The following is a 70,241-nucleotide window of genomic DNA, read 5'->3' as shown; positions in this document are numbered from 1 at the left end:
AGGAGTGCTGACAACGGGGAGGACAACAGCCTAAGGAGCCACAATGAGCGGGTAGTGGCGAGATGCCGAATTCACTCTAGCACCACTGTCGCCACCACGGGAGCCTCCGCCAGCCAATGGTGGTGGCATGCAGCCAGCAACATTCGTGCGAAAAAGCCGTGAGAAACGGTGGAGTAGATACATGTGGATCAGTGGGCCGCCCTCACTCCACTCCCCTCCTCCACCCCCAACCCCCCCACCCCCGACGTCACCGTCACTATCGCCTCGTACAAAAGTGCGTGGGTTGGGAATGCATCCACATCCACCTGCACGATGAACATCCTCTCTCATCCTCTCTTACCATTACTGAGACACCTCTGACAGCCACATCCAACAACCACCACAACTAGCAAGAGGGGGCGAGATGCCAACGGCGCCATAGCAAAATATCGGATCCATAGTGATGAGGAGATCAGTGGATGGAGCTGTGGGGGTGGGTTGGAGTGGGGGCTGAGGGGAAAGCACAAAGTGAATAGCGGCTCAAGTAAAGAAGAGGCGGATATGGGGGGTCGGGTGGTGAGAGGAGAGGGGACGGCGGTAGTGACGCGACGTGGTCTTGGCCAGTGGCTACAGGACGGATGGACAGTGAGAGAGGTGAAAGAAGGAAGAGAGGGAAGAGAAAGAGAGAGGGAAGAGGTGAGAAAGAATATGAGATGAGGAGGAAGTCACTGATATATGGGTCCCACCTGCTGACTCAGCAAAGTCAGCCATATTTAACTGGCCATGCCAACAAAAAACAGCTTTCCCAGCCACCAAAGAAGTCTAATTGCAGCAACTTTCGAAGATGGGAATGCATTATACCCTGTTTATGGTTGAGGGATGATCACTACAACAAATCTGAGCTTCTGTGACGATTACCTGATGATAGAACACATATCTGTCATAAACAGAGGCTGTTTATGACGATTGTTCACAGGATGACAACTGTTTATGACCAAACCGTGTCTCTGTCATAATCATCGTCACAATATACTGTATGGGCTCTGTGACGATAGCACGATGACAATAGTGGATCGTCATAAAATATAGAACTATTATATTTTTCTTAAAACAAAAAAAATCTTGTTATACTACATTGCTACTAGACCACAAATCGTTTGTCCTAGGTGGACTCTTCTCTATATCAATTCTAGTCTCTTATTTTAGGATTTTAGGATTGAAGTCATCTTAAAAAAATCAGAAATATGGCGTTTAATTTTATGATTGAATGAAAAAACTTTTAAAAAAAAACTAAAATGGCTATAAGTTGGTTTGAACCTGCATTATATGGGCCTTACCTTTGACTGTTTTGAACCCATGAACAAGTGCTGCACCAGAATTATATAGGATAAAAAGGGGGAAAAACATAAAAAAGAGGCAAGCTTTGGGTTCAAACCCATGAACCCATGACTTTGCTCTGGAGGAGTTTTACATCCACTTCAATAACCAGTCGAGACAAGTGTTTTTTGTGACCTAGGATTTTTATTTTATATTTGTAGATTGTGTGTGGATGAAGAGAAAAAAAAGAGATTGCAAATTGGCGTCGCCCTTGCCCGTGGCCGCACACCACACCATAGCCGGCAGCAGCAAAGCAGAGCGCGCCGAAGCCAGCTCCCTGGTCGAGGCGCCAGAGCGCCGCCATCCGCTAGCTTCCAGCCCGTGGTCTCCGCCAGCTGCTAGCCCTCCGCTCACTACTCGTCGGTTGGCGCTACCCCGTGGCCGCGCTTTCGGCCGCTGCCCACTAGGCCAGATCCAGCGCATCGCGTGCTCGGCACGATGGCCAGCAACCGCGATAACCTCCCAAGCTGTAGGAGCATGGAGCTGGCCTGCCGGCGAGCCTGACTGCTCCAGTTCTCTCCGAAGGCTGACTTCGATTTGATTTCTTCGACTTCAGAGGTAATCAAAATTCAATGCTATGTTCTGTAGTGAGTCATGGTCAGTGATAGAAAGCTAGAAGGAATAGCAGTTTGTTATGATGATTGGTCAGTTCTTGATTCCTTGATTATTGCCTTATTTCAGTGTGTCGCAGATGGACAGAAGTTGGGTGAATACTAGGCTATTTAGCAAGGAACATCTAGAAGGGGTCACAGAGTTCATGAACTTTGTTTCTTCTAATTTGGATGATAGTCAGGAGATATTATGTCCATGTCATAAGTGTTTGAATCGGTTACATCAACATAAAGGAGAAGTTGAGACTCACTTATATATTGATGGGATGACTAGCACGTACACTAATTGGATACATCATGGAGAAGCATTGGATGATATAATTGGCTGCAGTGTTGAAACTGGTGATATTGGCTGCAATGTTGAAACTAAGATGAATGAGCCTGAAGTTGACCCAGATGATGATCGAATCCATGAGATGGTACATGAGTTGTACACAGCCGAAGACCATGAACCAGCAACAAAGTCCAAGTTTGCAACCATATTAGAAGAGATGAAACAGCAACTACACCCTGATGGTCCCTATACCAGATTTTCTTTTGTGGTGAAGTTGCTACACATCAAGTAATTTTATAGAATAAGCAATGTTGCGTTCAATGCTTTTTTGAAGTTGTTAAGTGTACAATTCCCAAAATGTTCTATTCCTGCATCTTATGCTGAAGCGAAGAAAGTTATTCGTGCATTGGGACTTGGATATGATTCAATACATGTTTGTCCGAATAACTGTGTTTTGTTCAGAAAGGAGTTGGCTAAAATGGATAATTGCCCAGTATGTGGTGCTTCAAGATGGAAGGATGAAGATACAAGAAAAGCAAATTCCAAACAAGGTTTTGAGGCATTTTCCTGTGGTTCCAAGGTTGCAAAGGATGTTTGCATCCAAAAAGCTTTCAGAGCAGGCACAATGGCACAAGTTGAAGAGAAAACCAGTGCACAATGAACTTAGCCATCCAGCTGATTGCGAGGCATGGAAGGATTTTGATAGGAAATATGAATGGTTTGCAAAAGATGCAAGGAATGTCCGACTTGGCCTCGCTACTGATGGGTTTAATCCATTTGGGAAGATGAGCGCCTCGTTCAGCATGTGGCCAGTATTCCTTATTCCTTATAATTTTCCTCCATGGGAATGTATGGAGCAATCCAACTTCATGATGGGCCTACTCATTCCTGGTCCGACAAGCCCAGGAAAGAATATGGATCTCTTCTTGCAACCCCTGATTGATGAGTTGTTAGATCTTTGGAAAGGTGTCCCTACCTATGATGCTCTGACTAAGAAATCATTTGATCTTCATGCTGCAGTTATATGGTGCATTCATGACTATCCAGCACTGAGCACACTTTCAGGCAGAGTTACTAGAGGTTACTATGCCTGTGTTCGTTGTGACAAAAATCCTTGCTCTAGAAGATTAAGGAACAAGATTTGTTATATTGGACATCGACGTTTTCTCCCACGGGACCATGTTTGGAGGACAAAAAAAATTTTTCGATGGACAGATCAAAGAACGTGAGCAGCCTGAGGAATTTACTATGGATGAGCTGAATGAGCAATTGGCGAGGGTTTCACATGTTAAACCTGGGAACCATCCTGATAACAAAAAGAGAAAGAGACAAGAAGAAGGTCAATGCTGGAAGCGAAGTGCGAGTTTGTGGGATTTGCCATATTGGTCAAATTTGAAGTTACGTCACAATCTTGATGTAATGCATATCGAGAAAAATATATGTGAGGCCCTTCTCGGGACATTTCTCGACATTACAGGGAAGTCAAAGGACTCAATTAATGCAAGGCTTGATTTGGAAGATATGGGTGTGAGGAAAAATTTACACTTGAAGCCTGATGGGAATTCGTACACTCTCACACACGCTCCATATACGATGACTAAAACCCAGAAGCTTGCTTTTTGTGCTTTTATAAAGAATGTGAAATTCCCAGATGGATATGCCTCCAGCCTATCAAGGTGTATTTCTGCTGATGAATGCAAAGTACAGGCATTGAAAACGCATGATTGCCATATCCTTCTGCAGAGGACATTGCCTGTAAGCCTCCGAGGAATCCTGGATAAGGAAATTTATGAAGCAATTGCTGAATTAGGTAACTTTTTTCAACAAATATGTGCTAAGACATTGAAGGTAGATGTCTTGAACAAAATGAGAAGTGAAATCCCAATAATATTTTGCAAGCTTGAGAAAATTTTCCACCTTTTTTTGATGTCATGGTACACTTGTCCATTCATTTAATCGCTGACGCAATCCTTAGGGGTCCGGTTCAGTATGGATGGATGTACCCAGTTGAGCATAGGTTGCTTACTTTGAAGTGTTTTGTGAGGAACATGGCAAGACCCGAGGGGTCCATTGCAGAGGCATATGTCGCAAACGAGTGCTTGAATGCTTTCTCCAGGTATTTTGATGATGTTGACACACGACACAATCGTGAGGGCAGGAATAGAGAGCGTGTAGTTTCGAGAGAAGGTGGTTTATCTATTTTCTAGCATGGAGTCACTCTTCTTGGGGCATCGAGGATGACGTACAATGAGAAGGATTATGACAAAATGCTTTGGTATATCCTGAACAATACTCCAGAGGTCGAGCCATTTATAGAATATGTCTTTTATTGGAGCAATCAATTTTTTTCCCTATGCTGTAATTTTTTACACCTCACATGACAGTGTGCAATACTTGCAGGATATGCAGGACAGAGTTGGAGAGTGCTGGCAATGTTGATGTTGATAGGGCTCTTGCTAAGGAATTTGCAGGATGGTTTAAGAAACACGTAAGTCATTTAGCTCCTAGTTGAATTTATTGGTCATTTTGCAGGATACATGACTGTTTGCAATCAGTTTTGGTTCTGACCTTATTCTCTGAATTTTTTTTTCTGAATATATTGGTACAGCTTGCAACCAGAAAATTTGTGCATGGAGAAGAAGTCAAGGAAGACCTATATGCATTGGCAAGTGAACCACATCTTAGAGTTCATTTATTTTCAGGACGTCTTGTTAATGGTGTTCGCTATCACACCTTGGACCGTGAGAGAAGTAGAAAAACACAAAACAGTGGTGTCATGGTTGAGGGCTCACATAATGGAGAAGATATAGACTTTTATGGTCAGTTGAAAGAAATAATTCAGTTGCAGTACAACTCTGATTCGAACAGTCAAAGGACAGTAGTTTTATTTCAGTGTAATTAGTTTGACACTTGTAGCAAGAAGTCTAGGATTAAAGATTATGGCCATTTCAAAAGTATCAGCCATGGCAATTGCTGGTATAAGGATGATCCTTTCATCTTTGCCACACAAGCAACAAAGGTTTTCTACTTAGAAGATAACAAGCATGGTGAGCCTTGGAAAGTTGTTCAAAAATTTTCCCATAGGCACTTGTGGAATGTGCCCGAAGAAGAAAATGATGATCTGCCGGCCCAGGCAGAGCATGAATTGTCATACCAAGATGATGAGCAAGAAAATACTAGTTTTCAGGTTGCAGATCTTGAGAGAGCTTCAATCAACGAGCAGCCTAGCAATTATGAAGATGGTATTTGTGTTCAGGCTTCCCTAGTTGATCAGATCTGGAGGGAAAGGGAATTGGAAGTTGAAGAAAATGGCTTTGAAGATGATGCTGACGAAACTGTGAGACAATATGACAGTGAAAATGAAGGGTCAATCCATGATGATGGTGAATATAGTGATTTTGAGTAAGATATCTGTGTATGGCTAAGTCCCACCATAACCTGCTGTTAGAACATGGCTGTCAGTTTAAATTGTGATCTGAGGATTTGATTGTTGTGTATGATGTTGTTTGAATATTTGATGTTTGTGTTTTTGTGCATTTGTTCTTTTCTGAAGTATATGTATGAGGGGACTCCTTTGAATATATCTGCTGACAGAAATTTTTAAGTGGAGAGGAAATTCAAATTAAAAGAGAGCAGCAATATGATTTTCAACAAATGTACTTGAGATCACACATTTGCTGACAAGTCATACATATATTATAGATATATAATGCATCAGCATCCAAAACACCAAGTACCATAACTGGCCATTAAGGTCCAAATTAGCATATACTCCCTCCATTTCGAAATGTTTGACACCGTTGACTTTTTAGCACATGTTTGACCATTCATCTTATTCAAAAACTTTTGTGAAATATGTAAAATTATATGCCTACATAAAAATATATTTAACAATAAATCAAATGATAAGAAAAGAATTAATAATTACTTAAATTTTTTGAGCTCCTGGCGTGCCCCTTCCTTCGCCGATGTCGAGGCACCACGCACCCCTCCCGGAGAGACGCGACCGCTGAACTTGCCAGTAGCGTCGCGGAGCTGTCGGCGCGCTTGAATCGATTTCTTTGAGGGAGCCATGCCACCCCAGATGTGGATGCGGAAGGAGGCGGAAGATGAGAGGACGAGTGGGGGATGCGAGGAGGCGGCGTATGCAAGGACGGGTGGGGGATGCGCGGAGGTGGCTGATCATAATGGATGGGGCTTTCTCGCGTGCCCCACTGCCTCGCCGCCCTTCTCCATTGCCGCACCGGCCGTCGTGGCCGCGCCGACCGCTGGCCCCACCTCCTCTGCCCCCGCCACCTTCCGCAGTCGCCGCGCCGACTGTCGCCTCGACCCGCCGGCTCTCCGTCCGCTCGGGCACGTGCATGAGGAAACAGAAAGAGGAATCGAGAAGGAGGAATAAAACAAACCCGATACGTCGCTGATACGTCTGATGCCCACCACCAACCAAATCCCCTTCCAAGCACAGGGCTGCCACCGCTAGACACATCACCTTCCCCGTCGACCGTCGTGCATCATGCCCCGCCTGGCTACCAGGGCCAGAGCCGTCTTCCTTGTGCTAGCTCGAGGCACAACATCCCCACATGATTGGTGCAGGATCGTAGCGCCGCTGCCACCGACGCCGATGAACATAGAAGGTCGGAGTAGTAGGCAAATACAATTTCTTAGCGCTGCTACCGCCGACGCCAATGAATGCTGCAATGAGAAAGTTACACCTGTTTTAAGAAATGGCACTCGAATGTAAAAAAAAAAACTCAAACCCTAACTTTTTTTATTTTTAGGATGTAAAATATGTAAAAAAAAGCTCAAGAATTATAGTTGATTTTATATTGGAGATTTGTTAACACAAGATCTTATAAACTTTTATAAGATTAGCTCTAATCTTATCCAACAAAATTATGTGCTGCAATCAAAGAGGCCAAATTTTCACATCCCGTGTGCGCCTCCGTTACCGCGAAAACAAAATGCCTGCCCCGCCACTTTTTTTGATGCTAAAAGTCATTTATGCCCATACCAGCTATTGAACTGGCATATCCCAGAGGTCAATTTAGGACTTTTACTCACTCGAGTGTGACACATATATAGGTGAAGCTGAAGCTAACCCTAGAATCATTCCCACTCCCTCCATTTGCACAACCGCCGGGCAAGAACAACCTTCTTGCAGATCTTGCTCGGCTTCCAAACCGGCCACCCCTTTGCTTCCCTCCCAGGAGCAAGACGATGGCGCCTGGGAGGAAGATGCTCAGCGGCAAGAACAAGCCTCCCCACCCTCCTTCTGTCCTTCCAGATCCTGCGGCAACCCCTTGCCTCCCTCCTAGGAGCAAGACGATGGCGCTTGGTGGCAACATCACACATTCCCGCCATCCTTCGGTCCTTCCAGATGAAGCGGCCGCCATGGAGATGCCAGGTACTTCTCAGCTCATCCTCCTTAGGGTTTCGAGGCTTGGATTGGGCGGCCCTGGATTGGGAGGTGGGCGCTGGGAGATGAGTCTGCGCGTGGGGTAATTTTCGGTTTCTCGATTTAAAACTTTCCAAATTGTCAATCTGGTGGTGTAGGGGGACTATAGGTTTCTAACTAATTTCATACCCACTGAATATAATTGCAATGTATGTGCAGAAGAGGAAGACATGGACTTAAGCACGTCGAGGGCTCGGAATATCATGAGGAACAATCGATTTGCTAATCAGCTGGGTATCCGTAAACTAGCACAAATATTCCAGAGTTCAGTTGCAAAGAAGAAAGCTGTTGGCAAAAAGTCAAAGGTACCAACTTTAGTACTAAACTCTTCTACTAATCAATATCTCTAATTGACTGAGCTATGCGTGTTTAGTGAGATTCAATACATGTGATGTAGTTTAGATGCCACTTATATTTTGCATATGAATTCTTTGATCTACTTGGTTAAACATGTTGAACAATTGCAGTATTGCTTGTGCCAATAGCTGGTTCATAGCACTGAATCCAAACTTAATGGTTGGTCATAGAGTATGAAAAATATGATTAATCTGTGGGGAGAGTACTCTATCCCTTACGTTTACAGTTGGTACAAATATATTGTTAGTTAGTCCCTGCCTTAGATGGACTCCGGCATAGTTAGGCAATTTTTTTGGAAACTATTGTCAAAGACGTAAGATCAGGTCTTAGATATGTTGAGTTTGCATTCTGAATTTTACATTTATATTGATATTCTGTGTGACATATTTATTCGCAGTGGATATTTAAGGAAGTTTTTCATGACTTTGTTTCTGCAACTTATTTGTACATGTCTTTGTTTGCTTTGTGAGGCTTTGTTACTAGGGGAAGATGTGGCCATCACTGGTGATTGTGTCACAACTGGAACAGGAAGAGCATCTAAGAGAGTGCTAGCACCTGAAAATCTAGAAGAAACAATGAGATACACTAGGCAAAGGGCTATGAAACAAGTGTCCACTACTAGCCTGATTGAAGCCACAGAGGTTGGACTCGAACCTGATTTGTCTGCAAACCAGAATCAGGGTGACACTAACAATACTGGACAAGGCAAGTGGCCACCCTACTGTTATTTTATTGTCAATATGTGTGGTATGCTACACTCATATTAAGTGCAGGGATCTTCTTATTAACATATGTTTAAAAATGTATTTTGTTAGGCAACCTCACTTTAAGTACAGAACTAGAGCCAATGGGATTGAGCACTACTCAACAAGGCAAGTAACTTGGATTCTTGTTCTTTTGTCCTTATATGTGCTATGCTTCATTCATATCAAGTGCAGGATATTTTTATTGACACTTGTAAATGTTTTATGTTAGGCACCCTCACTGGCAGTAGACAAGTGGAGACAAGGGGGAAGAGCATGGGCAAAGAGATTAATTCCATAAGCAAAGGTTTAGGGACCATGATACCAATCATTGTCAAGGAAGGGAAAAAAAGGCTAGAGGCTCCTATGCAAGGTGCAAAGCTGGCCTCAGAGAGTGGGATCATAATCAGGCAGCATATACCAATATATCCAAGTTGGACAGACTACAAGAATGATAGTAGTCAACTTGATAACTTAAAGGGCAAATTGAAGGTAAGGCTCTGTTCAATTGAATCAATGCTACTGTATGTGCTGCTAGCATTATATAAGTAAAAATAGGTGCACATTTAAATAAAACTAGATGCCCAAGGTGCAACTAGGTGCACCTTTAAGAAATAATACATTAGCCATATCGAACATTACATATAATTATTGTAGTTCCTTTCTACTTTCTACTTTTGTTGAAGCTTAATGTTATGCTATTTGATGAGTAGGGAAAATTCTCCATTGATATCCACAGCGATCCTGTAATAGCTGCAATGGAAGACATCCTAAGGTGTGGAACACGCCAGATGAGGTATAGGCTCAAAAAGTACTTTGATGGGGTACCTGCTAATCAAGTGAGGACTACATCGCCCTTGAAGTGTATGACCAATGAGCAATGGACAAAATTGGTAGATATGTGGTCAAGCCCAGAGCACAAGGTACTGTTTAGCAGATTTCATTTTGTGTGAGCTTATTACTTGGATTCGAGCACAAATTCATGTTTGGCTGGATATACACATATTGGATATGAGGTACATTTGAGATCTTTTGAATCTGTCAGTAGGAATTGGAACATGCCAGCTACATCTGATAATTATAGATTTATTATAGCAGTTTTCAGATTGACTATAAGATAATTCATGTAATCTTCCTGAGTTTTTTAAACCACGTAGCTTCCTAAGATACATCAACATAAATTTGATAGTCAGGTGGCAAAATAATTATTCCATAGTCCAGTTTATAGCTCTGTTTGGATCAGCTCTATTTGCATTTTTAATGTAATAGTGACTTGCGAAAACAAATGAAAATGAGGTTGCATGGAAATGACAGATGCATAGTGGTTCTATTACTAATGCTATGTAATTGTGTCATGTGCAGGACAAATGTGCCAAAAACCAACTGAATCGTGAAAAAGTTCAGTTTCAGCAGCGTACCGAATCTCGGTCTTACATTGCACATGCCTATGTCGTGGTAAGAAAAAAAATGATGATGTCATCTAGTTGGATGTAGTTTTTGTGTTTCCTGATGGAGGTGTTCAGATCCAGTGGAGATATATATCTGCATATTGATAGTGGCTCTGCATAATGCTATATGATTTAAAGCTTTAGTAGGGAGAGTAGCATATTATCTCACACTTTGACCACGTAAAAATATGCTCATGTTTTATCCATAAATTTGTATCAATTTGGTTTGATTGCTCTTGTCATTCTTATACTTATTTGGGGTGACATCAATTAAGTTTATACATGGCAACCATTGTCAATGTTTAACAAAAAGACTCAATGTCAACTGGAATGCTTGTTCTGGAGGACATGTTTTTGTGTTATCTATGTACTTTAACATAACCATTACTCATGCCATCTCTCAACATTGCAGAAGCAAGAAAAATACAAAGACAGTGAGCCCACTGCAATTGATCTCTTTAAGGAGTTGCATTGCAGCAAAACTAAAGGTTTTAGTGAACCTGTGAAGAAAGCTATAGTAAGTACTAAGCTATTACCTCTTCTTTTCTTCTTTTATTAAATACCTTATGCAATGAACCTTTATTTATATAATAATGCAAAACTGAAACTACTTTGATTGCTAGGAGGATATGCATGCCCGGGAAGCCCTCACTTCACCATCAGTAGAAGATGGGCAGCAAGCTAAGACTTCTATTGAAGCTGTTTCCAAAGTGTTGCCAAAGTCAAACACATTTTTGCGCAACGTCGGAATTCAGCAGCCCGCTGCTAAGATAACCATTGTGATGAAAGAGATACAAGCTGAACTAGATGCAAAGAAGCTAGAGTCTGCAGTACTTCAGGAGGAGCTTGAAAGATTGAAGGCACAGGCACAGGAATCTGATGTGAAAGTGGAACAACAAGCTGAGGAGATTGAGAGCTTGAGGAAGATGGCAGCAGATACTCAGAGCCTCCTTCGACAAATAATAGCATTTGGACAGGGTCAGATCAGTCCTCCCTAAGCTAGTTGTATGCTCAGGTACAAAGCTTTAACTTGTCTCTTGTGCACTTGTATCCTCAGGTACTGTTTCATTGGTGGTTGAATTTTTTGTTCATGGTGTGTGTATCAAAATTGCCTATTACTCTGCCTATTTCAATTTACTTGCTGGATTGTTTATAGTTGTTGTTACTGTGAAATTAGATACTGTTTAGTTGTGACTGGAAAAGAGTCATTTGATTAATTGATCTAGATACTCTATTTTTTCTGGATTATTAGCTGCAAAAGAGCCATTTGTTTGGATTTAGTTGTGAGTAGAAAAGATCCATTTGTTTGGACTTGCCGGAAAAGAAGCATATCAAGATACTGTTATTACTCAATTTACTTGCTGGATTATTACTCTTTAAACACTGTTTGTTCATTTGTTTGCCTCCAAGTCCAAACAAAATGGACTTTTTATTCACCAGCAACTGAAAACATGCACCTTTTGATGGCAGGAATGAGGTGACTGAGCTTGGAATTTGATGGCTGGTGTTAGTGTAGTTGAACTTGGTGGTGTATGTGGCTGCTATTGTATGGTGTATGTTGCTGCTAGCTGCTAGTTGCTTGCAAGTTGGCGCTTTTGGTGGCCGGAGTTATTTTTTCATTGGTTGCTGGAACATAGGATTTTTTGGCACTAGTTGCTGGCTGCTGCAGGATGCAGGCCGGAAGTGCAGTGGGTGCTTGGTGGAATTTTTTTTGCTGGCTATTGGCAAGATGCAGGCTGAGACTTAGTAGTGGCTGCTAGGTGGAATTTTTTGGTGCCGGAACTTGGCACTACTTGTAGTAACTTTGGTAGTCGGTTGGGACTTGTGTAGTTCGATGGTGGATGGGTCATTTTGTATTCATGTTCTGTGCTTTTGTATGGAACATGTTGGAAACTATATTCTGGAACTTGCTTTTGTATGGGCTGGAAAATTAATTATGGCTAGAATGTGATTATAATATAATTATGCAAATGGTTGTGGTTTATATTCTGTGATTGCTTTTTAATTGGGCTGGCCCATAGTATGGGCTAGAATTGTACTATTGGGCTATAATGAAAAAAATTTGTAGTTGGGTCAAAAATATATGGGCCAATGGGGCTGATTGTAATTGAAAATAAAAAAGCCCATGCTATATGGGCCGAATGTGAATTGCCACGTCATTTGCCAGATCACCCGCCTTGTCATCTGCAACATCACATGTCATTATACGCGTGGCATTATTCGGTTCAATTTGTTATGACGAATTTGTCTCGTCATTCATCAATGACAGGAGAACTTTCGTCACTGTATCAATGACGATGTCCTCTGGTGGTCACAGAAGCTGGTTAGTGACCCACCTTCTGTGATGACGGCCATTTCGTCACTGCAGGCAGGCAGTGACAGGAAACAGGCTGTTATCGTCATAATGTAATCGTCACAGAAGCCCAGAATTCCTGTAGTGGATGCAAATTAACTCACTCGTGAGGGGTGGCTTGATCTTCACGACAGTAGGTTTGAAGCAAGTGGCACCGGCATAAACCGTGACCTCGAGGATAACTAGTTGCGAGCAGCAAAATGATAACTAGTTTTACACGTGCCAAAGTTGGATGCAACCAAGTGGTGAGGGTGAGAATGATCTAAAGCCTCCTGGACTATGACCCGTCAAACCGAGCAATCACAAAACCACAATCTAGGACTAATCTACACAAGAGATCCGAAAGCCAAAAGCACGAATTAGGGGGCACCAAAGGAGCCTTCTCACAAGTCCTAAGAAACTCACAATTACAAAGGAGGTAAGGCACTTATGCAGTCTTTAGCAATCTCTCATACAAGAGATTTTCAATTGAATAAAAGTTCTCTTGTGGATATAATGGAGAGGTATTTTCACTAGGAACAACCCTCCTAGCTTAGCGTGAACATAAGAAGTCATGTTCTGGTGGTCAAGGCTAACATAAATGAGAATGCTCAGAGTTTTCTCGGGTTCATGCACAACCCTTCAACTCCTGCGTAGCCTTCAGTAAAATAGTCCAACTCCTCATTGGAAAATGCTATCAAGGTGGGGTTTATTGCATTGGAAACTAGACTTGGTCCTCTTTCCAACCATGTATGCCATGCACCCCATCTCTTTGATTGGCTGGGCTACACAAGCCTTGGAAGTTGACTTGTTGCAGCGTAAATTATCTTCTCGTTGGCGTAAAAAGCTGCTGATAGTGTATGAGTTGATTCCTACTCGGCGTAACCCTTGTCGTCCTCGATGTAACCCATCTTTCTTGGTGTAGTGATCATGTCTTCGGTTGTAAACCTTAGCAATACAAAGTAGAGCATTTAGATAGTATAAAATTCTCACTAATATTTGGGTTAAGTTGAGCAAAGAGTGAGTTCATCTCTTGTTGTATTTTCCTAGTACGAATGCGCGTAATTGGACAATGGAATGCATGATCATTCTTGCTGAGACATAATCTTTCAACTTGGTTTACGCCATCTTTATTTTCATCATGTGATGTATGACGTAAATCATCACCCTTGTTTACGTCATGTTGATGTACGTGTGGAGCTAGGATGTCCTCATCAAGGGAGGCGATTAAATCAAGAGCAACAGAGGCAAAATAGACTTATTTCTCATGTTTAACACATTTCTAGGCCTCCTAGTACACGATCGATCACATTCTCGCCGCCCGCAAGATCATCGACATCCATGTCCTGAACCGTCCAGCACACCCACATCTTTGAGCAGGCCAACCAACGGGCGCTCCCCCTATGGATCTTTTTATTTTTGGTACGCTTGCATGTGATGCTCCATTACCACATAGTTATATCTGAATAGCACTTATAGATTAGCATCTTGTGTAATTACATCAGAATTTCTTCTCGGAATAGATAAAAAAAGTTCACTGTTTACCAAATTATAAAATCTACTCGGTAATATTCCTAGATGAATAAAAAATTCCACTTAGAAACTTTCTAGTACATAATTAAAAAAATCTACTTAAAAACTTTATACACATAATTTTTTTACAGAAACTTTACACGTATAAACTTTATGTATAAAAAATTTATATAAATAAACTTTACATACAAACATTTCGACATGTAAAATTTTTGCATACGAATTTTTGATATGGTGTTGATTAATATATGAAATATATGTTAAAATATGAAATAAATGTTCAATATATTAATATTGGACCTAAAATCAGCCCATTAAATAGTACAAAGCCATTGCTCTAGCAAGAAGCGCTAACACACCCACATGTCTACCCAAATTCGAAGGAAAAGCAAAAGCTGCTCAAAACAGAAAAGTATCAGCTAGAGAGGAAGGAGGCACAATGGTTTCTCAGAAGTGACAATGGTTTAAATATTTTGTAGAGGCTTTCTCAGAAGTGTTAACTGGAATAATTTTTGAAGGTTTGATGGCCTTTATACATCATTTTTCCTGAATTGAGTGATTGATCATTAGCTATTCATCTACCACTTATCTTTTTATCGTGAGAAATGTCTACAGACACTTTTAAAAAAGAATATATATGTCATAACATTGTATGTCTACAAACGCTAAAAAATGTTTCAACACGGAGGGAATAATTTCTAAAGTGTCAAACCTGAAAATTATACACTGGTGCCTGGTGGGCATACTTACGACTGCAAAACGATAAAAACAAGTAGTACTAAATTAGGCACAAAAGTGCATGTAATTTATCCAGGAAAATAAAAGTAAAAGAAATGGTGTAGTGAATTTATACTAAAGTTTGAGCTACTAATTGTGCAAGCTTAGGCTACACACATTGCGCCAGTCTAGGTGACTAGCAACTAAGAAAAATCGCACAACTTATAGATAAACAGATCGAAAAAGTAAACAATTTAATACATATTAAATTAATGGCACATTAGATTAGCTGGAACTTCTGCACACTGATACTTATGATCTCTTGTGATGGTTTAGTTTCCCAAATATGCTGTCACAAAAGAACAAGCTAAGTGATTTGATCATGCATGCATACATATCTAGAGAGAGGCATGCATGCAGACTAACTCCCTAGAAGACAATAACCAAGCATTAAGCAAGCATGACCATGACATATATATCTATGTACTGAGATAAAACTACTGGGTAGAGAGATGGACAAGAGGTTAAAATTAATTAACAATCTTATTGCTGTCATTTTGCATGGTGCAGTGTGCAGTTTTTGGAAGGCACTTGGGGTGTGTGTGTGTGTGGTGGTGGGGGGGGGGGGGGGGGGGGGACAAAGTACTTGAAAGATCTCACTCCAATGCCCTGATCGACATGGTCAGATCCAAAGTACTCTGCCCCAGATCACCGGCCTCCTCCTCACTGCTTCCTATTGTTGTCTTTTCCTGCTTCTGCTTCTGCTGCTCCATGGACAAATCCATGGAGGAGAAGTTCGCCGCTGCTGCTGCTGCTGCCGGCGGCGAGAGCGAGAGCGAGATGGACAGCTTGTTCTTGCAGCGATCCATATTCTTCTCTGCTTCTTGCTCGCCTGAAATGGCGGCGGTGGTGTTCGTCGTCGTCGTTGACGTCTTGCTCCTCTTGGCCCCGCCGCCGTCGGCGGCGGGGGCGGTCGTCGGAGACAAGGTGAGCTGCAGGTCCGGTGGTGACCACTCCGGTGGCCGCTTGCCGGCCGGCGTGGTCGTCGTCGTCGGAGTCGTCCTTGGTTGTTCTACATGCTTCTGCTGATGCTGAACCACACATGCAATGTCGTGATAAAAAAAAAGTTAGTTAGTTTACGTTGTCAAATGGGCGCGCGTGTCAGATAGAGATTCAGAAATGACTCGATGCTTGTCATTCTCTGTTCCAAAATAATAATAAATTGAACATTGAGTATTGAGTATATGAAATTTATGAAATGTCTAATTTATTTTTAGATTGCTATATTTTGGAATGAACGGAGTACAGCGTTCGTCGACGTGGAGAATGATAAGATGATATGCATGGATAAATACGAATGGGGGGCATGCACGAACCTCGAGGCGGCGGGAATCTAGGGCTTCATCGATCACCACGGGATCCGACGACGACCTGTTCTTATTACCGCCGCCGCCGGCGTGCCATCCAAACGGAAGACGATGGTGATCACGTCCCGGCGGCGCCACGGCCGCCGCAAACATCGGCGGCGGCGCCGCCATGGCGGCCCTCGTGATGAGCGGCAGAGACGTCGACGACGCGCCACCGTTCCCGGTGTAGTAGCCGAATCTCTCCGCTAGTCTTTGTCGCTCGCCGGCGACGTCGGCGACCGCGCCGGCGGCTGAAGGCCACCGCCTGATCGCCGCGGTGGTCGACGACGACGACGACGGATTCATCGTCTCCTTCCGCTGGTGGTTGAAGCTGAACGACCACTCTTGGTTCCTTCAGATTCAGAGACCACACACACTCGCAGAAATTAGGGTTTCGTACGTCTCGGCAGAGAAGATACGAACTTAGCTAAGGCACTTTGATTACCTGAAACTGCTGTTCTTGAAGTCGAATGTTTGCATCGTCGCCATCGCCGGAGACTGCCGGTGTTGGAGGAGTCCGTACAGCCGGCTGGCCTCCGGCGGTAGGCCGCCGCCGCTTCTCGAGGAGAAGAAACCGCCGTGCTCCGGCCTGGAGGAGGAGAGCGCGGCGGCTCGCTGGAGGAGCATGTCGTGGAAGCGTCGATCGCCTCTCATCAGATGGAAATCCATTGGAGAGAACACTGCAAAATTAACCACATGAGGAGAAAAAAATTAATCATGAAAAAAAATGTACAACCTCTTGAGAAAAAGATGAGACTAATGAAATAAATTGATGTGCAGAGATGTGGAGAGAATTGGTGTGTGCATGCATGATGATGGAAAGTTATTAAACCTGAGGCGATGGCTCCTCTGATCTGGCGACCCTCGTGATCTAACTTCTTGCTTCTATACATCTGAAACAAAAATTAATGGATCAAAAATTAGTTGGAAACTTGGAATCCATGCATGCTAATTAATCCATGAGAATTAATGGAATTGCGAATATACGAGGTAGATATCGACTACGAATTAAGAATCTAGCTCTTTAACTTGTAGAAATTCTAGAGCAGTTTAGAGCATCATTTACCTGCAAGTGGCTTTTTACATGAGCAATGCTGAGCCCCCTAACATTCATCATCTGAAGCACCAACTTAGGAGTTGCTCCTACATCAACACATGCAAATCATCGGTGAGAAAACAATAAAAGCACAACAAGAAATTGGAGTTTAGGACTCAGAAGAAAAGCAAATAATCCATAATTGCAAGAGATGCAGGCAGCTACACACATACATATATACCATGTGATAAAAGTTCTAGCAGTTTCTGCTATGTTAATATGAAACATCGCACTATCTGGTGTTGCTCGTTTCAAAAGAAAAAGAAGATGAAGTTTTTAGGCTACTTACTCTCTTGGCCACCGAGCCTCTCAACGGCGTGGACAAAGGCCATGTGGAGGTCCGGTGTCCACCGGAGCCGAGGCAGCTTCGACCGGTTGTACTGCCGCACCGATGGCACCCTCTGCTCTCCGCCGTTGATCCCCTCCAACCTGCCGCCACCGCTATCCTTGTCGCCCTTCAATTTGCTCTCTGAAACGTTATTGGTGCTGCTGTTGTTGCTGGAGCTCCTGCTTCCGGCAACATCGGTGGTGCTACCACCATCATCGTCGTCGTCGTCATCCTCCTCATCTTCGTCATCTTCATCATCGCCGACTTCTCCCTCCTCGCTCTCGACATCCATAACTTCCTCGTTGAGGTCCAGCTGATTTCTACCAATCGATCTCTTCAGCTCATCATCCTCAACAATCTCAACTAGCACTTCCTTCTCCTTCATCTCTCTCAGGCTGATGCTGATCAGCCTTCTCTAGGTAGCTATCTACCTCTCAAGCATCTTACCAAATCTTCTACTTGATCTCTTTCGATCTACACTGCCATGGCTGGATCGGAATCGTATGCGCGTGCAGGTGGAATAGCTAGGAAAGGGGAAGGAAGAAGGGGATGAAATGAGGGAAGCAATGATATGTAGTAGTACTGGTGGAGAGATGGGGAAGAAGCATAAGCAAGCTAGCTACTGGCTAATGATGTGTGAATAAAATAAGAGGGAATTGGACAAGCATTCTCCTCCTACATTGACTGGTTTTGAAACACTGTTCCAAGCTAGAAATTATATCTCTATCCTCAATATAATCCTGACCCTGTCCTTGTGTTTGGTATGCACACCTATGCAAAGGACACACACACATATATATACGCACACACAAACAGAGAGAAGCTAAGCTAGCTAGAGAGAGGGAAACTACACATCAGGTTAAAGCAGATTACAACAGCCAAAAAGGCTACAAATTAATTAACTTAGTAGCTAAAGACAAGAGCTTTTGGTGAAGGTGATCATGGACTAAATGGTGGAAGCATACTTTACATAGCAGCAGTGAGATCCTTTTCTTGGTTTTTTTTGCTTTCCTATTAGGTTTTGCATGCATCCATGCACGAGTGAGTGTGAGCTGAGCTGAGCAGCTGAGCTAGCCTCTGGTTAGTTCATGTGACCCAATCTGCCAATCTGGCTGGATTCCAAAAGCATTTCTTTGCCCTAATAGTTTTCTCGCTTGGGACACTGACCCCCTTGTCGTGTGGATCTGAGCTGCACTCCGTGACACAAAAACAAAGCGTTTGGTGGTTGACCTCTGCCTGCCTGTGCCTGTGCATCTGCATGCTCCCTTTGACAGGCTTGTTTAAACAGCTATTAGCTAGCTAAAAAGGAACAAATGTTTGACAGGTCCATGTGTATTTATTTCATTCCGGATATGAACATATATATATCCTACGTACGTATATACTCTCAGACTGCAGATGTTCTCTTCTAGTCACTGTCCTAGCTCAGGTGGATGTCTGGTTACACCACAATATATAGTTTGCATAAATGTCTCCTTTAAACAATATTTAGATGTGTGCGCAAGATTAAAAAAACATTTATTACCTCCATATACTTTATTAGGTTTTGGTGTGTAACTTTGACCTCTGTTTTTCTTTTAGAATATAACAATAACATCAAACAAAATTGTAATATTGTAAAAGTGCTTATATTTTTTTAAAAGGAAAATATGCACATATGGTTTCTTTGTCTTCAAACTAAATATTGAGAGCTATTAATTTGAAGGGCAGAGCTTTAAAAGGTTGAACAAATAAAGTCAACAATTAATACCATAGATTTAAATACGAAACAAGCATAGCACACAGGGAAACCATGGATAAGGATTACACATGAGTGCATCCCGATGCGGTCGGGCAAACTATAGGTCCTCCTCGTTTCTTACTGTAAAGAGAAATTAAATTTTACAGTGTACCAAGAGGTACCAAAATTTCTAGTATAAATTACCTAGCTTCTAGTATAGGAGGTACCGAGAGGTATTTGGTATCTCTCGGTACCTCCTGACTTTAAAATCACTCCACTGTAAATCATGCTCAGAGTACCCGAAATTTATAAAAGAACCACGGTTGGGACCGGGCAAAAGATATATATGTAGGCCTGGATATAATTCTGCATGTATATATATAAATCACACTCAACAACCAACCATCTGTTATTCTGTAGAGCCAACTTATCCATCATACATTCCAACCATGGGTAATCAACTAGTAAACATCAAAATTAAACCTAAACAGCAGCCAGACCCCTTTTGGTCAAATTGGTTGGTTGTTTATGGTTCAGGGGGACGCATGCAAAAAAGGGGGCCTCTTGCTTCCTCCTCATATGCGTAGTGTGTGCTTTCCGATCGAAATTAAAAGGGGACGAACGATCACACGAATGGGCCGGCAGAATGTGGTTGCGTCGTCACGGAATTCATGGGATCGATTTGCATATGCCCTATCTGCTTTCTCCTACATAGGTGGAAATTTGAAAAAAAAAAGTTTAATTTGCTGCTGATTTGTGTGACAACACAACAAACGAGCTCGATCAATTTAATTGTTGCATGATTACACACATATGCATGGCCGCATGTGTAGTGTAAAGTGTTATCTCAGCTCATCACCTTCTGATGATTAGTTAGTCGTTTCTGCTGTCTTTTCTAGCTCTACGCGGAGAAACTGTTGGTCAGTACTTGGGCAAGCAACAAGCAAATTAATAAAGGCATATTTACGTTGCGCATGGACTTAAATTGATTAAAGGGGTGAGAAAAGAAGTCTAGCTAGATAGCTAGCAGTGATGTTTTTAGTTAAAAAAAATAAACTAAATGAGAAATGTAAAGAAAAAAAAGAACAGCCTTGCTTATTGTATCTACTGTATATTATATTCAGAGCGAGGTAAAAAAAAAAAGAGCAACCAATTCACTATGGAGGTTTATAAATTACCCTTTTTACCGGAGAAAAATTGCACCAGGTGGTTGTGGTGGATCTAGATTATATGATGTAGATTGATTGATATATATAGCTGTATACAAAATGCAACCGTATCTATAGTACGTATGAAGTCTATTTTTTTTTAAAAAAATATTGTATACAAATTATTGCAATTGTACTTATATATGGAAATAGAAGCTAAGAATTATATATGAAATCCAATTCTACTTAAAATCTTGCATCGTGCAAAATTGTGCGTAGGAAAATCCACTAGCTAAATGCCAAATTAACGAGTAGAAGATGAAAAGAAAAACATTTTCCCTTGAACGACAACTTATGATGAATTTGCACTATACAAATGTAGAGATCAATCTGATGTTTGATATATCTACGGCCAAGTCACTAAAAAATTAAAATAAGTAATGAAAAGACAAACTTTTTTTATATTTATGTTCTTAGTGGATTAAATGGCAGTACTGCTGTACTGGAAAATGAACTACAATAAAAAACTTAAAATAAAAAGAATAAATTTTGGTTGTGATTGATAATACAACGAACAAACGATGAAATTAAGAGGCCAAGCTAGCAAGTGTTTGCTAATATAGCTCACCATTATTTCGACTAAATTATTTTTCTTAATTAATTAAGTACATGCATGCATGCGGCATATTCTGGAGTTGTTGGCATACAATGCCTGCATACCCCGCAAGGGCTCCAGCACTGTGGTACCAGGTTTCTATATATACCTGCAAAATATAATATGTACACATAGCACAGACTATATACTACCTCCGTCCCATAAAAATTGCATTTCTAGCTAATTTAAGATAAAATAGTAGGATTGAAAAATAACCACAATAACCTTATTTAATGAACCCACTGCATGCACACATTCCATATATACAAATGATTAAAAAGAAGTTTGAGAGAATTAACCCATATAATTAGCATACTTAATAAAATTACAAGTATTAGCAGCCCAAATTACGTGGGATGGAAGGAAAATTATATAGATGAATCAATTGGTTGGGCCCCACATGGCTAGAAATACAATTTTTATGGGACAAAGACTTGGAGCTAGAAATGCAATTCTTATGGGACGGAGGGAGTATATATTTACATTACATATCATTGCATGAATGCAATTAATTAACATTTCTTTATATATACATATACATATATGTTTAGGTTTATTATTTTAATTTCCGTAGAATTAATTGTCTATGGAGTTAGATCAGCCTTCTCTCTAGATTTTAGTTCAAGCTCAACAACTCCATCCCAACAGTTGATACTATATATATTTATATGGACATGAATTTGTAAATTAATCATGGATCTCGATCTCTGAACAACCTTCAGATCGGAATAATGAAACCATGAGCATGTCTTTGGTCCTCGAATCGCTAAAATGAATCACCGTGGGGACGATTCATCAGCAGATGTTAGGTGAAATTGTCCAATTACTTTATAACACTTCATATACCGTTTAGTCGCGATATACAACTTGGAATGATTCCTTTGATAAGGATCTCACTGAGCTCCGACTCATTCCAAACCAAATCGATTTAAGTGTAGCAGGTATTTACGTTTGTCCGTGTCAATCAAGTTGTTGACCAGCAATATCCACTGGGACTAATCAACATACTACCTCCGTCCCAAAATGTAAGCATTTTTAGCTATGAATCTGGACTTGTCCAGGTTCATAGCTAAAAGTTGCTATATTTTGGGACGGAGGGAGTATAAAAAAAAACCACCATTCCATTTCTACTTATACGGAAGTTTAATTAATAATAATTCGCGTGCCAGACTCCATTTGTGACTACTATACTGTTAGATTTGGACACTCATATGAAAAAAACATAATGATATTTTTTTAACTCGGTACCTCTCACTGGTGGAGAAACCATCTTTACTCGGTCGGCCAAAAACCACAATAGTCCCGGTTGCAATAAAAACCGTGATTAAAGATTATCTTTAGTCCTGGTTCAAAAGTTTAGAGCTGCTTTTTAATCTTTAGTCCCGGTTACCAACCGGGACTAAAGATTTATTTGTTGTCCCAGTTGGTAACACCAACCGGGAAAAAAGATGCCTACTATCTTTAGTCCGACTAAAGATCTATTTTTAAGTCCCGGTTGGTAATACCAATCGGGACAAAGGATCGTGGCGGAGAGTACGAGGCATCTGCCAACCGCGAGATCGAGGAGGAGGAGTAGACGGGCAGCTTTATCTCTTCACCTCTTCCTCCACTGACCTTATCTCTTCATCCCATCCCTTCCTCTTCCTCCTCCTCTTCTCCTCTAACTCCTCTCCTTCCCTCCCCCATCATCTTTTCCTCTTCCTCCTCTCTAACTTCTCTCCTCTAACTCCTTTCCTTCCCTCTCCATCATCCCATTGATAGATCGGGCGGCCGGCGGCCTCGCGGCAGCGCGGCGGGGCAGAGGCCTCGCGGCGGCGGGGCGGGGAGGCGGCCTCGCGGCGCGGCAGTGGGCGGCGCGGCGGCGGACCGCGGGGCCTCGCGGCGGGCGACGCGGCAGCGGTCGGCAGCTTGTGTGTTTTTTTAAAGAATTTGTGATTCGGATCTGTGTATTTGATTTGTGTGTGATGTCCGTGAATATGTGATGTATTTGTGATGAATTTTGTAGAAGTTGTGATGTAATTTTGTTTTAAGATTTTGTGATCTATTTGAATATGGCCGATTTAGGGATTTGAGGATTTGGGGATAATTTATTTGGGATTTTGGGATGGGGATGGAGTGAAATCAATATATTAAAAACACAATGAAGAAAAGAAAATAATAATAGAGCAACCGGATCTAGCTAGGCTAGCTCTATCTTTACCAACCGGGACTAAAAAGGCTCTATCTTTAGTTCCAGTTGGCAACTGGGACTAAAGATGGATTTTTACTCCCGGTTTTTTCACCCGGGACTAAAGATAGTGATCTTTAGTCCCGGATTGGTAGTCACGGTTTGAAAACCGGGACTACAGGGGATTACGAACCGAGAGTAAAACCCCTTTCTCCACCAGTGTCTAATGCAAGATGGTAAAACAAGCCCAATGAAATAAACAGAGAGGGTTTTATCGAGGTAGTGTTTTATTTGTAGATGGGGCGATACGAAACGGTATAACCAATTTACCATCACCTTTGGTAAAGCTCCAATTCCTAAATTTAGCTCCAGGAGTTGGGTCTGGAGTAGAGTTATAGAGCAGCTTAAATCTGGCTCCACTTATCTCCGCTTCTATTTTAGGTGGAGCTGAAACTGTTTGGCAGGACTTTAGCTCCAGGGGAGGTGGAGTTGGGACAAACAAGCCCGTATGGAACCTATAGTTTGGCAACAGAAATGAGCTGCTCTAGAAAATCCATGACCTAGCTAGTAGTAGCTTATAAGACCAGACAAGAACCCTAGCTAGACCTATAGAAAACGCACACCGAAAAGTTTCATTTTTCCCCATGCCATCTCTTTCCCATCGTCCAAATAATTACTTTTCCGGAATCTCTGATGACCATAGCTGAATGAGAATTTGGGACGGCATGTCGTGTCATGTGACGAGAGCGAAACATTTCTACCCGGGACACCACAAAGTTTTAATTTCTTCTTTAATAATCTCCCTATAGACGCATTAGAAAAGGAGGAGAGAAAATAATTAATTAATTGGCCATCCAATGTGATGCATGATTCTGGCTAGCCTGTGAGCAACAAGATGATTAATCTGGAATATTTTTAAAACCATACGGATGGGCCTAGGGAGGGGACAAGGTCAACTTTGATCAGGGGAATCATCCACAGGATGTCAGGATTAGGTAGTAGTGATGGGGTAGCTTAATTTGCAGCTTGTTCCTAATCTTTTACTTTTGTGTGTAGTAACTAGTTTGGATGCCTTCTCAGTTCTCTCTTGGGGATGGATTTCGTGTGTCTTCTTGTAGTCTTTTGTCGACATGGGTAGAGAAATTCCAAGCTCGTGGATTGAGCCTGCTGACCCCTAGCTAGTACTGTCAAAGCTAGCAAGTGAAAGAAATGTGTAACTAACTCAGGGAAAGGTTAAGGACCTAGTATGTTTTATGTGTGTTGTCCAAATAGTTAGAAAAAAAATCTGAAAAATACTCCCTCCGTCTCATAATATAAGGGATTTTGGGTGGATGTGACACATTCTAGTACAATAAATCAGGACAGACTAGCACTACTACTGGATAGATTTTCGTGGACGCCGTCCCCTTTTGTTTCCATGCGGTCCGTAAGTAGAACTGCACGAGAAAATAGGGGGACCGGCACCAGGCTGTCGCCCGCACGGGAAAATACATTATCCCGTGCGGGCGTCTTAAGCCAACCGTACGGGAGAATATCGTATTATCCCGTGCGGTTGGCTTAAGACGCCCGCACGGGATAATGCATTTTTCCATGCGGGCGACATAAGCCAACCGCACGTGAAAATACATCTCCCTCCCACTCACTTCAAAATTTTCACACCGATCTCTCTCTCACCCATTTCAAAATTTTCACACATCCTCTCTCTTCCTTTTTATTTTCACTTTGCTCGCCTCTATCTCTCTCACTTCCTCTCCTCTTTATTTTCTGCAGAAAAAGTACTCCCTCCATCTCAAAATAGTTTTCTTCTTAGATTGTATAGCATAACTTAAGATTTGAGAAAAAGAGATAGCAATGTCCCTTAGTAAGGTGGTGTTCTTTTCTCTTGAAGATGAAGATTAAGTATTTTACGTAAAACGAGATGGTACTAATTTATGATTAATTGAGTTTTAATTATTACAAACTTAAAAAATAGATTAATTTGATATTTTATAGCAACTTTCATATAGAAAGTTTTCGCACGAAACACACCGTTTTAGCAGTTTGAAAAGCATGCCACGAGTATCCAAAATTTTATCCAAAATGATTTATAGTTGGGAGTGAGACTGCGAGAGGATGGTTGGGGGAGTATGTCAAATTTGAGTAAATGTTACTAGTAATTCTCTTATTTAAATTCATAATTTGGAACTTCCTGCCCTCGCTCCTAGCTCACGCATACAACAAGACCAAATTTCTCCCAATTTTGTGTTACTACAAAATATATCTTTTTATGAACTGCAGAACATGGTGTAGATTTAAACGTAGGAATTTTCTTGAGAATGATTCCCGTAAATGTCTTATAAAACAGATCTACTCCATGCCATTTAGTTTCATTGGTTTAACAATTTACCATCGACTTTGTTTTTTCTGTAACATGCATCAAGTTTATCATTCATTTCTATAATATGCCGTTAAGTCGTAGCGTTGGATGATCACTGTATGCGGATGATGTCGCGATTTTTGTGAAGCCCCAACCCAGTGATTTGTCGGCATTGGTACAGCTGCTATCCTTTTTCGCACAAGTCTCGGGACTTCACACAAATGTTAGCAAAACAGAGATCTACCCAATTACATGTGAAGATGTAGACCTCAGCTCCTTGCTCGCTAATTTCCCTGGGTTGATAAAACAGTTCCCATGCCGATACCTCGGGTTACCCCTTCATTACCGAAAACTAAGGAAAGTTGATTTCCTTCCCCTGATCGAGAAAATCGGTTCACGCATCCCAAACTAGAAAGAAAGATTCTTCACATCGGCAGGACATAAAGCCCTGGTGTAATCAGTTCAGAGTTCGATGCCAATTCACCATCTTACAGCTCTTCAGGCACCCAAATGGGTGTTAAAAAGAATTGATCGTTTCCAAGAGCCTTTCTTTGGAAAGGCGAAGATCCAAACAAGACCAACCCGAGCAGCAACCTAGTTAACTGGCAAACGGTGTGCAAACCTAAATCTTTAGGAGGGCTAGGCCTTCCGGATCTAGAGAGATTCTCGCGAGCGCTTCGTCTTCGCTGGCTTTGGTTTAGTTGGAAGGATGAAGGAAAACCTTGGGTTAGTATGCCGGTTCCCTGTGATGAATCCGACAAAAGATTATTTCAGGCGGTGACGACAATTAGGTTGGGTAATGGAGCGAAAACAAGCTTCTGGCATGACAATTGGCTCCAAAACTGTTGCCCGAAAGATATAGCACCTTTGTGTTTCAAGTTGGCCAAAAGAAAGCAAAGAAAGGTCCAATTTGAGCTTCTTGACAATAATTAACTAGATTGTATCTTTCAGGCAAATCACCATAGTGGAAGAGATACAAGAATTAGTTTGCTTGGGAAGCCTGCTCGGATGATATCTCATGGAATTGGAACGAGTCAGGGACATACACAAGTAAGAGCGCATATCTTTTCCAGTTTAAAGGATCGTTTGCTTCCATAAATTTCTCCTCGCTCTGGAAGGCGCCGGCTGAACCAAAATCTAGGTTCTTTGGATGGCTAGTTCTTCATAAAAAAACCCTCACCACGCAAAACTTACTTCGAAGACACTGGCCATGCAATTGGATATGTTGTCTATGCATGCGTGCTTTTGAAGATACTAACCATTTGTTCAGCGGATGCGTTTTTGTCAGACAAGTGTGGAGCTTAGTTTGTGTCTGGCAAAATTTGGCAAGGAACAATGCTGATCCTCCAGTTGGAACCTCGAATTGGTGGACTGAAATTGATCGCGTTGGCTCAAAGGAGCAAAAGTTGGCAACTAGAGGAGCACTCCTTACCACTTGGTGGAATGTTTGGCTAGAGATAAACAATAGAATTTTCAATAATATTGTTAGATCGGAGAGGGATGTGGTATATATTATATTGTAAAGCAGGAAATAGACCTTCGTAGATAGGCTTTTAGACCTCCTTGAATCTTGTTTTCTTTAGTTTTTATGGTTTATAAGCACTTTTTTCCCTCTAATCAAATTCCGGTAGAGCTCCTGCCGTCCGTCAGTTTCCTCAAAATAAATTCCGGTAGAGCTCCTGACGTCAGTTTCCTCAAAAAATAAAAGTCATAGCGTTGACGCATGCATATTACTACTATATATAAGAGTTGACAATTGATTGACCCCACTACATGATTCAAAAAGTTTTGAAAACTTTTATCTAGCCTCTTAGCACGTCATAGAAGTTTGTATAAGTTTCACAATTTTTGCATTACTATTTTTTTTATAAAACATAACTTGTTTGTTAGATGTTAATACTTTTGTTGTTGTTCCTTTTTAATGTAAATCATCTTTAATATGCTACACAAAATAGTTTTGTGCTATTATATATCTTTAATTTGCTGTAAGCGATTCCTTTCTCATATGTCACAAAAGATATCTTGTAGAAAACATGAATGACATCATGAAACATAAAAACTTCAATTTTGTGTAAGGAGGTTAAGAAAACCATAACTTTTTGAAACCTCTAATGGAATAAGTTAATTCTCAATCTTATAGGTCTATAAGGATATTTTGGATATTATGAAAAACTATCCATCTCAATGGCAATATTAAAATTATTGAAAATTCAGTGGCATAGAAAGAGATAGTATGAATGGCACACCATTGAGCCAGTACAAACTTAGTAGAAAAAAAGTTCATTTTACTCCCCCAAACTTTCAAAATACTTTCAATTTTTTTCCATGACTTTGCTTGAAAACCTCAGTGTTTAAATCAGTCTCATCGCTTCGAACCTATATAAATGGTGATAAAAAGTGTAAAAATATTCAGAGATAAGTTATAATGCATCGAAAGGGTCTCTAGCCTAGTGATTACAAGAGCCTCAGTAGCACCTTAGATCCTGGGTCGCGGACACCTAGAGCAAACAGCTGAGCTAGGTGGGCTGAATTCGGCCCAAAATCGTCGCAAACCGTGCTCTTCGAAGGAGCCTCCACCAGCAAACTTTGTGGGCTGGAATCTGAAGACGCCCATGTCATATAGTAATTAGCCCAGTAACCCATCATGATTAAGCCCAGATTAATCGCTAACCTCCACAGCTAAGCAAGCAAGTAGCCAAGTAGGGTACTAACCGCGTGTGCTACAGTAATCCATGTTGCGGTCAGGTCCCATGATTAAAATTGATTAAGCCGTCGTCTCCCTCGTCTCCGCCCACTGCTCCACCACACACACATCCCCCTCCTCCTCCTACGCCCATGCCGCCCATGCTCCACGCCATCCTCCTCCTCGCCGTCGCCGCCACCGCCACCTCGGCGTCCGCGGCGACGGCGCCTGCGGCCGCGCGAAACAGCACCTCCAACTGCACCGTGCCGCTCCCTGACGCCGGCATCGTCTTCGCCGCGTTCAAGAACGTCACCAACTTCCCCCTGCCGCGGCGGCCGTCGTGCCGGCCCGTGCGGAGGCTGGCATACCCGTCGCGGAACCTCGCCGGCGTCGTCGGGTGGGCGGCGCTGGGGAACCTGTCCGGGCTGCTCACCGTCGACCTCTCCGGGAACTCCCTCGAGGGCGACGACTGCTTCGGCGGCGGCGCGCTCTGGCGCGCCCCGCTGCTCAGGTCCGTCGACGTGTCGCGGAACCGGCTCGGCGGCGCGCTGCGGCTCGGGGCGAGCGCGCGGATGGCATCGCTCAACGCATCCCGCAACGGGTTCACCTCCGTCGTCGGCGTCGACGGGCTCGCCGCCGGCCTGGTGGTTCTCGACGTGTCCGGGAACAGGATCGCCGCCGTGCCGGAGGGGTTGCGGCGGCTGACGCGGGTTCGGCGGCTCGACATGTCGCGGAACTCGATGGCCGGGAGGTTCCCCGACGACCTGCCACCGCTCGACGGCGTTGAGTTCTTGGACATATCGGATAACAACTTCTCCGGCGTCGTGAACTCCACCTGGGTCACCAAATTCGGCCGCTCCGCGTTCCTCAGAGCCGGCAATGCGTCGTCACTAGTGATCGAGGACAATCCGCCGGCGTCGGCGCCGGCTCCGGCTCAGGCGACGATGACGCCGCCCAGTGGCAGGAAGAAGCACAAGCGTGTCGTTCTCATCGTCGTCGTCGTGGTCTGCGGCGTGGTGGCCGTGTCCGCCGCGGTGGCGTTCATGGCAGGGTGCGTGGCGTGTGGGTTCAACCGGCGCAAGAAGGGAGGGAAGAAGGCGGCGGCGGCGGCGGCGTGGGAGGACGACGAGGTCGCCGTGGGCGCGGTGAAGGTGGCGGCCACCGCGCCGGTGGTGCTGGTCGAGCGGCCGCTGATGGAGCTGACGCTGGCCGACCTCACCGCGGCGACGTCGGGGTTCGGGCGCGAGTCGCAGCTCGCCGACGTCGGCGGCCGCAGCGGCGCCGCGTACCGCGCCGTGCTCCCGGGGGACCTGCACGTCGTCGTGCGCGTCGTTGATGGCGCGGTGGCCGGGGTCGGCGGCGACGACGACGGCGACGTCGCGGCGGCGGCGGCCGGGCTCCGGGAACTTGCAAGGCTCAGGCACCCAAACATTCTTCCGCTCCTTGGCTATTGCATTGCAGGTCAGCAAAATTGGTTCCGAAAAAAGTCATTTGTTTTGGATAATGACTTGAGAAATAAAAGTATAAAATTCATGTTTTCCACTAAAATTTGTCTTGTTCTTTGACTAGAATGTGTAGTCTCGACAAAATTCCAAAAACATATCTTTCACTGTATGATGAGTGGCAAAACCAAATTTGAAAATGGCTTCATGCTGAAAACTGATAGCTGATCTAACTGCACTCCTCCTATTCTTTTGCTAAAAAATCATTCGGTTTTTACATTGTATTATATAGAACTACGAATAGAATAACAATTAAATTCCTTTGCTTTCACGTAAAACAATTTAATTTATGTGGATTTGAACAGTATGTTTCAACGAAAATCCTTTGAAATTCATGCATTTTTACATCGCAATATATTATATAAAGTATGGATAGAATAACAATTGAACTCCTTGGCTTCATGAATTTGAAATTCAAATTTTGCATCGTTTGAGCAGGAAAGGAGAAACTCCTCCTATACGAGTACATAGAGAAGGGCAACCTTTACCGGTGGCTCCATGAGCTACCAGCAAGTAGTATGGACATGGAAGAAACCGGTGCTGATATGTGGGACACCACGGAGCAGAACAAGAAGTCCATAGATGATTGGCCTACCCGGTACCACATCATACTAGGAATCGCACGAGGGCTCGCGTTCTTGCACCAGGGATGGGCAGGATCATCGGGACGTCCAATTGTGCACGGCAATCTGGTCCCAACCAACGTCCTCCTCGGCGATGACCTAGAGCCTAGGATATCGGACTACATACACCCCATGGATAGTAACAATGGAGAGGTGGCCCCAGAGAGTGACGTGTACAGCTTCGGCGTGCTGGTGTTTGAGCTTGTGACAGGACAGGTGAGATGGGATGATTCGACGGTGAGCTGGGCCCGAGGTGTGATCCGGAACCGGAAGAGCCTCAACATCGTCGACGCGAGGCTAAGAGAGGAAGAGGAGGAGGGCGGCACCCGTGGAGCAGCAAAGACAACGATGACGGTGGCGGAGCGGGAGATGGTGGAGTGCCTGCAGGTGGGGTTCCTCTGCACGGCGCACTCGCCGGAGAAGAGGCCCTCGATGCAGCAGGTAGTGGGGGTGCTCAAGGACATCAGGCCGGCGCCTCCTCCCGCTGGAGGCGCCGGCGAGACGCCATGATGGAGACGACGAAGACGATGATGATGGTGCACGCGAGAGAACACGCACAGTTTCTCCATCGTGGATAGCTGCATCATCCAATCCAATCGATGCATCAAAATCCAGGAGGGGATTCGATCGGAGCCAGCCGGGAGAGAGGTGAGGTGAGGTGCGGTGATCTTTTGGTCAGTAAATAAATAATGCTTTCGTTGGGTGGAGGAGTAATTCCTTGTCTTGTGCTTCGTTGCTGCTGGACTGGTAGTAGGAGATCGATCGCTTTATTGGTTGGTACAACAACTTTTGCGTGGTGATAGGAGTAGCCAGTAGCTAGAGTGTTGTTGTGGTGTACTTTGATCATGAGAGGGTTTCGTTTTGATTGCACAAAGCCTGCCATTTTGGCATCAACGAGAAATGGAGACAAGTTGGAAGTACAGCATGCAGCATCATTGTAGCCAACACGAGGAAGAAATCGATCATGATTAGTATCAGTGTGGTTTTTGATCCTCTTCTCTGGTTGCTTGAGTGGTTCGTTGAAAACGCAGTCAAAAGCTACTGTTGTCGCGTTAGTTTTGTTGAGTACTCTCCCGTCTCATATTTTAAGTGTAGTTATCGGTTTCTATTTTGACGTTTGACCATCCGTCTTATTTAAAATATTTTTATGATTAGTATTTTTTTATTGATATTAGATAATAAATACTTGACTTATTATTATTTTTTATTTTTTATAATTTTTTAAATAAAATGGGTGGTCAAATGGTGAAAAAAGCGGTTTGACTACACTTAAAAGTGAGACTGGAGTAGTATGTTGCGGTTTCCGGGGAGGAAAAGGATAGCTAGACAGGAATGCTGATTGAGAGGTTACATTATAGCTACACCTGGGGAGGATGCCATTTGCAGCTTTCTTTATCAGTCCAGCAAATTACCCAACAACATGGTTTTCCTGCTTTACGGTCCTGGGTCTAATCGGTTGAAATGGAGGGCAGTTAGAACTTAGAACAGGGTAGTTGTCCTTTTGTACTACTTCGGTACTGATTCACAAATTTTTAGTTATCACCAAACTATACCTCACGTCAAACTTTGTTTGACGTCATAAATTTACAAATGTTTTATAATATAGCATATGCTGTGGATACAAGCTTCGAGTGCACACGTCATAACGCAAGTTACTTTTCCCTCTCTATGTGTACGATGAATTTGACGACAAGACTTTACATTATGTTCAATTTTTTTCTGAAATTTTCAGTAATATCTATTAACTGATGTGCATGGTTTTGTAGAAGTGAAAACTTACGTGTATAAGATACGTTTTCTTCTTAGCTCTTAATATATTCTAAATAATCTATAAGTACAATTATTTCGGGGCGGAGATAGTAAGTTACTTATGTATTAACCAATTCAACTAAAACTTAAATAAATAAAAACGAAAGATTCACACCCTAACATACTATTAATTATAATATCACGCTGATGTAGACATACTACTTTATCGTTTTGGATAAGGGGACAGTCGCCAAAATAATTTGGACCACTATTTTTCTATTATAATATATGCACAAAATATCATAAATATGTATTTTAAGATTAATCTATACATATTATCTCTATATTTTAAAAGTTATCCATAATTAAAATCAGATTTAAAAGTTTGGCATCAGACTTATTCAAAACAATAATTATTATCAACCTAGAGGTAGTATACTTACAAGTGGAGTTGTCTGTCCTCCTCCCTCGCGCACAACATGCATTCTCACATAAAAAGAAAATTCCCCGATAAAAACAGTTAGGTAAAAGAAATTATGTGATTTATGCTTTATCCATTTATGGACACCTAACACATTTCCAATTATATGGGTTGAGGCCATTCCTAATAATGTGAACCTAATGTAAAGGGCATGTTTTTTTAGATAATGTAACATTTCTTTCTTAAAGGAAAAACATAAGCTCATAGAAAATGCCGAAGCAGTTATTCCTATCGATCTTAAAATATGCTAACACGACCTTCTTGATTCGTGCGCAAAAAAAAAAAAAAAGGTCAAAACGGCGTCATGCCCATGCAGACTTGATCCGATTCTCACCGGCGTATCAAGATTAGTTACACACACATAAATGCTCTCAACCTCGAATACTTTGAGACTTTCTTGTAACAGGAATTGAAGATGTCGATACACGTACAGCTTTGTGCCTTTGTATATGTGAAAAGCTGACTATACAAAAAGCAGAGTACACTTGCAGCACGTACGACTTGTGTATTGTATAAGCTGCTTTGCTTTCTCATAATTTCGACGAAGTAGTCTACTACGACCGTGTTCAATTAATCAGTGGATCGAGATTTGTTTGCCCTGACTTGCATGGCAAATGCGATGGGCGCTATGGAGACAACTGATGAGATGGTGATCGATATCTTCTTAATTTCAACAGGAACCAACCACACGCACAAACCTAGATGTCTAGATCAAGGAACTGGAAACCACATGATATACTGTAGTATTTTCTCTTAAGAGAACACAAGAAATTGTCTTCCCTATGTTTGCACAGTGGCTTATTTGCAACACTCAACTTCACTAGGAAATTAAAACAAATTATTGTTTCATGTGCTACAACCACTAGACATGTTGACAACGTGGTTTTATATTTTATTTTTTAAGGAAATCACAGTAGAGGAAGCCCCGAATTAAATTTTATACATTAAACAACTACGAAACAAATATTACAACGAACCAATCCAAGATGACAAAATAACTCTCTCTACATGATTTAACCGGAGCATAAATAAAATGAGATTATATCTCTTCTTCCTATATATAGTTATATATAGTTAGTACCCACTAAGTCATAATCTATTATATACTAAAAGTCTATTAAACTTTCTACAAACACTCTCAAGCCGCCACATAGAACTCCTACAAACGCTTCTAAGCCGCCACATGGCAATCTAATAAATTAGATTTATTTTCCTTTAAATATGGTGGACCCATTATTATCTACCTAAAAAAATAAAAAAATTGAAAGGCCCACGTTCCTCTCCTTTCCGACCTGTACGTGTGGTACGCACGCCATGCCACCATACGCACGTATGTGGATGTATTGGCCCCTCCTTCCTTTCTGTTTCTTTCTCTCTTATTTTGATGACCCTTCTGTTCCTATCTCTCCTATTTTGGTGATGTGGTAGATTGAAAACATATTATATGACTATACAATCTAAAATCATATAACTATTTTTTATGCACTGTACGTACGTTTGTTGCATAATTCAAGACCCAAATTAACTATATTTAACAAGTAAAAAAAATATGTTACTTTGGACTAGCTATTGGACACTCGAGACACAATTTTTAGGGAAATCATATAGAGTTTAAAACACTTGATTGATAGCACGTAGCTTATATTAGAACATCATGAAACACGGATAATTAATTAGTAAGATTTAAATAATAAGTAGTAGAAGAAATATATCATTTTGGTTCACAAAGATTATATTTATATTTAAATATAGATAACTCAAAACGGTAAATCCATTAATTGGATCTATCTCAAACTATCCGTAGCCTCATATCCCATATAATTTATCTGTTAATAAACAATGATAGTCTATATCAATCTTACTGCTTAAAGATAAATGTTTATTGGATTTATTTTTAAAAAATAACACATAAGGTGTTACACTATCACTATGTATCATATAGCAAAATTTGAACTGAAAATAAGATTTGTATAAAATAACATAGAAAATAGAAAATCTCCATATAGTGTAAATTGAACCAATCTATCTATCACTACAAACGTTCTCAAGCCACCACGTGGCATTCTACAAATGCTCTAAACTCGCCATGTGTCATGTCCTAAAAATCAGAAATAACCTTATAAATTCTGAACAAAATGAAACCTATCAGCGTCAATTTTAAGTTCCATTATTTATAAAAGTTAGAAAAATAAATCGCATGCAACTCCTCACCTACTGATATGCACATACCACTACCTGTCCCCTCCCTATTTTTAGCTATTAAAAAATAAATATATAATCAATAATTTATATATTAGAAAAACCATAATATTGAAGATGCACGTCTGATTTTTGCTCTATTTATAATTAAACCAAGAATTTAAGATCTGTATGCTTATATTTTCTTATATACAAAGTATGCCATTCGCCCATATTCGACCCACATGCTTTGTATATCATACAAATAAAATTGAAACACCTTAAACAAATTGGCTGCATATATTACGTCATTATACACCAGTCTGCAAACAAGCTAAATTAAATCAATAGTATAACTATAAAACTATTTTTTTAGGGTGAACACCCCTGCCCTTTTACATGTCATTGGAATTACCGTAAAAGAATTATGAAATAATCCAACAACACAGGTTACATCATCATATGTTGTTTTTGCAAACTTGCATAGCTAAATTAGATAGACACTATCTAAGTAAATAGAACTAACTAAAATATGAATAGTCCAAGCTACCAATGCATAGCAAATCCAATGCCCATAGTTAGAGAAAACAAACTCCAATTATTTCGTGATTTTTTTTAAATGTGCTGAAATAATGCAAGCAAGCTAAATGATCTTTCGTGTATTTGCTCTAAACTATGTTACCATCGAATTAACATGCGTGTGGTTATGGCTTTCTACACCTTCCCGGTAACTCTGTTTATTTTCTTTGCATAGACCATTCAAAAGGTGAATCAACTATATGAGCATTAATGGTCTATGAATATACACTTGAAGCATTAACTTTGGAGTCCATTTAGATTTTAGGATATACCATGGAAAGTGACTAACTAAGCTTGACAAAAAATGAGATCACCACTATGATAAATCACAAGGAAACCTCCATAGGTGCAACGACCACATCTCAGTTGTAGGACACAATGACTAGAAGCTGTGAGAAAACCGTACGGTAGGGGAAAAGGAACAATGAGTTTAGCTAGGTCCTACTTTTTCACCAACCCCCCAAAACTAATGAAAATAAAAACCACCCTGATTTTAATATACACTTCATTTGTTAAACATGTTCTAAACAAATTAAGTCTACTATTTTTTATATAATGATAAAGATTATAGATAATTGGTTATACTGATGATGAATTGAATATAATATAGTATATAACTTAGAGAAATTATCAAAGTGATGTTGACGAAGAATATTTGTCGAGGAAACGTACTTCTGAAAGATGGCAGAGGCTATCTAATTAATATGATCTGTTCTCAACGCAGCCCACGATATATGCCCGCGCGAATGCGCGGGCTACCTTCCTAGTTGCTATAAAGCTTGCACCACAGCTCGCCACGTCATCGACGCATATTAACTGTCAGATCTTGATCGGATGGCCTTCAAACATCGCATGTATCCAGTTTGCTGTTGGCAAAAAAAAAAGGAATGAACCTCTCCCTTGACGTCTCCACCCAGTGGGCTATCGGCCCAGTAAGCAACAGAAGAAAATTTTTTTGTTCTTTCTTAGTAGCCAACGGACGAAAGCGGCCCACTTGATAAACACGTACTCTACATTATTTTGTCGGAAATAAAACATGCAACCAGTGAGTAAAAAAAGGAAACACGCGAAGATTGATCAACAATGTTTCTCAGTAAGAATTCTCAAATCTCGCTGCAACGCGCGAGGCATCCACTAGTATCCTTGAAAAGACAACTCCAAACAAGAATGGAAGGTAATTTATCTTCAAAAATCAAGCCATTCATCTGGATGCTAATATTCTCGCAAGCCTAAAGACTTTTTTCCACAAAATGTGAATCCTGATAATTATCCATAGCCAACTGTAATGTCTGCTCAAAACCTAGGATTGTGCTCCAAATGATATGTAACCTTTAGCAACATTCTTGATTAAAGGGACATTCCAACAAAAGATGCATGAAAGTCTACCTTACACCTTGTGTACACAACACATAGGTTAAATCATTGTCTTGAGGTGTATAATGCTTTCTATTCAATAAATCTCTTGTGTTTAACCAATCAAATCAACAACATCAGCTACCATGAGTAGCACACAACAGGCCCCTGCGTTGTCTCCGTGAGGTGGCTTAGGTGGCGACCAAGGCGACTGCGCTGCACCTTCATCGAACTTCTCCCCTTGCATCGCCACCACCCGAGTAGGTCGGTGGAATCCACAGGACTACAATGGCAGCGGCTGCGGGACTTCTTCCTCCTTATTCCCATGTTTTCTCTCGAAGATCTAGTGTAGGCAGAGATGGTGACAACTGATGTTGTGATGACGAGGAACTAGTGGGTCATGACCAACTGGGGGTGACGACAACCATGGCGGCATAGATTATGGCGCATCGACCACGACCTCCATGCTACCAATAGAGAGGGAGTGTGGCCGGATCTGGCACCTCTCTACTAGATTTGCTGCCTCTCTACCAGAGTTGGTGCTACCCTAGGTAGATCTGATTGGAGAGCTACCGTGGCAGCTCGGTGGGGTCGCAACGACAACGGTGCGGCGGCTTGAGGTGCTGGCTAGTGGCATCGCCGGTGCGCATGGTAGGCGGCCATGGCCGTCGATGGTGGGAATGGCCACCGACAATGACAATGAGCTCGAGCAGTGGTGGTGATCAACGGAATGGACAGTGGAAAGGCTCCCCTTATATGGTGGAGAGGAGGCCAAAGAGGAGGCCGCCCGTCGGTTGAAGATGAGGTATCCTATAAGGAGGCTAACCGACGAGGTGAAGAAAAATGAGGAGACTGGACATCGACCGAAGAGGAGGTTGCTCGGCGAGATGGGGGCCCTAGAGGAATGAGGAGCAGCCAACGAGAATGACTGGCAAATTGAAGGTGGGAGCTCCCTTGAGATGATGCTAGTTGGACGTGTGGTGGCGACTGCATGCTAGCAGTGGTCGATCGGTGGTTGCTTTGGGTGATAATGGTGCTATGGCGTCTTAGAGCGGGGTGGGAAAGGTTGACACCAGGCGAGAAAACCTAGCACGGCAATAGTCAGACCGACAATGGTGACATTTCACGTGTTATATTTCCTCAGGAAGAGTTTCAGTCCTCGAAACCACTGCATGAAACTCATTATCTAGAATGGCTTAAGAGAGTGTTGTCAAGGTGGCCATTATCCCTTTCTTGGAGGAATCCTCTAGGTGAAAACTTTGCCTGGGAACCCTTGGGCAGATGGTGGTGGTGCTCCGGTGTCATGACTTAGAAGTGTTGTCCTTGGAGGTCCTATCTTCTTTGACGTTGCTTATATGCCATGACGGTGTCGGGTCTATGCGTGGGACAAGCGGATCTTTCTTCTCTCTTGCCTCTCCTATGCATTACTAATATGTGGTGACGACTAGGAGTTCACACATTTGGTGATCAACTGGCTAGCATGGTTGACGTTGGGTGGAGCGTTTGTAGCGTTACGGTCTGTCTTGTTTGGCGATGGGCCTAAATGAGGGAAGAACATATATGTCCTCCACTCTTACCCTCTTCCTTTTCATCTCCAAAGGGAGCTTTGACGTTGCTCCCTTTCAGCGGCTGGGCATTTTCGCGTTGGACTATTGTGGCTCTGTTGTAGGCTTAGCGGTGGCCAGTTCAGTGCTAGCTTGCTAGGTTTCTTCCTCAACACTGTGGTGGTATTGTTGGCCATGTTCAGCTTATGGGTGTGATTGCCGAGTTGGCCGAGTTTTTTTTGTCCTCACTAGTCACTATACCCTCCATAGTTATAATCCTGGTTTTTATCTACTATATCAATATAAACTTCACATTATCTACATGGTGATACCGTTCATAAAAAAAAGAAAAAATAATCAACAACATCCATCCAAAAACTATAAATTTCACCCACATATAAACTTACGCTCCGCTGATTTTGTTTAACTTGAAATCTGTAGAATATTTCTCAATTTTTCAAACATTTATATACTTATACCGTCTAAAATTTTTTCAAACAATTAAAGCCCTTGGATCTCACCCACCGATCGGTCACCAGTCGACGGGCGAGATAATTTGACCATCTAAGAGCATCTCCAAGAGACTAGCCAAATGGCTCTCTAAGTTAAAATTTGGCTAACTTGAACAAAAAATCTACTTCAACAGACTAGCCAAATGACTCTCCAAGCCATCCGGTTGGCTAAATTCCCCACCTCACTAGCCAAAGTTGGCCAGCCAGGACGGCTGGCCATTTGGTGTGGGTCCCACCCCCTCTCTCCGCTCTCCCCCTTTCCCCATCCCCTCTGGCTTCCTCCCTGCTCGCCGCCCCATCCGCCAGCGCCGCCGTCGTCGTCCTCCCGGCGCCGCTGCCGCCGCCGCGACTCCGCCGAGACCGCCACCCGCGCCTATGACGCCGCCGAGGCTGCTGCCCGCGCATACAACGCCGCCGTCGTCCGCGGCGAGATCTGGAGCGGGACGGGGCAGGGCGACACCGCCGTCGTGCGCCGTCGTCCATCTGGAGCGGGGCGGCGACGGTGACGACGAGCCGGACCTCCGCCCGCAGAACGCCGTCGCCATCGGACGAGCCAGCGGAAGGCGTCTGAAGATGTTGCTTTGGTATGCTGCTGCTGCTTCTTGTTGATGTTGCTCCTACCTCTCCTCTCCCATGGCGCGCGAACATGCTGTTGGGTTACTCCCTCTTGCCGTGGAACCAGGTGCTGTGGTCGTCTCCCAACAACACCTTCTTCCTCTCCTTCACGGCATCCCTAACCTCGCCGTCCCTCTTCGCCGCCGCCATCACCTACGCCGGCGGGCGCGGACCTCGGCAGCGGCGACGGCGTGGAACGCGAGAGCGTAGGCGTGGGCGAGGAGGGTGTTGACGCCGCCGATGGCCTCGCCGACCTGCCGGAGCTGCTCCATCCTCCTCGTCAATTCTTCTTCTATCTATGGATATTAATTTGCCATAGTTGAAGGGTAGCAGAGGCTGACATAGGGGTCCTATTTGTCATAGATTTATAATGGGGATGATAGATGGAGAGGCTGTTAGAGCGAGTAATGAGTTTGACTAGCCAAATCAGATAGAGAGTTGGCTATATGAGTGTTTGGAGAGTCCAATTTAAGAGGCTGTTGGAGATGCTCTAAGGAGCACCACCTGTCGCAAGGCGCCACTGGTTGACACATCAGCACGCATATCTGGAGCTACTATAGCTCGCTCTCGCACATATACTGCCCGGAGGACGACACTCTGCATATTAATCTGCAGAAATTTCGTCCCTGTCGCGATCGCTGGCGGTTTGGAAACATGTACAGCTCGTCGATCGTATCGTCGTACATACTGTTCGTTTGCGCTTGGCTGGAGCCGGAGACTGTCCGTGCCGCGTCAACCACGCTAATTAACGGGCAAAACAAAAACGCCACCTTACGTACGTACCTGCTCCGATATTCCGACCTGTCGTCAACGAGAGAGAGAGGAAGGACGAAGGTCGCATGTCCTGCTCGTCGCTCCTGTGCCGCGTCCGTCTCGTTGCGCCTTGTGCCCTTCCTCCTCAGGAATCCGGTGGCCCTCATCCCTATGCGTGATATTATCTAGTACTTTCTTTCTGCTCAAAATATATACTATTATCATATACTATATATATTATCATATACATCGCAAAAAGAAATACTATTATCATATAGTAATAAATAGACATAGAACCCAGTATCATAAATTTATGGTGTGTTTTGTTCATGGATAAGATTAGATAGGATATAACAATTCATATTTTTTGGGATATATGGTTCAATTTTTATTTGGTTGAGTGGATACGGCTATCCAAATTTTTATAGAACGGATAGGAGGAAAATAATAAACTAGTAAGTAATAATAACATATGTTAATTATTATTAGTTTCACCATAAACTATACTAATTATATCTCCTCGACATTAATTTTGAAAAGTTATTACTAATTAAAAAAACATTAATTGTCGCCAATTAATTACTAATGATCAAAATTAATATCCTCATTCGGTTAGTTTGGCCGGATGCACTCATTCAACGTATTTTAGAATATTTCCTCTTTGAACCGTCCTATCTACCCTTGTTCACCAATTCAAACACCTTCAACAGTTGGATCGCTATCACCTATCCAGGGACATCTTTCCAACCAAACACATCTTTACATGAAAATGATATGTCTAGATTCATAGTGTTATATTGTAAGTTAGTATTAAGTTATTATATTTTAAAACACGGATAGTATATACGGAGTACATGTTGACTAGCACAGTGGTCATTCACTTTGGAAAAACACTTGCTTGTGATCTCTTGTCTTTTGTTCTCTGCCGTCATTCAGAGTACACCCCACGTCCCCACCTTTAAAGAAAAAGAGCAGTGTTTACATGCGACCATCCTATGCTGCGTGTGTCCATGCGCTACTTGGCTAGTTGCCTCGCTGCTTGGCCAACTTGCGTAGTTGCATTGGTGTTTGGAAGATGTGGTGGCAATTGCTCCGATCGCCGATCGGTTTGCATGTCTAGTCGGGGCAGAAGCTGAAGAGGGGAGATATACGGTTCAGACAATTTAACTACGGTCTTATTTGAAGAGCTAAAGAGCTTCCGATAAGCAGTTAGCGGTGAAGCTATACTCAACTTGGGGCTATACTAAGACTAATTTCTACTTTTATATTATATTCGTTCTAAAATATAAAAAGTTTGGACACGGTACGTGTCAAGAAATTGGTACAATTAAATGGGGTAAGGTTGTAATTGGTTGAGAAAATGAGATGAGTAGAAAATTTAAATGCTAGAATAATATTATGGTTGTTTGAAGAGAAAATGTAGATGAAAAAATATTATATTTAACAAAAAAAATTTAAGGTTAAAAGTTGTTGTATTTTATGACGGGGGAAGTAACTATTAGATAGGGTCTATGTACAGACCAGGCATGCATACTGCAGGACCTTCGCCGATGGATAGGGTTCACAATTTCTTTGAATTTTCCTCGAATTTAGTTGCTCAAAATTCAGAGATCTCCCAAACTTAGTTTTATCTAATTTTGTGAAATTTGTGAATCATCTTGGGGGCTTGTCTTTCGACCCCAAAGAAAACTGAAAACTATGGTTGGGCTAACAGACTTTTCCAACGCCCCCGTGTCTCCTCACAGTGAGGGCGGCACAGGCTGCGCCAACCTTAGCCACCGCCACAACCCAACATCCTCACCCCTTCCCTCGCTGCTGCCCGAGCGAGGTGCCAGCAAAAGCTAGTGGCTCGCCAAGACGGTGGTAATGGGGCTCGTAGCTTCCTCCTCTCCAGATCCGGCGTGGGTGGATCTCAGGCGACGGTTGGTGGCGCCATTTCAGCAGCGAGCGGAGAGGACTGACCGATGCCTCGGAGCAAGGCTGTGGTTGGCCAGGGGCAACACGACGTTGTCCGACCTAGGGGGCTAGGCGAAGGAGCAGGCGCTGGTGGCGGGGCGGAGAGCGTGTAGGCGACGGGAGTTGGAGTATAGGCGGCGTGGCAGCTTGGAGCCGCTAGATCTCGTTCTCGTGCCCCTCTAGCCAGATCCAATATTGTTCCCTATCAAGATTTGGCCACTCCATCAAGGGAAGTCGTCTCCCTGTGCAGCAGCCTTAGTGATAATGATAGCGACGACATGACAGCACCGGCGGTGGCGGGGACGGCATGGGCCTGGACGGAGGCGGTGGTGGAGCCCACGGATCCGGCGTGGGTGCGCCCGAATCTGGGGTTGGCAAGGGTGGCGCCGGCGGTAGTGGGACGAGTTGGTGATCATCGTCGTTTTTCTACTTGGAGACGTCGTCTAGGAGGTCCCCCTGCAAAAACCTTTCTCAGGCAGCTTGTGTGCTCTTTCTAAATGTTTGTCTTCTTACGGCGGCGCCCTACCTAATGCAAACTGGTGATGTTGGCGGGCCTTGTGGGGAGAGCGGTTCCATCTTCTCTCTCATCTAGAGTTGAGTGCGGTGCTTGCTGTCAGATTTTGGTTTTGGCCGGTTCGGTTGTGGCTTTTTTTTTTTGTTGGTCTAGTGGCAGCCAGTCACGTTTAGCGTTGGTCGGTCCGATGCTAGTATTTTTCTGGGTTTTGTGTATAGATGTTGTCGATGTGTGATTGTTGTTTTTCTTTGCATTGCTTTCATCCCTACATCTCTGCCACCGTTGTTTTTTTTTTCCCAGACTTGCTGCGGTATCTTGTACTCCGTACTATGGATTGGAGTAGAAATAACTTTCGTGATTCCGATGTTGATTGGATCAGCAAGACAAAACTTGCTCTCTTTTTTCCTCCAAAAAGAAAAGATCAAGACGAAGCTTGTCGTCGAAGTGATCATCTAATTTCTTCTTTTCTGGAAGATACACCGCATCAAGGTATGACAATACGACAGTGATATAATATGACAGCAGTAGCCAGTAGACCACAGAGTAAAAATCACACACGTCATGACATGATGGAAAGGAAAACTTAACTACAGCACATTATAATTAAATTACACCACTAGTGTACACCTGCAAACTTATACTCCCTCCGTTTTAAAATGTTGGACACCGTTAACTTTTTAGTACATGTTTGACCGTTCGTCTTATTTAAAAAAATTATGTAATATATAAAACTATATGTGTACATAAAAATATATTTAACAATGAATCAAATGATATGAAAAGAATAAATAATTACTTAAATTTTTTGAATAAGACGAATGGTCAAACATATACTAAAAGGTTAACGGTGTCAAATATTTTGAAACGGGGGAGTAATTAATTAGGTCTATTACTTTTCCTCGTTAGAAAAGTTCAGGAGGGCTTTGGTCTGTGAAAAGCTGTACGTGATTTAATAAATTAGCACATAGTTACTGATTCTGACGGTCAGGTCAATTTTTGTTATTAAACGATGCTACCGATTTGGCTGGAAATGACAGGCTAATTCCTAATTCCCAGTTGCACACCAGATTTTTTTTTAACGAAAGACACAACGTGTCCATTCATTGAGTATAGGAGTGTTATTTACAGGTAAAAAAAAACAAGGAAATATTTATGGATAAAGCAGCCTTCTACGACATCACCTCAGCTAGGCGTTTAGTTCCCGCCAGTGCCCAAGATATCTTGACTCCTTAATTTTCATAATAAGATCCACAGGGGATAACTTCTTGTTTCGAAAGATTATCTGGTTTCATACCTTTCATATTTCCCAAGAGATTAGGAGAACTAGGGTTGCACGCTAGGTCGAACTAGTTTTTATCATGGATGACGACGACTTACGCCCTGACGGCCACGTTCATTTTAACTTATTCATTAGATTATTAAAAAAATTATTTACTAATTCACACGTCAAAAAAATGTATTTTATTAAAAATGTTCTATTAAATTATTTTTAAGCTACTCACTGTACTTGTCTAAATTTACAAAAGAAAATATTTTTTTGGGTGGAGTAGTATTTGTTGAGTTGGTTTCTTTCAATATTTAATTTATCAATTTACTATTATTGAAAGAGTAGTTAATCCGTGATAATAATTTGCTCAATAATCTAAATCAAACTTAGCCATAATATTAGAGTTTGTATCAAATATTTGTACAAAGTTGGTAACAAATTAGTAGGATTTAGAGTTATACTAGGTAAGGTATTAGTGTATTAGTGTTAGGATAAAGTTGTTTACATCTCTCTCCTAGGTTTTCTCAGAACGACTTATTAGCGGCATTGTTGATCGAGGATTGTTGATATCTTGTAATTAAGTTGGATGAGGGAGGGACTATCCGTAATCGGTGTCTTAAAGATGTATACTACGGTTGAACTAAATTATCAAATATCCTGCTTCGAGGTCATCGCCACTTTTGAATCTTCTATGACCCTCCTTCGTGTATGGTTTACGATTTCAATTTTGGTGCATGTTTTATAATAAGCGGCATTAGAGTTTGTGGAAGATACATATATAGAGATGTGATGGTCTGATGGAGGTGTCCCACACGGTGAAACTTCTGTTTGTTTTACCCGGTCTAGCCATGAAGCTAGGGTACAGTTGTATTCTTGGACAGTCCTCGGCGATAGAAGGCCCATGCATGGCTCATGCTGGGACCAGGCCCATAACTACAAGCCCAATCGTTCAAAACCAAAGAATAAGTTCACTTGAGGTCCCTCATTGTCGCCTAGTCTGATTTTCGTCCTTCCACTAAAAAACCAGATACAATTAGTCTCCCATCTTACAAAACTAGTGCAAACGAGTTCTCTCGACGGTTTGGATAGCGGTCTTAGCTGACATGACGCCTCTGTGGCTAATTTGCCTTGGTCCTTGTTCTACGTGGCGGCGATGTGGCACTGGAAGTAAAATATAAAAATTAAAAATTAGAAAACATGTGAGGCCCACATATCAGTCAGATAAAAGATAAAAGAAATCGTGGGACCCACATCACCCTCCTCTCCTGTCAATGCCTCCTCCACGGACGACAGCGTCGACGCCTCCTTCTCCCCTCTCCCTCCCGGCCATCCTTCCTCCCTCCTCGAGCTCCCTTGTCTGCTGGCGAGCACATGTGGAGAGGGAGAAGGCCGGCGGGCGGCTTCAATGGCGCCGCTCGAAGGGAAACAAGGTCGCCGCTGGCTTGCTCCTCTTCTGCCGTAATGGAGACCACCACCTGCAGGAGAAGCGGGGGAAGTAGTTATGCAGAGGGAGGGAATGGTGATGTTGGCCTCTGAAAAGGGGAACTCAACGACGGCGGGAGGAGATCCGACGGCGACTGGAGGAGACGCCATGGGAGGGGATCCAACGGTGATTGGCTCTCAGATCCATCATAGCCAGGAGGGGACCCAAATGCGTGTGGTTGTCGTGAGTTCGGTGCTTAGCCTCCCCGTGGCGGTGAGGCAGGAGCGGAGGTCCCTAGAACTCCCCGTGGGGGTTGAGCTCGGTGACGTCACGACTGTCTCGCCTAGCTCCTTCCCGCCAGTCGTCGCCCTTCTCCCCGATGGCCGTTGCCCCTCTCTCCGTCAACCGTCATGCCTCCAAGGCGGCCACACTCCTGGTGAATGGTGATCGGGCGGATCTAATGGGTGCAAGAGGAGAGCGGGGTGAGAGGGGAGGCAGTCGAGTCGTCGTTGTCAGCAGCCTCCGTGACGGGGGCATGTGCTCGTGGCTTGGCGGAAGCTGAGGCGTAGTTCACGCAGCTGGCCTAGGAGCTGCACGAGGAGTTGGCAGGGGCCCGTCGCGCGCGACGTTGTCATCAAACCGGGTGACCTCTTCCGCATTTCCTCCGCACGGCGAGGATGGATGCGCTGGGAGAAGGGGCGGGGGCGGTCGGTCCTCCTCCGCGCAGAAGCGTTGATGGGGCGGCGGGTCCTGTCGCCGGCGGCGGTGGAGTCAGAGCCAAGGGGACGGAGATCTGGAGGGAAGGGAGAGTGGCCGCTCCACTCCTGCCGCCCACCGCATGCCCCTCGTCTCCCTCCGCACGCTGCGCGCCGCTCCTCTCCCTCCGTCCTCGTTGCAGTCCTATCTCTCTTCCTCGTGCTGCCGCTGGCGTTCTTGGAGCCCGCAAGCCACAAGTGCCCAGCGGTCACCCGCTTTGACGCTGCCCTCGTGGGATGCCGCCGCCGCGGGAGCACTGGAGGATGAAAGCGGGGATGGAGGATGGAGGCCTAGAAGAGAAAGAGAGGAGAAGAGGCTGAGGTGAGGAAGTGGGACCCACTATTTTTTTTGTTTGGTTGAGCGTATGGGTCCCGCATATTTTGTTTGTTTTCTAGTTTTTAATTTTGTTCCATTTATTTTTTTCAACTCAATCTGCCACGGAAGCGCCACGTCAATGTGATGCTAGAAGTCCATATACAAAGTTACAAACATGCAAAGTTAATTAAGTAAATTTGATTACACTTGGACATATCTTCAAGTGATATTTTGTCAATTTGTTTCACATTTTTATTTAACTATTTAAATCACATCACCTAGGTGATAAAAATACCTCCTGCTTTCTTTCCTTTTCTTGAAATGTAAAATGGTTCCGATTTTGCTTGATAATTAATATCACAACAAGCTCAGAGTTACAAACGAACAAATTAATCGACAAATACTGCAACAAGCTCAGAGGTACAAATAAACAAATTAAATTACAAATACCGTGACAAGAAGATCAGACATTAAAAAACGAACTTATTACAGAAATGAATTAAGTTGAAATAATCGTACGCCGTAAAAACTGTGAAAAGTAATCAAGAAATAGTAGGTGATCATCATCTTGCTAGCTCAGCTGCTGCTGACCACCCTGCAGTTCTTCCTGATCTGGCCGGCTGCTCCGGTGAGCGGGCATATCTTCCCCATCTTTATCATCGCCGCCACGAAGTCGCCAGCGAAGAGGTCCGGGTCGGTGCTGTACTTCTTCACCCGCTCGTCCTGCGAGCCGCCGTTGAAGAGCTCCTGGTCGGAGTGGAGCAGGCCGCGGCGGCCGACCAGGTCGCGGTAGTAGGCGTTGTCGAAGGCGAGCGCCGTCATGTCGTCGAGCGGCGCCAGGTTGGAGTCGCCGGAGCCCGACGCGGCGGGGCAGCGGCGGCGGCGCTCGGCAGCGAACAGCGGGTCGACGTTGGTGTCGTTGTAGATGTGGCCGCGGAAGAACTGGCACTGCGCGTAGCCGATGGTGTGCGCGCCGGAGAGCGCCGTCATGTCGCGCGGCGCCAGGCCCTTCTTGCCGAACGCCGCGATGAGGTCGGCGAGGCTGGACGACGGCCCCGGCAGGTCGCTGTCCGCCTCGCTCTTGCTTGCCGTCGTCGAGTCGCGCCGCCCCAGCGGCACCTCCCAGCTCGGCCCGCCGAGCTGCGTGTGTGCAGAAATGCTGTTACGAAAACCGGCCCCGAAATCACCATTGGTAACCAAACACGTACCAGGTTGACGCCCTCGCGGGCGGCGAGGGCGAGGATGTCGGCGCAGGAGACGACGCCGGGGCAGGCGGCCTCGACGTTGGCCTTGATCTTGTCGATGACCTCGTAGCCGCGGATGGAGTTGGCGTTGGGGCCGGCGGTCTTCTCTCCGACGAAGCCCTGCACGTCGTCAAGAAGAATCGATGCATCGCAGCCCTGATCAATCACAGAACAGTAACGTCAGCTTTGCATTGCTATGCAAGATCGAAGAGAGCAGAGCTAGCTAGGATCGTCATGTCGATGGATCAACCTGGACGAAGCAGTCGTGGAAGAAGAGGCGGAGGATGGAGGCGCCCATCCGGCGCTCGGCTTTGATGGCACTGACCATGGTGCCGCGCACGATGGCCTCGAGCGTAGGGCACGACTTGCTGTAGTAAGACGGTGTCATGGGCAGCGGCGGCGCGTCGTCGCCGGCGGCGAAGGAGGAGATCATCGGCAGGACGAGCGCAAGGAGAAGGCAACAACGCCAGGCAGTAGTCGTAGTAGACGATGCTGCAGCCATGGCGATCACAAATTCACAATCAAGCAGATCACTGTATACCTCTCCGATCACAGCTATCTATAGCTTAGCTTCTTCTTGCTTAGGACGACTACTGGTACGAGCTGAGGGGTTTGAGGTGCTGCACTATTTATAGAGTGGATTTAGTGGAGTACGTGCCTTGCGATATCTCTATGCATGCATCGATGATCATGCGAGATGATATGCTAGGATTAATTAGTGCTTTCTGCAGATTAATTACCTGGCTGGCTGCACGGCTCCCATGTGGAGATATCTGTAATTTTATACACGATAGCTTTCTCTATCTATGTTTGTTATTATACCGCCAGCTTAGCTCAAATATACCTGGACCCAGTATAGACGTTGGTGCAACTGCTAGCTAGTAGGAGCAGTCGCTGACCGGCATAGGCACGGTTAATTAACGCCCCAACTTTGTTTGTAGTTTGTACAATGGAAGGGAGAAAAACGCCAACATAACCTCCCCTATGAAAATGTTTCTTCACTTTTGATTTGTAGAAAAAACATAGCGATTTCAAAGGATTTCAATTATAGGAAAATTTCCTATGAAGGCTTTCGAAACAAATGATTAAATCCTTTCATATGTTTTACAATACCTATAGCATAGGCAATCCTATAGAGATTTTAGAGAAAACTTAGCAAGAGCTTCAATCTCTTGGAAAATCTCTTGAGTTTATCTCTCTCATCCGATTCATGTATTTTTTCTGGGGTCCAATTAAACAGTTATTCTTGTGTTTTTCCTACGTTTTGCAATCATCTGTTTTACTCCTACATTCCTATCAGAATGCTGTATTTTTCTGTTTTTCTATTCATGCGATTCAAAGGGCAACTTGATATAGGCACAAAAAAACAGTATTTTGAAGTGTGGTCAGGCTTTTGACAGGTTGATCCAAGCACATTGGCACAAAATAAGTGAGGTACAGGGATGATGTAGGTCGGTGGACCCATCTATCGTAAACCCATACTAGTTCCTTTGTTTCTCACATATCATTCAAATAGTTAAATTCTAAAAAAAAATAGATAGTATGTGATATATACTTCATACACATGTAAGTTCAACTTGTATATATCAATTTTGATTATGTATATTTGTGAAATGATATATCACATATTGATCTGTGTTATCAAATTATTTCATAATTATTTGAATGCATTCGAGAATTTGGGGATATCCCCTCGCAAGGGAAAAAAGAGGGTACTTCTTAATTAGCCCTCTTGTATCTTCAGAATTTTGATTTTTTTTTCTTTAATGGATCAAAGAGAGGCAAACGTAGGGCTTAAGTTCGAATTGTCCTATGTTTGTAGGAACATATTCTAATCTCTCGAGAGAATATCCGTTCTCTTTTTTCTCTCAAGTTTAATAGAAACTAGGAAGGTAGCCCGCGCATTCGCGCGGACATGTATCGTAGGCTGCATTTGAGATACTCGTAAGTAATAGACCAATTGTGTTAAAATGTCGTATTTTTTATATAGTAAACTATAGGCATATGGATCTTATATCGTTGGTTTGATTATAAACAGAGCAATAGTTAGATTAGAAATCAGACGTGAAACTTATAATTATAGATTATTTATATTTTAGTTAAATAGGAATGTAAGAGGAATGAAAAGTGTAGAGCTTGAGCCAGAGAGGGGAAGGAGTGGGTGTGTAGTGATGGGCGCGTGTGGAGGGGATTTTTTTTTTTGTAATTTTTCTAAGTGATTAAGTGAAAGCCAATTATTAGATGTAATTTTCCTAAGATTTGCAAGATTTTTTTTTAAAGATGTGACATGTCACTTATTAAGATATATTTTTCTAAAAGTAGATTAGATATTTGAAAATAATGTTAATAGGTCATCGATCTAGGTGAAAACCGTTAGCTAGATGTTTTATTTTTTTCCTTTTAATATATAAGATTTTACTAATTTTTAAAATGTGACACTTGGTAATTTAACATGTCTCTAAAAGGTCATACATGGTTACTTTGTATTTTTCTAATTTTTATTATGTAGAATGATTAAGATGACATAATACATGTTGTCAATTTTTTAAGTTTCAGTGTTGTTTGCTTGTTGGTCTATGTTCAAATTACATTCAAATAAATTAAAAATAGGATGTTATTTGGGTTGTCATGTAAAGAATAGGTGGCAGTTCAAATAACATATTTTATTTTTATAGTGAAATATTGGTAATATTAATTTTAAATTATTTAGCTGTCTAATTATGAAACAACCGTTCAAACAAACTAAATAAAAACAGATATACTACCTCCGTTACCTCCGTTTCATATTATAAGTCATTTTGACTTTTTTAAAGTTAATTTTTAAGTTTGACCAAGTTTATAGAAAATATAGTAAAATTTTCAAAAAAAAACATATTATGGATATATATGGAACGTTATATCTAACAAAATTATGTGTGATAGATGTTGTTAAATTTTTTTATATATTTGGTCAAATCTAAAGAAATTTAATTAAGAAAAAAGTTAAAATGGCTTATAATATGAAATAAAGGGAGTAACTTTTTAAAATTATGATTATTTTGCTATGTAACTATTATCTTTTTTCTAAATTGTAAGTTAAAAATAGATTTGTTATTTATAAAAGCATGCATCAAATCATTAATCATTTATATATTTAGGCATGGGACATGCAATCAAGAGTCCACAGCCATTCTCGTGAGATAGAAGTGAAGAAATTAATTATTAAGTAATAAAACAAAAATCTTAACTACCATATAGAAAAAAGGAAAGAGATGAGGAGAAGGATTGAGGAGATGAGGAGAAGGATTGAGGGGAAGGAGATGAGAACGTACGGTAGTAGTTGAGGAAGGATTTTTTTTATGAGATAAATCCAATTAGCCCACCAGTTCAAGTTATATATTTTTTCTAATTTATTAGAGTGCCACGTGGTGGCTTAGGAGTGTTTATAGGAGTCTCACGTAGCAACTTAAGAGTGTTTGTAGGAAGTTTAATGGACTTTTAGTATATAATAAATGGCTATGAAAAATTATAATTGGCAATGCAGAGTATAGTGGTATATATTGCTTAAGAAAAACAAGTTCAAACTTGACAACACATTAAGAAATAAATACAAGTATTATTTATATGTTGTTTTTATCATTTTATTTTCTTAATCCGTGAGTTGAGTTTATGCCTATTTTATAGAATGGTACATTTTTGTTGTATAAATATTGTTAAAGTTTTAAAGATTTATTCATCATAACTATCAGTATGATTTTTCAACGAACAAGGAAATCATCTGTTCGAGGGATTAAAATAGTTCACCTAATGTTTGCATAGTCTCCTGCCCCGATCCTTGCACACGCTATAGTCAGATCATACGATCAGTAGTGGTGTGCATGCATATTGATGCATGCACGGCTGGCTAGTTAAGTAATTGAACTTGGCAAAAGAATTAGACCCATGGGAATGATGTGCTTAAGTTAATAATTAGTGTGTCTCTACTGTCTAGCTGGGATATATCACACCTCACTAGTCAACGACACGCACATGCTGTCTAGCCGCATGCAGAGCGAAGATTACGCAAGTACAATATGAACACCAACGAACTAGCCATATACATTCTCCAAAGTTCTAGGTGATCATTGGCTAATATATATGTAATACACACTTTAATATGTAAACGTGTGGTCCAATTCCTTGCTAACTGCAATATCAGAGAGATCGATGCAGTTGTGTTAATAACTCTGCGAATCCTATATTTATTATTCCAAGTGTCCAACTGTCAGATATTGTGGTACTCAAAGTTGAATTAAGAAGCTAGCGCGACTATATCTATATCTAAAACAACGTGTTTTCATGATAAAAAGATAAGTTTGTGTTATTCATAGGAATAAAGATGAACTTTCACTAGTTATTCATAGGAATTAAGTTTGTGTTCTTAATATATACTTACTCTCTCTGTCCTGAAATGTAAACATTTCTAAATTTCTGATGTTTATTCTAGGATTAAGGAGAGATGAGAAAATAAATGTGAAATGGTTGTAACTGGTTAATAATCAGGGGCGAATCTAGAATTTGGTTGTGTATTCAAAATGTAGAGGAGTAGAAAGAAAAGTTACAGCCAAAAACCTAATAGTTGGCATGTATATTATCATATAGTAGTAATGATATTTATATAGCATATATATATATATATATAATTATGTGTTGAATATGATGACTTCTTGGTTTGAATATGGCATCCATTTTACTTGTTTTTCATACACATACACATCACATACTATATATACCTATTTCTTTTATAAAAAATATTAGATATTCATCTTAAAACTCTTGAATTATGCTGGGCATGCCTTTGGTCAATATGAGTAACTGCTACTACAGATTTAGTTTTTTCATGCAGCCAAAATTGACTTTTGCATGTGGACGGGTGGCCCGCCTGTGCTCAAAGGTCTATGAAAATCGGATTTTTCCATCGGATTTTCCCATGTGGGCGCTTAAGCTGACCACATGAGAAAAGGAAAACTGGTTTTTGAAATTGTGCAAGGTGTTTTACCCGGTTTTATAATTGAGGGATGCGAAACGAAGGGTCAAGAGACGAGGGAGCAAAATAGACTTATTCCAATCAACTAACAAGCAATTTTGACGTCCTAACATCTGGACGAGCTAGGCCCGGTTTCGGACCTCAGATGGCCTCACAGGCCTTACAGACAAAGCCCACAAGATCACCTTGTAAGACAACCTGGTCTCTGGGCCACCGTGTAGTCATCTCTGGGTAAAAATGGACAATTGTGTTCTTATTTCTGTTCTTTAACTTCAGCTACGATTTTACCTTTTGTTTTAACTTTGTGAATTTGTAATACTTCAGTTAAGATTGTATGCCTATTTTTTGAAGTTTTTGATTTTGTCATTTTTAACTGAAGTTTGTATGTGCTCTTGTTAACATGATTTAACGGTGTTTGTCCCTACTTTTCCGAGGACTTTATGATTTTGCTCCTTTTTTTTACATTAAGCTTCATTTTATAAATGTTTCCCCTATTTTAATACGAACGTCCACTTGTTTAGTAAAAATAAAAGGGAAAGAGCAAACTCAAAATGAATTTTGACCCTACATAGCTAGTCATCTTAACGGAATGGGGTAACCACCAGCTTCAGCTCAAATATAAGGACATGATCATAAAGTTAAAATAAAGAATAAAATCATAATTGGAGCAGGGGAAGCCACGGATATTATGTATATGTAAGTGAGCTTTCAATAGAAAATTAATGGGATTCCTATATCTTTGAGCGTGTGTTAGGAACGTATTCATGGGTGTATGAATGTGGTGTTTGTGTGTAGTGGTGTGTGTGCAAACATGTTTGTATCTACCCTATAATTCACCAACTACCTCTTACATCCTTTCTCCTTCATTCATCAAATCCAACGGACTAAAAGCAACTCGCTCAAATCCAGCGGCTCCCATTTCTCCCACCTTCTTCTCGGAAATATCGCGCATCAATACGCGTCGTCCCCTCATTGCGCTCACCAGCCATGCCGCCGCCCTCACCCTCGTCTCCTTCGTCCCCGACTCCCCGTTGCCGTCACAGCCGCGCCCTTCACGCTGCGCGTTCAACCTGCCACGAAGACCGCCCCTCCTTTCCAGCGAATCTTCATGTTGCGCGTTGCCATGGATCGTCCCCGCCACGAAGACCGACTCCTCTTCGTCGGCATCGTTGGCGCGAAGATCTCCGCCTCGGGCAACCCACCGGCATCGTCGTCCGGCCAACGGTACCTCCGCGGCACCAAAGTCCATTCCTCTTGGATACATCGAGGACGGACATGACTGACGACACAACAGTCGCAACCGTTGCTCAAGGTTGCTACTGTTCTCCTCTTGCTTCCCCTCCGCACCCATCTTCATTGTTGACTGAACCTGAATGGACGGTAACCTTCTTCTCGCCCTCTGCATTGCAGGTCTGATTAAGCTCTAGGCTCCTTCACTTTTACCTTCCCACTTGTTTCTGCCTTCTGGTATTCTTTGTTTCCACTAGCGTGTGATACATGCGTGCAAGGTGCTCGATGAAAGGTCGGCAAGGAGTCCACTGCTAGGAGATCAATGCTTGTGGGGGGGCAATGCGGTTGGATCTGTTGGCACAAAGTGGCACGGGTTAGTGCCTGCTCCCACATGGCTTGCAATTGGCATTGATATCTAGATTTTTCAGCTCTTTAGAAACACCATCCGACTCGCTGGAGATGTGCTGATAGGCGAGCTTTCTGGGAGAAACAATGTGTGCATTAGACTGAACTTCATTCACCAGATCAACATATAGTGGTATAAATTTAGTCCTTTTTTATGTGTTTATACCTTAGTTCATCTTCATGTCTGTCAGCAATGTTGGCAATTCAGCATTTTTTGAGAGAAATGATATCATATTGAAAGGTCCACGAGTTCAGCTTTTTCTGTAAGTGTCTGTTTAACTCATATGCATGTTGCAGGGGTTCTACGAGGACGTTAACGACCGTGTGATTTATTAGTGGAAAAAATGGTTCAGTCCAAATTGGTCTACTGTTTTCAGTCAATGTGAAAGGAAGGAATTTAATTTAAAAGTATACTATTCATTCAATTTTTTCTTAGAAATATTCGGGATGCAAAACTTTTTACGGAAATATACCGTCGATCTCGCACATCTGTTGCGCGAAAATGACGTGGGCATGACGTCGCGGACGGTATCGCGCGAGACCGTGCGGTCTCGCGGAATCAAATAGGGACACTGTCCAATGGCTCAATTTGATTAGTAATTAAATACTTAATCAACAATTAACTAATAATAATTTAGTGATTAATTATCCTAATTAGTGATTAATTAATTAATCACTAATCAGGATAATTAACCGCTAATTAAATTGACATTGAACGATATCGCTCATGCAGCTCGGTCTCGCTTTTTCAATCCATGAGACCGCGCGGTCTCGCGCCGCTGCCACGCGAGACCGCCCGTGACGTCATTGCCATGTCACTTTCACGCAATATTTGTGCGAGACCGATGGTATATTTCTGTAAAAAAATTTGCATCCCGAATATTTCTGAGAAAAAATTGAATGAATAGTATATTTTCAAATTTAATTCTGAAAGGAAGCTTAATGATATCAATGTATATATGGGAGTTTAGAAGAGTTTTGGGTTTGAGGAGCACTCTGTTTCTTCACTTTTGTCTATCTCTCTTCCAGCCTATTTATGATTGGAGAACTCTTATTGCAGGAATTGTCATTTGAAAAGAGAAGGGTTTGTCAAACTAATTCCTTTTTGCTACAGCTTTCAGTACTGTCTATTAAATCTGATGTGCTTCTAATTAATCTTATACACAATATGCCAAATTTTCAGTATTTTAAGCACTGTGTTATCTGCTTTCATTTGCAGAACAATAATTGGTTAATAAAACTAACACTATATTTCCATTACCAGCTGGTCTGATGAGTGGTAATTAATTAGTTGGGTGTTGCAAATATACAGGTAGAGAGATAGCAGAAAGGTATGCCAATCAGAGATCTTGTGGGAATTCTCATCTGTACTCTCTCTACCTGCGTAGATTATATTGGAGTATTGCATAATCTCACAAAAATGATGGGTCTTCAGAAGGAATTCTAGAGATATTTTTGAAGGAATTCTAGAGATAAGTCGACGTGCGTTGAAAATTGAGGAGTTTGGCACAAGGATGGAAGAAGATGGGAACATCTGTACTTTGGTAGTATGGTCTATGTGAGATTATGCAATACTCCAATATAAGAATGGGAGAAGATGTGGAACTCTGGTTCTCTGAATTATTTAAGTCACCAGCAACAATATTACGACGAAGTAGTACAGCAAGATTTTAGGCATTGGCTAACCTTTTCTGCTCCATGCAATGGTGATGGAAAAATCATAGTTGCAAGCCAAGAATTAACTGGACAATATGAAGATACATATATGAAATTTGTGATTTTTCTTTGTATAGAGAGTCTTTTTAATGGATAACCTTGCTCTGCATCTTACTCTGCCACTGAGGCCACTACCCATCTTAAGAGGATATGATTTTAATCTGCGTTGTGCAGGTATAGATGCATGTACATTTCTCAAAAAAAAAACATATTTTAGTTAAAATACTTGGCATGGATAGTTAAAAACAACCCGTTGGCCATGTTTTTGTTAAAACTCTTCATATATATTTTTAATTCGTTTTTGATTGGTTATCTCCTCTTTTCATCAAACGTGAGCATTTCAAGAGATTAATAAGACTATCTATCTATTATATACTAAAAGTCCATTAAACTTTCTACAAACACTCTCATACCGCCACATGGCATCCTACAAACACTCCTATACCGCCACGTGGCGCTCTAATAATTATAGAGAAATTAAAACAAATCTATCCGTCAATTTTCATTTAATCTGGTGGACCCATTATTCTTAGCTATTGGATCTATAATAATAATAACCAAATAGATTTATCCTTAATTAAAAGCCCGCATACATGCCCCACATACGTGTGTTCATGCACGTACTTCATGTACCAGGCCCCACGTTCATTTTTCTTTTTTTTCTTTTTCACGCATATGAGATAAAAAACGAATTAATTATTCTATAATGCACTATGTGTTTTATTTATTTATATATTATTAGAGATTAAATATCAAATATATTATTTTGATACCCTATCGTTGTCCTTTATCTCCTACTTTAGACTTCATTCGATTAAGCTCATTGTGTGAGCTTATCCAGCGCGCACAGAATGGTGCAAGTCATTAGCACATGATTAATTGAGTATTAAATATAAAAAATAAAAGTAAATTTATTTTATTTTTTAAACAAAATATATATATAAAGTATTTGCAATACACGCACCGTGTAATATATCATTTAAATATACCATTTAGTAGTTCGGGAAACATGCTCGATATAAATAAGGGAGTAGCCAATCCGATAAGCACTTTGCAACATAGCCTTAAATGTATTACTTAGGTACTAAAACATTAATATATAATATAAATATATTTGTATACTTTGTCAATCATAGACTAAAATATCAAACGTATGCCCTCACTGATCCCCATGTATGTAAGTTATGTATATAAGCCACTATCCACTGATCACTAAATAATATTATTTATGTGGTATTCATGCACAATGCACCTAAAAATTAGTTAATATCTAATAAGCACGTGTGTCATCAAGCACCAAAGATATATAAAGGGTGATACTAAGTGCGTAACCATCAAAAACTATAGAGCAAGTAGACAATGCAAACAGTAGTTGACTATAAGTAGATAACAACTAGCTCCTAAGATATCGCATGATAATGTAAAAAATTAGAGAGAATCTATGAAAAGTTATAAAAAAAGTAAATATCTATCCATCAATTTACACTTAAATCGATGATCCATTATTTTCAACCACTAAATTAAATTAGATATATTAAAGTAATCCCTCTGTCCTAAAAACTATATAATCAGTCGTACACAACTCCTATATAATTATGCACACACGAGATATAAAAAGAAAAAAAAAAGGAAGAGTGTGTATGTGATTCGTCCCATCTGGTAGTTCTCTTTCTTTCCAGCTCTAAGATTTTCCCAAATTGAGAATGTATAAACATAGCAACCACTCCTAGCGAGGTGGTAAAACAAGTCATGCCGCAGCACTGCCTCATGGCTCACGCCACCCATTGCTTCACTCTCATCCCGTCAATTTCTCTCATCCCGTCAATTTTCTTGAAAGTATTGCTTTCACTGACAATATAAAAGTCAATCATATGAGCTCATATAAATATGTGCAGATGCACACTATGAATACATATACGTGCACCATATCCCTATGTTAGAAAAATATTCGTTCAGAAAAAGGAAAAAACAAACGTATGTACGAGAGACTACTATTCGCTAGAAAAAAATGCATATAACTACATTATATCTATTTTTATGTCATCCTGATCCAAATAGTTTTAACAAATTAGCTCAAATTCCAACGCATATTAACCTCCGCGTAGATGTATAGGTGAATTAGATGTACAATACAAGAAAAAAAATCAAAATTTATATTAACTTGTAAGTTAGCAAAGGATCACTGCGTGAGCAAATATTTTTTAGTGGTCCTCATCACTGAAGCTATTAGATAGTCGAATGATCAACCCTGCTATTTTTTTTTAAAAAAAAATATATCTGTACTACTAAAATTTAGTGCTATTGATTAACACCTTGAACAAATTAGGTCTACAGTATACACTAAATCAACTCAAGACATAAAAAAACTATTTTTATCACCTCCATCTTCTTTTACTCATTTCATAAAGGATGCCAAGTATGGATCTCAACTGGCTACATTGTAGTAATTTTATAGGAGTATGCATTATTCAGTTAAGGTGGTCCGAGTAAGATGTTACCGCTGACAATAATGTTAACTGGCCTGCTACTTACCGATAAAATTATGTTACCTTTGAGGAGCACGACTATATCAATGCAGGACCCATGGATCAAGGCATTAGAGAAAAATCCTTAGCGGCTATAGTCGGCTTCACCCGATCATCAGAGGAGTATTCATATATAAGTTTAATTGTTTTATCCTATTAATTGGTAGAAGCGGTATTTTAAAATATTTATATATAGATTTGGACATGTGAGACATGGGCACTTGGGTATGATGTGGAGATTAACTTTTTATGGTATTAATGATGTATTGGGTTTTTTTTGATACAGCTGCAATTCCATCTATTAAAAAGGCACTCATACTTTAAAACAATGATAATAAGTTGTGGTGAATGGTGAATTTATATATAATTGGGATAAAGTGATTTTTGGTTGGATATAATAGCCATTCTGATCATTTACTACATATCAAAATCTATGGTCTATTCTTATATGGCGAGATATGGTTTCTTTTATTATTCTTTTTTATAGGCAATAAATAAATTGCCCGTGCATCAGCGCGGGCTTCCTTCCTAGTTAAGTAGAAAAAGTCCTGATTGAAAGGAAAATTGCTGTCATTATATCTTTTTATATGCACATTTAATACTATTTTTATCATTTATGGACGTCTAATAAAATAGCTTCAGATGTTGGCGAACCTTCCATGCCAATTTATTTATTGCGAGTTGTTTTATCCCTAGCTAGAAGTACTTAAGCACGATTTATGTATTATGCATTTATATAACATATTTAAATAAGACGAATGATTAAACACATACATAAAAAGTTAACGACATTATTTATTAAGTAAAACCACAAAGAGCATTGAGAGAAAATAGCAACGATGTTACCACGCTGCTTTATTGCATCACAGTATTTACAACAAAGATACGTCACCACAAATCCACATGAAAATATATGAAAGTACAGCCCATGGATCAGCTGTCGTTGATGAACCTGCAGTCGCACCTGACCTCGCCGTCGCTGGGCTGCCCGATGTTCCCCATCTTCACCATCGCCTTGGCGAAGTCGGCGGCGAACAGCGCCGGGTTGGCGGCGTACTGCCTCACCAGCGCGTCCTGCGACCCGCCGTTGAACAGCACCTGGTCGGAGTGGAGGAGGCCTCGCCGGACGAGCAGGTTGCCGTAGTAGGCGTTGTCGAACAAGTTCTGCGTCTGCACGTCGAGCGGCGCCAGGTTGGTGTCGCCGTTCGGGGCCGCGGCGGGGCACGCGCGGCGGCGCAGCGCGGCGAACGACGGGTCGATGTTGGCGTCGTTGTAGATGTGGGCGCGGAAGTTGGTGCACTGCGAGAAGCCGACGGTGTGCGAGCCGGAGAGCGCCGTCATGTCGCGCGGGCTCAGTCCCTTGCTGCGGAACCGCGCGATGAGCGTGGTGAGGTCGCTCCCCGGCCCCGGCAGGTCGCTGTTCGCCTCGCTGCGGCTCGCCGTCCTCGAGTCGCACCGGCCGAGCGGCACCGCCCAGCTCGGCCCGCCGAGCTGCATGGAGACAACCATCGTTGAGCACTCATATGTCGTTCACACCAGCTCGCTATGCGTGTGATGAGCACGCGTCGAACGCAAGAGCGAACGTACCAGGGCGGTGCTGTCGCGCGCGGCGAGGGCGACGATGTCGGCGCAGGAGACGACGCCGGGGCAGACGTCCTCGACGTTGGCCTTGATCTGGTCGATGACCTCGTAGCCGCGCACGGAGTTGTTGTTCGGGGCGGCGGTCTTCTCGCCGATGAACCCGGTCGCCGGCACGTCGTCCAGAAGGATGGACGCGTCGCAGCCCTGCAGTGCCACCACCATATATACTAGCTTAGAATAATCACTCACCCTTGCAAACATTTGATCGTTAACATGGTGATTGACAAATTAATCCAGCTTAATTATCATATGATTAAACCTGGACGAAGCAGTCGTGGAAGAAGAGGCGGATGAGGGAGGCGCCCATCCGCCTCTCGGCCTGGATGGCGCTCGCCACGGTGGCGTGCACGACCTTCTCCACCGACGGGCAGCTATCGGCGTAGTACGACGTCGACAGTTGCCCGGAGGCATCGTCGGAGAGGAGGAAGAAGACGAGCAACAACAAGCAATGCCAAGTCCTAGAAGCCATGGCAACGTACACTGCTAGCTAGTGATCTCGATCGCAATTAATCTTAATTAACCAATGCGCTTAATGATCACTGGAACTTTAGCTCAGCTAAAATCATTAGCTTCTTGCTCTTGTGACTGGCACGAGCTAAGAAGTTACACTTGTGTTGCTATTTATAGTGTGGCTGAGATCAGATCGCATGCACGCAAAGAAAAAGGGTAGCTTTCCATGACGGCGATTGGGGGGGGGGGGGGGGGGGTCACAAACTTGTGGAAAAAAATGGGCAAGTTCTACGACCTTTCTTCCTCCAATTGACGACAGCGATATAGGTGTATCTGCCAAATAAACTTATCGGCTATGTATCGCTCACAACTTCACAAAAATCGAATGAAAGTTTACAGCACATACATATTATCTGGAGGAAATTTCGTTCCTTGTATATCACCTTGTTTTTGCTCAATATATCATTCCATCCATATCGTCTTAATTAAGCTTTGTTTCATCCTGGCATATATATTCATTAGGGTTTACTTGTGATATCCCTAACATATATACCCATTCAGTGAGTTGGCAGTTATTATTTTTTCTTGATCAAAATGTTAAATTTGACAGTTTTTGAATCACAAAAATCTATGTTATTCTTATCTTGATTTTTTTTTCAAAACAAATTAAATTTGAATTTGTCACAATTAAATCATATCGGAATTGAAGCAATTTCAAATTGGAGAAAAGCACTGAGATCGATCACTTACAATATCGGTAATTTCACCTTGTTTTTGAACATTGACATTTAAATATTTGAGTGAACCCTTATGAGGATTCGATGAGAGGGGGGGACTTATGGCCTACTATCAAACCTAACTAATAATTGGCACGAAACCGGTGTAATTTACCAGCCCCAAATTTTATTACCAACTACACAAAAAAGTTATTTGGGGCTTTGACCCAGTAAATTTACAGCTATTCTCTGCCTATTCGAACAGAAAACAAATTGTGAACTTCTCATATATTTGTCAAGATAAAAGTCGGGCTTGGGCCATTAGGAGCTCGGTCTCAACCTCAAGCCTCAAGCATGGAAAGGATTTTTGGCGCAGCTTCGCCACTAGTGCACGCTTTAGAACCATAGAAGGCCCATGCTGCAAACGGAAGCACTCCTTTTCTCATTCATGTCCCCACTAAAATCCTAGAAATTGTGCCCAAATCCACCACCCCCGTCTCCGACCCGCCTGTGCTAGACGCTATAGTACCTTCCCTCCTCCCCCACTCACCACGCTCCACCATCGGGCCACTGGTGGAGAAGCCATCTTTCGTCGGTCGGCCGAATTCCACAATAGTCCCGGTTGCAATAAAAACCGGGACTAAAGATGATCTTTAGTTCCGGTTAAAAAGGGTAACGGGCATATTTGATCTTTAGTCCTGGTTCAAATGCTGTCAGGGCTTGTCAGGCCCCCCCGGGATCTTTAGTCCCGGTTTGTAACACCAACCAGGACTAAAGATCGTAACTTTACCAACCGGGACTAAAGATCCTGGCGATCTTTAGCCCCGGTTTATAACACCAACCGGGACTAAAGTCCCACCCGTATATATATATGTCTTCTTCCTCCTCCAGCCCGAGCAAGCTTCAAAATTTCTTCAAAAAAGAGGGGAGGTCATGTTAAAATTTCTAGTGAATTTATTTTAGTGATTATATACAAATCGGAGGTGCCTAAAAGGTTAGCAACTTCATCCTCCAATGTTATTTTTGTCATAATACATTTGGAGCTATGTTTTGCACACTTTTTTGTCTTCAAAATTTTGTTGTAAGTTGATGAGAGAGAAAATTTGTGTGGGGAAGAAAGAATATATAGAAATTTAGTTTATTTGCTAAAGAAGGTTTTATAAAATAGTTGAGAAGGAAAATATAGTGAAAGTTAATCTTAAATAATAGAAAACAAACTAAAATGAAAATTAAAAGAAGTACAACACATTAATATTAGTTTAAAACTTTAGAAATAGTAAATAAGAATTATTTGGTGTAATATTTTATAATTTTTGTATGAATAATGATATGTCATTATTGTATGACTGTTGAAAGAGTTTGTAATTATTTTATCATTATTGTATGACTGTCATTATTGTACGAATAATTATTTGTGTACGATTTTTTTTATTTCATGTAGATGGATCGGCAATGGATGTACGCTGATCGGCGGTCCAAAGAGTTTATTAACGGTGTGCATTATTTTTTGAGAGTGGCCGAAGCTAACAGGCATAAGGGTTTTATTTGTTGTCCATGCAATAAGTGTAAGAATCAGAAGGAGTATTTTGCATTTAGGACTATTCATTTCTACTTGTTTGAGTCGGGGTTCATGCCAAGCTATAACTGTTGGACATCCCATGGAGAGCAAGGGGTTAAAATGGAAGAAGATGAAGTGGAAGACGACAATATTCCGGACTTTGCTCAGTACGCTGGATTTGAAGGAAATAAAACGGGCGAGGAGGAAAGGGATGCTGATGGTAACGACGTTGCGGATGATCTTGGTCAGATGTTGCAAGACGCCAAGGAGGACTGCGAAAGTGAAAAGGGGGCCCATAAATTGGACAAGATGTTAGAGGACCACAAAACGTCGTTGTACCCAGGTTGAGAGCAGGGGCACAAAAAGTTGGATACCACTCTGGAGTTCTTGCAATGAAAGGCAAAAAATGGTGTTAGTGACAAGACATTTGGCGATTTATTGAAACTCGTCAAGAACATTCTTCCGGAGGAAAACAAATTGCCCGAGACAACGTACGAGGCTAAGAAGATAGTCTGCCCTCTAGGACTGGAAGTTCAGAAGATTCACGCATGTCCGAATGATTGTATCCTATATCGCGGTGAGGAGTATGAGAACCTAGAAGCATGCCCTGTTTGTAAAGCACTACGATACAAGATTAGACGAGATGATCCAGGAGAAGTTGACGGGCAGCTAATGAAGAAGAGAATTCCTGCTAAGGTGATGTGGTATTTCCCTATAATACCACGGCTAAGGAGTTTGTTTAGGAACAAGGGGAATGCTAGAATGATGCGTTGGCATGCTGAAGAGCGTCAACAGGACGGGATGCTGAAACACCCTGCCGATGGTTCGCAGTGGCGAAACATTGACAGAAAATTTAAAGACTTTAGAAAGGACGCACGAAACATACGGTTTGGTTTAAGTACGGATGATATGAATCCTTTTGGAGAGACGAGCAGCGGCCATAGCACTTGGCCCGTTACGATGTGTATCTACAACCTCCCCCCTGGCTATGCATTAAGAGGAAGTACATAATGATGCCGATTATTATTCAAGGCCCCAAGCAACCTGGTAACGACATCGATGTGTACCTAAGACCACTGGTCGAAGATCTTAAACTGTTGTGGAAGAAGGAAGGTGTCCCCGTGTGGGACAAGGACAAATAGGAGGAGTTTAACGTACGAGCGCTGCTGTTCGTAACCATCAACGATTGGCCTACACTTAGCAACCTTTCCGGTCAGTCCAACAAGGGGTATAAGGCTTGCACTCACTGTATGGATGAAACAGAAAGTACGTATCTTAAGCACTATCGGAAGGTTGTGTACATGGGTCATCGTCGATTCCTTGCAGCAAACCACCCAGTATGGAAGAAAGGCAAGCACTTTGAACATACGGCAGACCACCATACGAAGCCAAAACATCGCAGCGGTAAAACAGTGTTTGCTATGGTGAAAGATCTTAAAGTAGTGTTTGGAAAGGGGCCTGGCAGCCAGCCTATAGAGAGCGAAGATGGTCACGCGGCGATGTGGAAAAAATACTCTATATTTTGGGAGTTACCCTATTGGGAATTCTTGGACGTCCGCCACACAATCGACGTGATGCACCTCACTAAGAACCTTTGCGTAAACCTTCTTGGCTTCCTAGGTGTATATGGAAAGTCGAAAGATACACTGGAAGCACATAATGATCTGAAGCATATGGAACAACGCGGCAACCTTCACCCGGAACCAAAGGAAAAAGGAAGTCATTACTTGAGTCCAGCCAGCTACACTCTTAGCAAGGCAGAGAAGGACAGTATGTTTGAATGCTTGGAGAGCATCAAGGTACCATCAGGATACTCCACGAATATAAAGCGAATAATAAGCACGAAGGAGAAGAAGTTCACAAACCTAAAGTCTCATGACTGTCACGTGTTGATGACACAGCTGCTACCAGTTGTAATAAGGGGTATCCTCCCAGACAATGTCCGGGCAACAATAACAAAGCTATGTGCTTTCATGAACACAATTTCGCAGAGGGTCATCGATCCGGATAGATTAGAAGCCATTCAGAATGATGTGGTGCAATGTCTTGTCAGCTTTGAGTTGATATTTCCACCTTCATTTTTCAATATAATGACGCATCTGCTTTGTCACCTTGTCAAAGAGATCGCTATTCTCGGGCCTGTGTACCTACACAACATGTTTCCTTTCGAGAGGTATATGGGCGTTCAGAAGAAATATGTTCGTAACCGTGCTCGTCTAGAGGCAAGCATCGCCAAGGGGTATGGAACAGAGGAGGTCATTGAATTTTGCGTAGAATTTATTGAAGACCTTCGCCCAATCGGGGTACCTAAATCACGCCATGAAGGGAGACTACGGGGAAAGGGGACTCTCGGAAGGAAAGCAATAATGACGGTAGACAACAATTTATTTCGTAAAGCCCATTTCACGGTTCTGCAACAATCTTCATTGGTGGCTCCTTACATCGAGGAGCACTTGGTTCTAGTTCGTGCCAGAAACATCGGTAAGTCCGATGCATGGATTACACGGCATCACATTGATACTTTCTCCGCGTGGCTGCGACAACATCTCATGGGTAACGAGACTATTAACCAACAACTGGCCTTCCTAGCGAGGGGACTATCTGGCTCGATTGCGTCATTCCAGGGATATGAAATCAATGGGTACACATTCTACACGAGAGCCCAAGACATGAAGAGCACGAACCAGAACAGTGATGTTCGTATCGATGCCATGGGACACGATGGTACAACTGGCACGTATTACGGTGCCATCGAGGACATATGGGAACTTGACTATGGACCTCTCAAGGTCCCTCTGTTCCGGTGCCAATGGGTTAGGTTGACTGGTGGAGGCGTAACGATTGATGACAGTGGGATGACAACAGTTGACCTTAACAAGGTTGGATACTCGGACGAACCTTTTGTCCTTGCCAATGATGTAACACAAGTTTTTTACGTCAAGGACATATGTAGCAAAGGAAAAAAGGGCAAAGGGCCTGACGAGCCGAAGCGCCACGTGGTTCTCCCAGGAAAAAGAAAAATCGTCGGAGTAGAGGACAAGACTGACGAGGATTACGATCAGTTTGATGGGGAACACCCTTTCACGGTGACGATTGACCCTAGCATCCTCCTATCAAATGAAGACACCCCTTACTCACGTAGCAATCACAAGGAAGGAACAATAGTGAGGAGAAAGTATGTGCGGTCAACCGTCACCGCCGATGTATTACCGTAAATGTTGTGTACACGATGTAAACTATTTTTGATGTATTGAATATCCATACAAATCAATTGTTGTATGGCATATGTTAATTATGTATGATTATTAGAATTTTTATCAAATTGAAATCATCCATATGCTAGTTATATATGATTATTATAATTTTTAAAAGTTTTAAATCATGCACGTGGTATTTACATATATGTTAATTAGAATTTTCAACAATTTATTATCATGATATGCTAATTATATATGATTATTAGAATTTTTATTAATTTTAAATCATGCATGTGGTATTTACATATGTTAATTAGAATTTTCAACAATTTAATATCATCATATGCTAATTATATATTATTGTTAGAATTTTTATTAATTTTAAATCATGCATGTGGTATTTACATATGTTAATTAGAATTTTTAACAATTTAATATCATGCATATGCTAATTATATATGATTATTAGAATTTTTAACAATTTTAAATCATTCATGTGCTAATTATATATTATCCACTTAGTTTACTACAGACAACAATAATTTTTCGAAGGTTTTGTCATTAATTTTTCGACTTTAAATAATTGTAACGCATTATTTACTATTTTAGAAACACAAATGTAATGAAATTCAAAATTCAGTGCTATTATCTTTAGTCCCGGTTCTTAACCCTAACCGGGTTTAAAAAGAATTTGGAAATAGCGGGAAAAGATCTTTAGTCCCGGTTGGTGAGAACATCCGGGAGTAAAGATATTTACTCCTGGTTCGTAACAACAACCGAGACTAAAGAAAAGTTCTTTAGAGATATCTTTACTCCCGGATGTTCTCACCAACCGGGACTAAAGATCTGGAGGTATATATATTCCCGGTGCGACCTCGTCTTCTCCACCAACACTTAGACGTTTTTCCATCGGCTTCTCCTTCGCCGCCACTGCCTAGGGCAACCCCGCGCCGACGCCGCCGTCGTCTCTCACCGTCACTTGGCGGTCCTCGCCGCCTCCGCCGCAGACGCCGCCGCCGCATCTCTTCGCTGAGAGCCGCCGCTGCCTCTCTCTCTCTCTCGATCTCAATCGATCTCTCTCTCTCTCTCCAAACCGCCGCGACGCCATGCCGCCACCGCCGACGACGGACTTCGACGCGGCCGCCCCCGCTGACGACGCCGATGCCACTGCCACGCCGCCGCCCCCGCCTCGAGCTCGCCACGCCGCAGCGCCACGCCGCTGGGCCGCTACGCCACGCCGCCGCCGCGCCACGCCGCCGCGACGCCACGCCGCCGCTGGACCCCCACGCCGCCGCGACGCCACGCCGCCGCCGCGCCCCCACGCCTCCAGGCCAGCCACGAAACGCGAACGAACGAACGCTTGTTAAACGTGAACGAATGCGAATGAACGTGAACGAACGCTTGTTAAACGTGAACGAATGCGAACGAACGTGAACGAAACGCGAACAAACGTGAATGAAATGTTAACGAACACGAACGACGTGAACGAACGTGATTGAAACGTGACCGAACGCTAACAAACGTGAACGAAACATTAACGAACACGAACGAACGTGAACGAAACGCGAACGAACGTGAACGAAACGATTATTAAAGTTAGCATACATATATGATTATATATATAGGTTAAAACGTGAAATACAATATATGTAACTTGGCCCGTTTAGACTAATACATTTTCCTGGTAATGTTGTAGAGAAGACGTTGTCGTCGTCCCTCAAGCCGAAGTGGTAGCTAGCCATCAAAGGAATTCGCGCAGGCAAGTGATGTAAAGAAGTGATTGTTAGAGATTTAATATAAGATTATTAGAGTTTTAATATAAGATTATTAGATTATTAGAGATTTAATATAAGATTATTATATTATTAGAGATTTAATATAAGATTGTTAGACTTAGCATATATGATTATTACAATTTTAATATAAGATTGTTAGACTTAGCATATATGATTATCACAATTTTAATATAAGATTAGTAGAGATTTAATATAAGATTGTTAGACTTAGCATATATATATATGATTATTACAATTTTAATATAAGATCAGTAGAGATTTAATATAAGATTAGTAGAGATTTAATATAAGATTGTTAGACTTAGCATATATATATATATGATTATTACAATTTTAATATAAGATTAGTAGAGATTTAATATAAGATTGTTAGACTTAGCATATATGATTATTACAATTTTAATATAAGATTATTAGAGTTTGAATATAAGATTGTTAGACTTAGCATATATGATTATTACAATTTTAATATAAGATTAGTAGAGATTTAATATAAGATTGTTAGACTTAGCATATATGATTATTACAGTTTTAATATAACATTAGTAGAGATTTAATATAAGATTGTTAGACTTAGCATATATGATTATTACAATTTTAATATAAGATTATTAGAGTTTGAATATAAGATTGTTAGACTTAGCATATATGATTATTACAATTTTAATATAAGATTAGTAGAGATTTAATATAAGATTAGTAGAGATTTAATATAAGATTGTTAGACTTAGCATATATGATTACTACAATTTTAATATAAGATTATTAAAGATTGAATATAAGATTAGTAGAGTTTTAATATTACGCTTAGCAAATATGACCTATAGACCTAACAAATATTTTTTGTATGCACAGATGGCTGATCGCGATGAGGAACAGATACTGTACGATTCAATCGTAGAGGGAAGCAGCCAGCACTGGAATGAAGAAGAGGGGAACGAGGATCCAAACCAGTACTTGAACGAGGAGGGGAACGTGGAGAAGGATGCGGAGGGGAACGAGGAGGGCAACGAGGAGGCTAGTGGAAGTCATCCCTCCGCTGGACAGAAGAGGGCATGTGGACAACGAGGTGCCGCGAAGAAGATAGAGGGTCAGCACATCATAACTGAGGTGGACGAAGACGGCCGACCTAGTGCCCCGGCAGAAGCATCCAAGAATTTTGTACGCCACAGCGGTTGGGTTGTGAGGGACAACGTGCCTGTCAGCACGGTGTACTGGCGCAGAACAAGGGCACGCGGGGATAATGACAGCTTTGTCCCGGAATCAGAGAAAGAGATGCTGTGGACCACAATGCTCGAGACGTTCACGCTACCCGCGGGTACGGAGAACATAGTGAAACAGTGGACTCTGAAGAAAATGGCAGAACAGTTCCAGAGCTTCAAGAGAGATCTCTACAAGAAATACATCCTGAAGGGTCTAACACCGAACTTCGATGTATTCCCAAAGCTAAGAGATCATTGGGACGAGTTCGTTGCTTACAAGACAGGGCAACAAGGGCAAGCGATGATGGCCAGAAACAAAGAAAATGCCGCCAAGAAGAAGTACCATCACCATTTGAGGTCAGGAGGATATAGCGTCACAAAGCCGAAGTGGGAGGAGATGGAGGCAGGATTGATTGAGAGGGGTATCGAACCGGCCACCGCCATCTCCTCCTGCACCATATCCTCCGGTTCGTCCGCCACGTCCCCCTGCACCATCTCCTCTGGCTCCTCCGCCACCTCCTCCTGCACCATCTCCTCCAGCTCCTCCGGCTCCTCCGCCTCCTCCACCTCCACCGTGTCCGCCTGCACCTCCCAAGACAAGGTCTTGCCAAGCTCCACCGTCTGCCCGCACAAGGGCAACGAAGAAGGCGAAAGTTGATGCCACCACAAACAAGGAGCCGCCGTACGATTGCAGTCAAGAGGAGCTTGATGCTTATGTGGTAGGAGAAGTGAAGAGGCAACTCAAGCCTTAGAGTCCTGAAAAGAAGATACCTATTGACCCGAGCGTGAAGAACTTCTTCAAGGAAATGTCCACAGCAAACAAGAAGGCCTTAAAGATATCGGACTATGACCGAACACTTCAGAAAGCCTATCACAAGAAGTCCAAACCAGTCCCTCAGCTTGGAGAACAACCAAACCAAGAGGTTGAGCCGTTGGTGACCAGCGAAAATTTTGGAACAACGGATTTCATTTCAGATACCGGTCTAACTGTGGATCAGCTGATTGGAGCCACACCAATCCCGAAGGCGGAAGTGGCATACAAGTTTGAACT

General features: G+C 42.2%; 5 protein-coding genes across 5 annotated transcripts; 2 read left to right on the top strand and 3 right to left on the bottom strand.

The window, feature by feature from the left end:
- Positions 1-7,458: 7,458 nt before the first annotated feature.
- LOC127761871 (uncharacterized) lies at positions 7,459-11,242 on the top strand. The gene is made up of 8 exons (XM_052286207.1): positions 7,459-7,645; positions 7,856-8,001; positions 8,524-8,758; positions 8,869-8,925; positions 9,029-9,288; positions 9,510-9,719; positions 10,159-10,245; positions 10,871-11,242. The coding sequence occupies exons 1-8, from the start codon at positions 7,459-7,461 to the stop codon at positions 11,240-11,242; spliced, it is 1,554 nt and encodes a 517-aa protein (XP_052142167.1).
- Positions 11,243-14,545: 3,303 nt separating this feature from the next.
- Positions 14,546-18,419, bottom strand: LOC127761963 (uncharacterized). The gene is made up of 6 exons (XM_052286299.1): positions 17,618-18,419; positions 17,299-17,375; positions 17,065-17,125; positions 16,678-16,912; positions 16,203-16,584; positions 14,546-15,917 (listed from the first exon to the last, which is right to left on the bottom strand). The coding sequence occupies exons 1-6, from the start codon at positions 18,039-18,041 to the stop codon at positions 15,483-15,485; spliced, it is 1,614 nt and encodes a 537-aa protein (XP_052142259.1). The 5' UTR covers positions 18,042-18,419; the 3' UTR covers positions 14,546-15,482.
- A 10,057-nt stretch (positions 18,420-28,476) lies between these two features.
- On the top strand, positions 28,477-31,430 carry LOC127764672 (calmodulin-binding receptor kinase CaMRLK-like). The gene is made up of 2 exons (XM_052289579.1): positions 28,477-29,846; positions 30,326-31,430. The coding sequence occupies exons 1-2, from the start codon at positions 28,538-28,540 to the stop codon at positions 31,018-31,020; spliced, it is 2,004 nt and encodes a 667-aa protein (XP_052145539.1). The 5' UTR covers positions 28,477-28,537; the 3' UTR covers positions 31,021-31,430.
- A 15,496-nt stretch (positions 31,431-46,926) lies between these two features.
- On the bottom strand, positions 46,927-48,329 carry LOC127764305 (peroxidase P7-like). Its single transcript, XM_052289163.1, has 3 exons — positions 48,000-48,329; positions 47,714-47,905; positions 46,927-47,645 (listed from the first exon to the last, which is right to left on the bottom strand). The coding sequence occupies exons 1-3, from the start codon at positions 48,249-48,251 to the stop codon at positions 47,082-47,084; spliced, it is 1,008 nt and encodes a 335-aa protein (XP_052145123.1). The 5' UTR covers positions 48,252-48,329; the 3' UTR covers positions 46,927-47,081.
- Positions 48,330-59,401: 11,072 nt separating this feature from the next.
- LOC127764306 (peroxidase P7-like) lies at positions 59,402-60,860 on the bottom strand. The gene is made up of 3 exons (XM_052289165.1): positions 60,531-60,860; positions 60,218-60,415; positions 59,402-60,121 (listed from the first exon to the last, which is right to left on the bottom strand). The coding sequence occupies exons 1-3, from the start codon at positions 60,738-60,740 to the stop codon at positions 59,564-59,566; spliced, it is 966 nt and encodes a 321-aa protein (XP_052145125.1). The 5' UTR covers positions 60,741-60,860; the 3' UTR covers positions 59,402-59,563.
- Positions 60,861-70,241: the final 9,381 nt, after the last annotated feature.

This window comes from Oryza glaberrima, chromosome 2, assembly GCF_000147395.1.
Source record: "Oryza glaberrima chromosome 2, OglaRS2, whole genome shotgun sequence".
In the NCBI taxonomy this organism is placed as follows: Eukaryota; Viridiplantae; Streptophyta; class Magnoliopsida; order Poales; family Poaceae; genus Oryza; species Oryza glaberrima.
Note: the sequence above shows the minus strand (reverse complement) of the source record. Positions and strands in the feature narration are given on the sequence as shown.

Bases quoted from the DNA above. Each gene is read 5' to 3' on its own strand.
- LOC127764672 (XM_052289579.1), top strand. From the start codon at position 28,538: ATGCCGCCCATGCTCCACGCCATCCTCCTCCTCGCCGTCGCCGCCACC. The intron at 29,847-30,325 runs GTCAGCAAAATT...TCGTTTGAGCAG, and splicing joins CCTTGGCTATTGCATTGCAG to GAAAGGAGAAACTCCTCCTA.
- LOC127764305 (XM_052289163.1), bottom strand. From the start codon at position 48,251: ATGGCTGCAGCATCGTCTACTACGACTACTGCCTGGCGTTGTTGCCTT. The intron at 47,906-47,999 runs GTTGATCCATCG...GTGATTGATCAG, and splicing joins TCCACGACTGCTTCGTCCAG to GGCTGCGATGCATCGATTCT. The intron at 47,646-47,713 runs GTACGTGTTTGG...GCACACACGCAG, and splicing joins CCCGCGAGGGCGTCAACCTG to CTCGGCGGGCCGAGCTGGGA.
- LOC127764306 (XM_052289165.1), bottom strand. From the start codon at position 60,740: ATGGCTTCTAGGACTTGGCATTGCTTGTTGTTGCTCGTCTTCTTCCTC. The intron at 60,416-60,530 runs GTTTAATCATAT...GTGGCACTGCAG, and splicing joins TCCACGACTGCTTCGTCCAG to GGCTGCGACGCGTCCATCCT. The intron at 60,122-60,217 runs GTACGTTCGCTC...GTCTCCATGCAG, and splicing joins CGCGCGACAGCACCGCCCTG to CTCGGCGGGCCGAGCTGGGC.
- LOC127761963 (XM_052286299.1), bottom strand. From the start codon at position 18,041: ATGAAGGAGAAGGAAGTGCTAGTTGAGATTGTTGAGGATGATGAGCTG. The intron at 16,913-17,064 runs GTTTAATAACTT...TTAATTTTGCAG, and splicing joins CAGAGGAGCCATCGCCTCAG to TGTTCTCTCCAATGGATTTC. The intron at 16,585-16,677 runs GTAATCAAAGTG...CTGAATCTGAAG, and splicing joins TTCAAGAACAGCAGTTTCAG to GAACCAAGAGTGGTCGTTCA.
- LOC127761871 (XM_052286207.1), top strand. From the start codon at position 7,459: ATGGCGCCTGGGAGGAAGATGCTCAGCGGCAAGAACAAGCCTCCCCAC. The intron at 9,289-9,509 runs GTAAGGCTCTGT...TTTGATGAGTAG, and splicing joins ACTTAAAGGGCAAATTGAAG to GGAAAATTCTCCATTGATAT. The intron at 9,720-10,158 runs GTACTGTTTAGC...TGTCATGTGCAG, and splicing joins GGTCAAGCCCAGAGCACAAG to GACAAATGTGCCAAAAACCA.